The sequence below is a fragment of the Oncorhynchus nerka genome, linkage group LG20 (assembly GCF_034236695.1).
Source record: "Oncorhynchus nerka isolate Pitt River linkage group LG20, Oner_Uvic_2.0, whole genome shotgun sequence".
Lineage (NCBI taxonomy): Eukaryota > Metazoa > Chordata > Actinopteri > Salmoniformes > Salmonidae > Oncorhynchus > Oncorhynchus nerka.
This window is the reverse complement of record NC_088415.1, coordinates 7,720,330-7,792,418: the sequence shown is the minus strand read 5'-3', so window position 1 is coordinate 7,792,418 and position 72,089 is coordinate 7,720,330. Positions and strand designations below refer to the sequence as shown.

At 41.6% G+C, this 72,089-nt stretch overlaps 3 protein-coding genes and 2 pseudogenes across 7 annotated transcripts; 2 read left to right on the top strand and 3 right to left on the bottom strand.

Annotated features, from left to right (window-relative positions):
* LOC115121085 (aerolysin-like protein) overlaps nucleotides 1-1,844 on the bottom strand; it is a 4,288-nt pseudogene extending 2,444 nt beyond the window's left edge.
* A 13,862-nt stretch (nucleotides 1,845-15,706) lies between these two features.
* On the bottom strand, nucleotides 15,707-20,487 carry LOC115123545 (aerolysin-like protein). 3 transcript variants are annotated; one of them, XM_065005176.1, is made up of 3 exons: nucleotides 20,276-20,487; nucleotides 17,442-17,953; nucleotides 15,707-16,529 (listed from the first exon to the last, which is right to left on the bottom strand). In XM_065005176.1, the coding sequence occupies exons 2-3, from the start codon at nucleotides 17,922-17,924 to the stop codon at nucleotides 16,080-16,082; spliced, it is 933 nt and encodes a 310-aa protein (XP_064861248.1). In that variant the 5' UTR covers nucleotides 17,925-17,953; nucleotides 20,276-20,487; the 3' UTR covers nucleotides 15,707-16,079. The 3 variants fall into 3 exon arrangements, with proteins under 3 accessions (XP_064861248.1, XP_064861247.1, XP_064861246.1); XM_065005175.1 differs by having other exon boundaries at nucleotides 20,280-20,487; XM_065005174.1 differs by lacking the exon at nucleotides 20,276-20,487 and adding an exon at nucleotides 19,124-19,169.
* A 10,542-nt stretch (nucleotides 20,488-31,029) lies between these two features.
* On the bottom strand, nucleotides 31,030-32,548 carry LOC115127855 (aerolysin-like protein; annotated as a pseudogene).
* Nucleotides 32,549-56,931: 24,383 nt separating this feature from the next.
* On the top strand, nucleotides 56,932-59,087 carry LOC135562802 (aerolysin-like protein). Of its 2 annotated transcripts, XM_065005172.1 has the most exons (5): nucleotides 56,991-57,006; nucleotides 57,300-57,330; nucleotides 57,466-57,602; nucleotides 57,781-58,283; nucleotides 58,593-59,087. In XM_065005172.1, exons 3-5 carry the CDS (start codon nucleotides 57,506-57,508, stop codon nucleotides 59,040-59,042), a joined length of 1,050 nt encoding a protein of 349 aa, XP_064861244.1. In that variant the 5' UTR covers nucleotides 56,991-57,006; nucleotides 57,300-57,330; nucleotides 57,466-57,505; the 3' UTR covers nucleotides 59,043-59,087. The 2 variants fall into 2 exon arrangements, with proteins under 2 accessions (XP_064861245.1, XP_064861244.1); XM_065005173.1 differs by lacking the exon at nucleotides 57,466-57,602 and having other exon boundaries at nucleotides 56,932-57,006.
* A 7,745-nt stretch (nucleotides 59,088-66,832) lies between these two features.
* LOC115115520 (aerolysin-like protein) lies at nucleotides 66,833-68,981 on the top strand. 2 transcript variants are annotated; one of them, XM_065005170.1, is made up of 5 exons: nucleotides 66,884-66,902; nucleotides 67,196-67,226; nucleotides 67,362-67,498; nucleotides 67,677-68,179; nucleotides 68,487-68,981. In XM_065005170.1, the coding sequence occupies exons 3-5, from the start codon at nucleotides 67,402-67,404 to the stop codon at nucleotides 68,934-68,936; spliced, it is 1,050 nt and encodes a 349-aa protein (XP_064861242.1). In that variant the 5' UTR covers nucleotides 66,884-66,902; nucleotides 67,196-67,226; nucleotides 67,362-67,401; the 3' UTR covers nucleotides 68,937-68,981. The 2 variants fall into 2 exon arrangements, with proteins under 2 accessions (XP_064861243.1, XP_064861242.1); XM_065005171.1 differs by lacking the exon at nucleotides 67,362-67,498 and having other exon boundaries at nucleotides 66,833-66,902.
* Nucleotides 68,982-72,089: the final 3,108 nt, after the last annotated feature.

The following is a 72,089-nucleotide window of genomic DNA, read 5'->3' as shown; positions in this document are numbered from 1 at the left end:
ACCTCCTGCTGTTTCTCCTGATCAACACCATGGAGTCCCCCTCCTACTCCCAGCACCTCCCCACTCTACCTCCTGCTGTTTCTTCCTGATCAACACCATGGAGTCCCTCTCCTACTCCCAGCATCTCCCACTCTACCTCCTGCTGTTTCTTCCTGATTAACACCATGGAGTCCCTCTCCTACTCCCAGCACCTCCCACTCTACCTCCTGCTGTTTCTTCCTGATCAACACCATGGAGTAACTCTCTTACTCCCAGCACCTCCCACTCTACATCCTGCTGTTTCTTCCTGATCAACACCATGGAGTCCCTCTCCTACTCCCAGCACCTCCCCACTCTACCTCTTGCTGTTTCTTCCTGATCAACACCATGGAGTAACTCTCTTACTCCCAGCATCTCCCACTCTACATCCTGCTGTTTCTTCCTGATCAACACCATGGAGTAACTCTCTTACTCCCAGCATCTCCCACTCTACATCCTGCTGTTTCTTCCTGATCAACACCATGGAGTAACTCTCTTACTCCCAGCATCTCCCACTCTACATCCTGCTGCTTCTTCCTGATCAACACCATGGAGTAACTCTCTTACTCCCAGCACCTCCCACTCTACATCCTGCTGTTTCTTCCTGATCAACACCATGGAGTCCCTCTCCTACTCCCAGCACCTCCCCACTCTACCTCTTGCTGTTTCTTCCTGATCAACACCATGGAGTAACTCTCTTACTCCCAGCATCTCCCACTCTACATCCTGCTGTTTCTTCCTGATCAACACCATGGAGTAACTCTCTTACTCCCAGCATCTCCCACTCTACATCCTGCTGTTTCTTCCTGATCAACACCAAACACCATGGAGTAACTCTTAATTAATTAGATTTAAACAGATAAATATACATGATGCAGAAGTTGGAGACTGATAAATGTTTGTTTGTTGGTGACATGCCTGTTCATACATTCACTTTATATTATGGATAATGAAGTTGGTAAAGTGACTGAACAAAGCCAGTTTTTTGTCGAGATAGCACCAGTCACCTACTTTGAAAATCGATAACCTTCCAGCTACCTTGATGGTCTATTGTCAGCAAAGTCTGATTTCTACAGACTTACCTACTGCAGCTTAAAATTGCTCACATGAAGTACTTCCTCTCTCATTTCACCTTTCCCTGCAGTTCAATAATTTGGAACATGACATTTCTATACTCAATGCTAGCTGTGTCAAGCATTGTATTCAAGGTTAAGAGACAGCTTGATATAAAGCACTACACTCAACAGTCTACTCACCTCACATTTAACATCATACTAAGATCATACTTTTGAATTCAAAACAGAACAATAGGAGGCTAAAGTCAACCATGTAAAAACAAGGCAACAGTAAACATGTCGTCCCTCATGAATGATGCACTACCGTCTCCTGGGCAAATTGACATATCGCGGGTGACCAACAAATTGCAGTTAAATACCATATCTTCTGTCTTGGGCCAATTAGTGTCATTTTGTAAATGCCAAATCTGTATGGCAAGACTAATCATTAACCCAAGCTTTGTCAAAATCTTACGAGTGCTGTCTGAGATATCATGTGTTACTAACTTACAAACAAACTTACGAACGGACAGACTGATCTGTAGTCCCCTCCCCAATTTCATCGTAGGGGACAACAAACCCATACCATGCTTGTTTAACTAGACTTTATAACTGATTAAAGCAACTGTTTCAGAATATAGGAAGCATTTGTTCCCTGAAAAGTTTTGTTCATTTGTTGGTCAAAATAAAAACATAGCTTTCAAATATTTCCTCATATAGCAAGATTAGTTATTTAGAGACATTGTGTACTTACATAGAATGATATGCAGGCCTCAGTGTTAACCTGTTAGTACTCTAGGGGCAGTATTTCATTTTTGGATAAAAAGACGTGCCCGTTTTAAGCGCAATATTTTGTCACGAAAAGATGCTTGAATATGCTTGGAATTGATAGTTTTGGAAAGAAGAGAGTCTTACGTTTCCATAACTGCAAAGATTTTCACTGTGAGTCCCTTAGAACAAATGCTTCGGGCAAAACCAAGATGTATGACCGACCAAGAAATTAACAGGATTTTTGAGGCTACGTTTTCCATGATCGCCTTATATGGCTGTGAATGCGACAGGAATCAACGGACACTTTATCTTGTTTCCCCAAGGTCTCTGCAGCATTGTGACGTATTTGTAGGCATATCATTGGAAGATTGACCATAAGAGACTACAATTGCCAAGTGTCCCTCTTGGTGTCTGCGTGGCATTTGGTGCGCAAAAGTCAGCTCCCAGTGTTTTTCCATTCGAATCAGACAACAAAGCAGGCTTCAAGGACGGTGCTTTCAATGGAGAGATATATGAGAAACCACCTTCAGGATTGATTCAAACAACGTTTTCCATGTTTCAGTCGATATAATGGAGTTAATTCGGAAAAAAGTTCGACGTGTAGGTGACTGAATTTTCGGTTAGTTTCGGTAGCCAAATGCATAGTAACAAAACGGAACGATGTGTCCTACACAAGAATCTTTCAGGAAAAACTGGACATCTGCTATGTAACTGAGAGTCTCCTCATTGAAACATCTGAAGTTCTTCAAAGGTAAATTATTTTATTTGATTCCTTGGCTGGTTTTTGTGAATATGTTGCGTGCTAAATGCTAATGCTAAATGCTAAGCTAGCTATCACCACTCTTACACAAATGATTGATTTTCTCTGGTTCTAAAGCATATTTTGAAAATCTGAGACGACAGGATTGTTAAGAAAAGGATAAGCTTGAGAGCAGGCATATTTATTTCATTTCATTTGCGATTTTTAGAAATCGCTAATGTTGCGTTATGGTAATGAGCTTGAGGCTGTAGTAACGATACCGCATGCGGGATGGGGCGGACTATGAGGTTAAGGATGACTATAGAAGATCTTGATGAAAGAAAACTGATTGGTCTGATTCAATATGCAATAAAGTTGTTTAAGAGTCAAGACTCTGAGTGAAGTTCAAAGATGCAACAGCGGAATATGTGTCTCTGGAGTGGAGAAGCACTCTTTCATATAGCAGCCAAACTCCTCCCACGCCCATACAAAGATGTACATCAGACTTACACAGAACCTTTCACCCTGAATAAACATTGTATTGTGCTTATCATGACAGATGTGTTTGGTGGACATTCAACACCAGGGACACCTGAAGTCCATATTAAATTAATCATTCTTTATTTTCACTTAACTGGAGAAGTTAGAACAAACACGTACAAAGTACAAGTCTGCCACAAGCGCCGCCAGGGCGGTCCCTTCAGTTCTCTTATATGTTAATACACAACAAAAAACAACATAGGCTTGGTACACTGGGTTGGTTCCTGCAGGTAACTGGCTGTTATGTCACACTCCCAATCACAGCCAGATGTGATGCAGCTTGGATTCAAACCAGGGATTGCAGTGACATCTCTTTGCACTGATATGCACAGGGGGAGTCAGGTAGCCTGGTCCAGGGGCAGGGAGAAGGTCATACACAGGGGGAGTCAGGTAGCCTGGTCCAGGGGCAGGGAGAAGGTCATACACAGGGGGAGACAGGTAGCCTGGTCCAGGGGCAGGGAGAAGGTCATACACAGGGGGAGACAGGTATCCTGGTCCAGGGGCAGGGAGAAGATCATACACAGGGGGAGGCAGGTAGCCTGGTCCAGGGGCAGTGAGAAGGTCATACACAGGGGGAGACAGGTAGCCTGGTCAAGGGGCAGGGAGAAGATCATACACAGGGGGAGGCAGGTAGCCTGGTCCAGGGGCAGGCAGAAGGCCATACACAGGGGGGGGGGGGGCAGGTAGCCTGGTCCAGAGGCAGGGAGAAGTTCGTACACAGAAAGTCCAAAGGAAATAGTACAGGCAGGGAAAAGGCTAGTAACGTAGTCCGGGAGGTCAGGCAGTAGGTAGATAACAGGGAATCCGATAGGCAAAAGTACAGTCAGGGAATAGGCAAAAAGGCGTCATTAGTGAGGCAGGAAATACTATCCTACACGGAAGAAGTAAATTACGGAAAACCAGCAATCTGAAGGACGTGTCACAAAACAAACAATACCTCACAGTGATGTGGTGCAAAGAACTGATCTAAATAGTGTATGATAATGACATACAGGTGCGTGAACAGGTGATTCGATTTCAGGTGTTATGGATCTGGATAGTGAGCTGCGTTCAGGGGATCTAGTGTTTGAGGGTGTGAGTTGGAAGCAGACGTTACAATGTGTAGGCTAATGTTAAGAGGGGACCCTAATCACGTTGAGATGGAAGGTGTCGCGTGTACCCCAGCAGTCAGGAAGCAGGTGCAGTAGGTGAGTTTAATAATGAGAGAATGCAGATAAACAAAACATGTGAAGCGTACTGAACGTGAAAAAAAACACTGATACTGCCTGATGACTGAGGCTACTGAGGGCTAAAGGAAGGGAAGGTAATCAAGGTAATCAAGGTGTGCGTAATGATGGTTTCCAGGACCGGTCGTTAGTTGAGCGGTGACGTGAGGAGGTGATTAAACTACATAAACGGACATTGCTTGAAGGGAAGAATGTTGCGTGAGTAATGAAACTCAAAATAATTATGTAATTCGTCAGTTATTTTTTATTTTCTTTCGCCAGTAGAGTAGGCTAAGCACTGCTAGCACTGCTAGTACAGTATTCAGGAGCTGCCAAGTAGCAAGACTATTGGAGTCCAGAATAGCGACACTGCCCTCTGGTGGTTAAATAAAAGAAACTGTCATTGAACCCATTGAAATTAGGCGATCTCAGTGGAGAAATATTGTCAAGGAAAAAAGAAAAAAAGGAAGAAGGGACGTAACACGGTGTGTACATTAATACAAATGAGTGCAGTGAATGAAATAATTGCAGAAACTTCTGAAGTCAAGAAGTAGATGAATATTCAGAAAATTAAGGAATATAAGGAAACTGAACAATTAACTGTGAAAATGGCAACCATTGGTCGAGTACCAGAGTTTGAGGCTACAAAAGAGGATTTTGATTCCTATTTGGAGCGTTTTGAGCGTTGGCTGGCTGCAAATGAAATCAAAGATGGAAAGAAAGCAGACGTTTTTCTCAGTGTTTTGGGTCCAACTGAGTATGGATTGCTGAAAGGTCTCATTGAACCAATGAAAGCAGTGGAGTTGAACTATGCAGAACTGACTGAAACTCTTTCAAGGTATTTCAAGCCTAAGCCAATTCTCATTGCAGAACGTTTCAGATTTTACCAACGTCACCAGAGTCAAGGGGAAACTGTGGCTGACTACATCCTTGCTTTGAAAAGGCTGGCAAGTACATGTGAGTTTGCACGATTTCTTGATGATGCTCTCCGAGACAAGTTTGTATGTGGTCTCACAGGTGAAGCATATCACAGAAGGCTCCTGTCAGAGAAGGACCTGACCTTTAAGAAAGCCTGGAATATAGCACTTGGACTCGAGCTTGCCCACAGGGATACTATTGAGCTATCGGGACATGCAGAACGTCAGAAAGGTGTTCACAAGGTCAGTGATGCACGTGGTGAAAAAAGCTCACAAAAGTCACACTTTTTTCAGTCCCGTCCTCAAGGTTACACAAGAACAAAGCAGCCCACATCTTAAAGATCTAAGCCAAGTTGCTACAGATGTGGGGGAGATAATCATCAGCACAGTGAATGTCGATTCCAAAAGGAAAAGTGCCACAATTGTGGAAAGGTTGGACATTTACAGAGAGTGTGTAAAGCCTCGAGACGCACGGCAAGAGCGCACAAAGTGTCAGACGCAGCACAAGACGAGGAAGGTACAACTGAAACAGTATTGGAACTGTTCACAGTGTACACGGCTCAACAACTAAAAGATGGAATCTATCTCAACATGGAGTTAGCGGGAAAACCAGTAAAAATGCAGCTGGACACCGGAGCGTCTGTATCCCTGGTTCCAGAGAGACTCTACAAAGAAAAACTGAAAGAGTGCCCTCTTCAGCCCGCGTCCATCCGCCTTTCTTCATACACTGGTGACACTATTCCTGTGTTAGGGCAGATCCAGGTACCAGTCCGGTATGAGGGGAAGGAGTGGACGCTACCACTTGTCATTGTTAAAGGAGAAAAATCAGCCTTGCTAGGCAGAAACTGGCTACAAAAGATCAAGTTGAACTGGGGAGAAATCTTCAGTCTGAGAAATGACAAACCAGTGAGTCAGGCTACACTCACTAACATGCTGGAGAAGCACAAAGTACTTTTCAAAGATGGCTACGGTGAAATACAAGACTTCACAGCAAAAGTCAGAGTGTAAGAAGGAACAAAGCCTATCTTTCACAAACCACGTCCAGTTCCCTATGCTCTTAAGGAAGCAGTAGAGAAGGAACTGGACCGCCTACAGAAGAATTACATAATAACGAAAGTAGCGAGGAGCGACTGGGCCGCTCCGATTGTTGTAGTCCCAAAGAAAAACAAGACCGTCAGAATGTGCGGTGACTACAAGGTCACAGTGACAAAAAACAAGACATCGAACAAGGTGTCGATTCACTTGTACAGTCTCGATGTACACTCAGTGACCTCCAACCACACACTCACACATACTATACTGACACTCCAACACACACAGACACACATATATTCACATTCCTTCAAACTCTTCACATATGCTGCTGCTACTCTTTGTTTATTATCTATTCATCGTCACTTTACCCCTACCTACATATACATATTACCTCAATTACCTCGACTAACCTGTACCCCTGCACATTGACTTGGTACCAGTGCCCGTGCCCCTTGTATATAGCCTCGTTATTGTTATGTTTCCATTTGTTTATTTAGCTCATTTGTCTTACTTTTTTTAAACTCTGCTTACTCATAAGTAAGCATTTCACAGTAAGGTATACTACACCTGCTCTATTCAACGCATGTGACAAATACTATTTTATTTTATTTGAACGTCAAGAGAACATCCTGTCATGACACCTTTAGAGTTAAGCCAGGTGGACACTACACAACTTTCAAAATCAGAACATCGCTGAGCCGTCACATTAAACAACCATCTTTCCTGTCGTTAAAAAAATCATTACATCAAAACCACTAAATTGTACAACCTGTCCTGTTTTCTTTGTAACAAGTTCGGTTTGTCAATCCCAAAACATTCTGCCTGAAATACAGGTAATAAAAACTAATACAAAATGGTGTCCTCCATTCCACAGAAATCACAATTAGATTCAATATTCAGCTTGAACCTTTCCAAAACATGTTTCACAGGATACATTCTATGTAACATTTTAAATGAAACTTCCTTTACAGATACAAAATCGTTAGGAATTTTCCATGCTTTCACCCATTGTATGTCACCATAGATATTCGACCCCAAAAAATCTTGCAGAGGGAAATGTAGCATCACAAACAATATTCCTAATTTGTTTATTCGTACATGTATCTTTGAGCATGTTAATTTTGCTAATTAATATATTTTAATGTAAAAAAAACAGTTGCATATTCTTTCGGGGTTATTGGAATTCCCCATTTGAGAGTAGATATCCATCCACATTCAGTATCTGACCAAGCAAAATAATGTTATTCTTAAAACCAGTTACCAAATTATATGAGACTTATTTTTAAATCGTTTATCTTTGTTATTCCATAGAAATAATATGTAAAGGGAAAACTTGTTTATACGCTAACATCAAAGCTAAATGTGGCGGCTTATGGAATTTTGCCAATTTTACTTGGATTTTATCAACATTAAATTACACCGAAGCAGAAATTCTAAACCTCCAACAGAGTCAAATAAATACATTCCAAATACTGTTCTGGTTCATAATATACTTCAGAATAGAAGTATTATTTAGAGTATTGAAATCTAAAACCTCAAGACCTCCTTGTTCTTGGGTATTACTGAGAATATATTTTCATACAGTAGGTCGTGAGGGTCGTTCCTCCAAATAAAATGATAAAGAATCATATCTAAGTCCTTTACAATTTTAGGGGGTAAGTTAACTGATAATGAGACATAAACCAATCTGGATAACCCTTCAGCTTTGGACAATAAAACCCAACCTTACAATTCATTTCTTCTTTGTTTTCTCAATGGGGTTCTTTGTTTTCTCAAGTTTATTTCACTCCTTTGTTTTTCATCCTTGCATTTGACAATTGATAAGTTACCTGGTCTTTAATTGGGATACCATGTATTTCCTGTAAAACACAGTCCTTGAGTGGAAATAAGACTGACTTATTGATATTCATTTTCAAACCTTAAACCAAGGACAAGTCTTCAATACAGAAAACTGCTTTAGAAATCTCATTCCTGTCTCTCAATAATATGGTGGTATCATCATCCAGTTGACATAGCTTCAATTCCTTGCCAAGTGCAGAAATACCTTGACATTTCTCTATCTTGATATGAAGAGCCATAATTTGAGAGAGTAATTTTCAAAATTAGTAGTTGGAACTGTTTGATTAAAATAAAAAATTACAATTTGGGCAGCCCTGGCCTACTAGTGCCACGCCCAAATCTCTGGGATGTCCTCTGAGCTAATTTCGCAGACCTCGTACAACCACTATATAAAGTTTGTACTGTTTTATTTTAAATGTCACCAAACTCCAAAAAACATATTGCCTTGATCAGAATCTCATGTTCTACAGTGTCAAAAGCTTTATAAAAATCAACAAACATAACAAAACTATCATCAAAAAGGAGGTCATTATAGTCTATCATATCTAAGATCAACCTAATGTTATTACTAATGTGTCGACCATGCATAAAGCCAGATTGTTCTTCATCAATTATATGATCTAAGCCTTGTTTCAACCTCTTAGCAAATACAAGGGAAAATAACTTACCACCATTATTCAACAGGCTAATGGGCCTACAGTTGTCTATATCATGACTATTCTTATTAGGTTTGGGAATCAAAGTAATTACACCTTGGTTTAAGGAAGCCGGTAACGCCCCTTTTTCTATTGATTGTTGGAACATTGCAAGAATGAAAGGAATCGATCGATCATTGAATGTTTTGTAGAACTTGCTTGTTAAACCATAATGTCCACGGGATCTATTGTCCTTAAGGCTTTTAATACAATATTTAATCTCAATTTCGGATAACTCATCATCATAAAAATCTCTGAATTCATTATCTATCTTCTTAGCAATGTTTGCTACATTGTCTAAGAAATAATTCATATTGGAAGTTGACTGGGCTGATGTATACAGATTCTGATAAAAAACTGGGCAACATTCTGAGAGATGACTTTTGTATTTTCATTGGGAGTATTATTGATCATTAACTTCTTCAATATAGGGGGCGCTCTTTTAATTTTTGGATAAAAAAAACGTTTGTTTTAAGATATTTTGTCACGAAAAGATGCTCGACTATGCATATAATTGACCGCTTTGGAAAGAAAACACTCTGACGTTTCCAAAACTGCAAATATATTATCTGTGAGTGCCACAGAACTGATGCTACAGGCGAAACCAAGATGAAATTTCAAACAGGAAATGCCCCAGATTTTGAAGGCGCTGTGTTCCAATGTCTCCTTATATGTCAGTGCCAATTTCCCTGCCATAAAAAAAATAAAAAAATAAAATAAAAAAAAACTTGGCTCACACAAATTGTCCTGGACAATGAATGCCAATTTCCCTTCAATTAACAAATGCCTTGACTTCTGCCAAAAATGCACTCTCCTCCTCCTTCCTTCCTTACCTTGCAATCGTCAGCCACAGATGATTCAGAGCTTCTTTATCAAAAGCTGTCAGGTCCTCCTTGAACCTCAAGTTGTTCTTATAATAGTAATTTTTCTTTGCACTTTTCCATGTCAGATCCCTCGCTGTCCTGGAGATGAATGCCATGATCACTGGTCTCAGGTGGCTGGTTGTTCTCCTCGTCTCTCAGCCTACCCAGGCGGTGCACCACATCCATAGAACCAATATTCTGCTCGTCCTCCGGGACTATTGCCCTGCAAATGTCCTTAATTAACTTTTGCTTTGTGTTCTAGTCAAATCTTTCTGCGATTCCGTCAATTCGAAGAGTCCATCTTCGACTGTTTCGGTCAGTCTCGTTAACATTTGACTCCATTTTCAGTGAGTTTCTTCTCCTGCTTTGCAACCTGAGTATTCCATGTTGCGTTCTGCTGATTCAGAGTATTTACTTCTTCAACATTGAAATCAATCACTTTCTTCAGGTTAACGATGCAGACAGTGTTCTTTTACACCAAGTCCATGATGTCATCTGCTCTCTCTTTGATTTTAGCCCCCAGACCACATTCACCCCCCTTTTCTACACTGCAAGCATATGAATGATTTCAAGCAATGCCTCTTTTCTCCTTGGTGGTCTTAACATCCATTATCTCAGCAACAGTTTGATTATGTCCTGACTCCATGCTGCTATCTATGAAGATGTTAGCTAGCTAATGTTAGCTAAACATGCTGAAACTCTTCAATAGCGAGCTATCTTATTCATTTGTTGACTTCTGTGATCGAAAAAGCCTTGGTTTCATGCATGTCAACATCAGAAGCCTCCTCCCTAAGTTTGTTTTACTCACTGCTTTAGCACACTCTGCTAACCCTGATGTCCTTGCCGTGTCTGAATCCTGGCCCAGGAAGGCCACCAAAAATTCTGAGATTTCCATGCCCAACTATAACATTTTCTGTCAAGATAGAACTGCCAAAGGGGGAGGAGTTGCAGTCTACTGCAGAGATAGCCTGCAAAGTAATGTCATACTTTCCAGGTCCATACCCAAACAGTTCGAACTACTAATTTTGAAAATTACTCTCTCCAGACATAAGTCTCTCACTGTTGCCGCCTGCTACCGACCCCCCTCAGCTCCCAGCTGTGCCCTGGACACCATTTGTGAATTGATCGCCCCCCATCTAGCTTCAGTGTTTGTTCTGTTAGGTGACCTAAACTGGGATATGCTTAACACCCCGGCAGTCCTACAATCTAAGATAGATGCCCAAAATCTCACACAAATCATCAAGGAACCCACCAGGTACAACCCTAAATCTGTAAACAAGGGCACCCTCATAGACGTCACCCTGACCAACTGGCCCTCCAAATACACCTCCGCCTTCTTCAACCAGGATCTCAGCGATCACTGCCTCAGTGCCTGTATCCGCTACGGAGCCGCAGTCAAACGACCACCCCTCATCACTGTCAAACGCTCCCTAAAACACTTCTGTGAGCAGGCCTTTCTAATCGACCTGGCCCGGGTATCCTGGAAGGACATTGACCTCATCCCGTCAGTTGAGGATGCCTGGTCATTCTTTAAAATTAACTTCCTCACCATTTTAGATAAGCATGCTCCGTTCAAAAAATGCAGAACTAAGAACAGATATAGCCCTTGGTTCTGTCCAGACCTGACTGCCCTCGACCAGCACAAAAACATCCTGTGGAGGACTGCAATAGCATCGAATAGTCCCAGTGATATGCAACTGTTCAGGGAAGTCAGGAACCAATACACGTAGTCAGTCAGGAAAGCTAAGGCCAGCTTCTTCAGGCAGAAATTTGCATTCTGTAGCTCCAACTCCAAAAATTTCTGGGACACTGTGAAGTCCATGGAGAACAAGAGCACCTCCTCCCAGCTGCCCACTGCACTGAGGCTAGGTAACACGGTCACCACCGATAAATCCATGATTATCGAAAACTTCAAGAAGCATTTCTCAACGGCTGGCCATGTCTTCCGCCTGGCTACTCCAACCTCGGCCAACAGCTCCACCCCCCCCCCCCCCCCCCCGCAGCTACTCGCCCAAGCCTCTCCAGGTTCTCCTTTACCCAAATCCAGATAGCAGATGTTCTGAAATAGCTGCAAAACCTGGACCCGTACAAATCAGCTGGGCTTGACAATCTGGACCCTCTATTTCTGAAACTATCCGCCGCCATTGTCGCAACCCCTATTACCAGCCTGTTCAACCTCTCTTTCATATCGTCTGAGATCCCCAAGGATTGGAAAGCTGCCGCAGTCATCCCCCTCTTCAAAGGGGGAGACACCCTGGACCCAAACTGTTACAGACCTATATCCATACTGCCCTGCCTATCTAAGGTCTTCGAAAGCCAAGTCAACAAACAGGTCACTGACCATCTCGAATCCCACCGTACCTTCTCCGCTGTGCAATCTGGTTTCCCAGCCGGTCACGGGTGCACCTCAGCCACGCTCAAGGTACTAAACGATATCATAACCGCCATCGATAAAAGACAGTACTGTGCAGCCGTCTTCATCGACCTTGCCAAGGCTTTCGACTCTGTCAATCACCATATTCTTATCGGCAGACTCAGTAGCCTCGTTTTTTTCGGATGACTGCCTTGCCTGGTTCACCAACTACTTTGCAGACAGAGTTCAGTGTGTCAAATCGGAGGGCATGCTGTCCGGTCCTCTGGCAGTCTCTGTGGGGGTGCCACAGGGTTCAATCATCTGGCCGACTCTTTTATCTGTATATATCAATGATGTTGCTCTTGCTGCGGGCGATTCCCTGATCCACCTCTACGCAGACGACACCATTCTATATACTTCCGGCCCGTCCTTGGACTCTGTGCTATCTAACCTCCAAACGGGCTTCAATGCCATACAACACTCCTTCCGTGGCCTCCAACTGCTCTTAAGTGCTAGTAAAACCAAATGAATGCTTTTCAACCGTTCGCTGCCTGCACCCGTATGCCTGACCAACATCACCACCCTGGATGGTTCCGACCTTGAATATGTGGACATCTATAAGTACCTAGGTGTCTGGCTAGACTGTAAACTCTCCTTCCAGACTCATATAAAACATCTCCAATCGAAAATCAAATCTAGAGTCGGCTTTTTATTCCGCAACAAAGCCTCCTTCACTCACGCCGCCAAACTTACCCTAGTAAAACTGACTATCCTACCCATCCTCGACTTCGGCGATGTCATCTACAAAATTGCTTCCAACACTCTACTCAGCAAACTGGATGCAGTTTATTAACACAGTGCCATCCGTTTTGTCACTAAAGCACCTTATACCACCCACCACTGCGACCTGTATGCTCTAGTCGGCTGGCCCTCGCTACATATTCGTCGCCAGACCCGCTGGCTCCAGGTCATCTACAAGTCCATGCTAGGTAAAGCTCCGCCTTATCTCAGTTCACTGGTCACGATGGCAACACCCATCCGTAGCACGCGCTCCAGCAGGTGTATCTCACTGATCATCCCTAAAGCCAACACCTCATTAGGCCGCCTTTCTTTCCAGTTCTCTGCTGCCTGTGACTGGAACGAATTGCAAAAATTGCTGAAGTTGGAGACTTTTATCTCCCTCACCAACTTCAAACATCTGCTATCTGAGCAGCTAACCGATCGCTGCAGCTGTACATAGTCTATCGGTAAATAGCCCACCCATTTTTACCTACCGCATCCCCATACTGTTTTTATTTATTTACTTTTCTGCTCTTTTCCACACCAATATCTCTACCTGTACATGACCATCTGATCATTTATCACTCCAGTGTTAATCTGCAAAATTGTAATTATTCGCCTACCTCCTCATGCCTTTTGCACACAATGTATATAGACTCCCCTTTTTTTCTACTGTGTTATTGACTTGTTAATTGTTTACTCCATGTGTAACTCTGTGTTGTCTGTTCACACTGCTATGCTTTATCTTGGCCAGGTCGCAGTTGCAAATGAGAACTTGTTCTCAACTAGCCTACCTGGTTAAATAAAGGTGAAATAAAAAATAAAAATAAAATAAATTGGACATGATGAAAAAAAAAATTCAATGGCTTGATTAATTACAAAACTATTCAAAATAGCTACATTGTATGGCTAAATATATATTTTTTTGTTGCAACTGCAGCCTAAAATTATAAACTTTCTGAGAAAACCCTAAAATTGTTCCTCAGCTAGAAATTGTACAACCTCTCATGCTGCCATCTTGAATTCCCCCCGTAGTAATCACTGTTACTCTAGTCTACACGTTTTGGGTGATGCGTAACAACGTAATTTTTTTCTTATCTGTCAAGCACTCTTTGGCTACCGCTGATCACGTTCTCAAAACTTGTCGTTGCAGTCTTTGACCCGCTCACATTTAACGAGAGTCGGTGAAAGTCGAACCCCCCGAATAGGCAACGACATGGGGATTTTGTCTACAATCTCAAAAACTTGGCTGGGACAGCTAAATCGTGTCCAAAAATGTCTAGTGTACACCCAGCATTAAACTTGAAGAGAACATCTTGACCGGATGTACAGTGACTTCAGAAAGTTTCCACAACCCATAACATTTTCCACATTTTGTTATGTTATTGCCTGAATTTAAAATAGATCAAATTTAGATGTGTTACTAATCAACACACAATACCCCATCATGTCAAAGTGGAATTTTGTTTGTAGAACATTTCAGATTTGAATAGAAAATTAAAAGCTGAAATGTCTTGAGTCAATAATTATTCAACCCCTTTGCTATGGCAAGCCTAATTATGTTCAGGATTAAAAATGTGCTAAACACCTTAGCATTTACTCATTCAACCTTTTTAGGCTAGGGGGCAGTATTTTCACATCCGGATGTAAAGCGTGCCCAAAGTAAACTCCCTGCTACTCAGGCGCATAAGCTAGAATACGGATATTATTAGCATATTCGGATAGAAAACACTCAGAAGATTCTAAAATTGTTTGAATAATATCTGTGAGTATAACAGAACTGATTTGGCAAGCGAAACTCCGAGCACAATCCATCCAGGGAAAATGTTTTTTTGAGCTCAATCTGTTTTCCAATAGTTTTCTACGGCAATGCTTTTTTTAATAGAAATATGCTTGCAGTTCCTATGGCTTCCACTAGATGTCAACAGTCTTTAAGAATTGGTTGATGTTTTTCCTTTGAGAAATGAAGTTGTAGCCCTGTTATTTCCATGTGTCACTCCAGGTGCCCTCTAATGTTTTGGTGCGCGCGACCTGGAACGTGCTTCACTTTGTTTTCAGCCGTTATTGAGCACAGTATTTCACGTCTTAAATTTGATCGATTATTTACGTTTTAGGATACATAAAGTTGGATTAGGAACGTTGTTTGAAATGTTTGGACCAAGTTTACAGGTAACTTATTAATACTTTGTAGGCATGTTGGGTGGTTTGGAACCGGTGTTTTTCTGAATCAAACGCGTCGAATAAATGGACAATTTGGGGATTCAGATAGTTAGCTTACAGTTAGGTTTACTAGTTTGATTACACAGTACGTTTGAACTTGTTCAAAATACAGCTGTTTTGCCATGGCACTGAGTATTGCAATGCCGTGACCCGGATTCGGACCTGGGTTGCTGCAGCGACAACGCAGAGTACTAACCACTGTAAACAACAGTGGAAGTCTCAAGGTTTTGCTCGCCTGAGGTAGAGTATCTCATGATTAGCTGTAGACCACACTATTTACCAAGATAGTTTTTCACCACAAACCGATGCTGGCACTAACACCGCACTCAATGAGCTGAATAAGGCCATAAGCAAACAGGAAAATGCTCATCCAGCGGCGGCGCTCCTAGTGGGCGGGGACTTCAATGCAGGATAACTTAAATCCATGTTACCTAATTTCTACCAGCACGTTAAATATGCAACCAGGGGGGGAAAAAGATATCTGTGCGTGTGTGAGTGACTGCATGTGTGCTAACAAACAAATTAGATGATTCTTATATTAAATAATAAATAAATCATGTAAGACAATTTGTAAGAAAGTCAACAAGTCAATGTAATGCTCATTAAAATATTGGAAAATGTCTGGATTTTGTGAATAGTATATCCAATGGAAGTTGAATAAACTGGGAATATGGAGAAAGATTACACAAGATGGTTTAATATAAAAATGGTTCAATATTCATGAAATTAAGATATCGTTACTTAAAAGTGTTTTTTTTATGTGAAATGGGGGTGTAACCGTATATAACACAACGTTTTGAAATGAATGTTGTTCAATAATTCACACAAAACATGTGTTAACATGTCATTGGACACAAAAGGCACGGGATTGTAGGAATGACCCACCTGCTGTTATAACCTCTGCCGAGACAGAAATAAAGAGCTGAGTCAACATGGTTCAATTAGAATCACTCAAAGAAGATCATAATAACAGAAAAGGCACACATAGATTTAGTAATTGTGTCACATTCTATCACTGTGCATACTATTCATGTTGTCATACACTTGTCTCATCTCTCCTTTGTGGATACCCTCGCTGAAGTGTAAGTCACACCGGTGTAGACGCCATTGGATGGGAAGACCAGCTGACTGCCGTTCATGCAGGTGACTTTCACTGTGGCTCTGTAGTCGAGGTCGATATTTGCTCTCCCCACTGTGATCTCAACATCCATGGTCTTCCCTGGAGGGATCTTCAGGTTGATGGTATCCGATTCTGTTATGGTCTCTGTCTTCTGCAGGCTGGTGGATTGCTGCACTCCCACGGTCAAGCTGAACCCTGATGTCACCTCAACCAGATCTGGGATCCCTGCTTTGACCGACACATTCAAGGTGGATTCTATCTTGTTGCTGACGGACCAGGAGGAAGTCTTGGTCAGTGTCTTGCTGTATGTAATGGACTCTTCTTGAACCAATGAGGTGTCATTGTGGTGAGAAACGGATTTCACATATTCTGGGGTCACCTAAAATCAACACACACACACAGAGATACAAATTGTTCAGGAAAGAAAAAGACAATTTAAGAACTAATCATCAGTGTTACGTTCACCAGTGTCTGTGTTGTGGTTATGTTGTATGTTTGAGTTTCAGGATGGCTTTCTAAAATTCCACCAAGCAGCTGATTGGTCGGCCCATTGCTATTTGGAGCTGACCCCGCCCTCTCGTCAGAGGATACAGCTGTCTGTAATTACAGACTCCTTCTCCAGCTATATAAGCCAGTGTTCTGTTGCTTATATGATGCAGTTTCTTTGATTATTGACATTGTTTGTGTTGTTCTGTTTCATTTGTTCCCAGTGGGGAAGGGGAATGCACCTAGGGAGAATTTAGGCAAGAGGCCTGCGGGCATACATAAACTGTTGTATTCACTGTCTATGCACACTAGGTAAGACCAGGGTGGACCACCCCCTGTATTTTGGTTAGCGCACCAAGTGGTGCTAAGTTAGGTTAGTGGGTAGGCAGGTAAGGTAGGAGAGGGGGCTTTGATATTTTCTTTCTTTGCTTTGGTTCCGTTCAGCCCCTTTTTCCCCAAAATTACCGTGAGACGGAATAAATCCCCAGTAAACGGTAAATTCTTTGTCTTTGTCATCCTTACTTGCACCTACAGTCTCTATACCTCTTTCAGTCCACGGGGAGTTGTGTTGTAGCATGGTTTTGCATTCCCTCTCCTAGAGGTGTACGTAACAATCAGTGAGGAACTGATCAATTGATTTTTAGACAGCCCAAAATAATATTTAATGTGTCTGTATGTGTGTGACTGTGCTAGAAATGAGATCCCTGATGAATGTCGACCCCCATATTGGATTATATGTTTTAAAGTGGACAGCCCCCTTAATGTTAGAGCGTCGGTAGAGTTTTCCTGAGCTGTCTGCACACACCTGGGGTTTGAAGAGGGACAGGGTGGGATACTCCATGTCTGTCAGCACGGACGACTTGATGGTGTTGATGAAGAGGAAGCCCATGCAGTCGATGTCCGAGCCAGACCTACCCTCCAGTCCCAGGCAGATTCCGGACCCCACATCTATGGTGTACTCAGTCTTCAGTGGCCAGCTGGTCATTTTTTCAAAGAACTCCCGGTTCTTACTCGTCTTGAACTTGATGGCACCTAGACGTGTGCCGGCGCCGTTACCCCACAGTGACAACTTGGTTATGCGCTCGCCGAGGTCGAACTCAAACTCACTGAAAGTGTGAGAATTTCCAAAGGTCTCAACGCGCCCGTCGGTAAGCTCCGCCCGCACAGCTTTGACCTGCCAGCCTTCCACCGCCACTCCAATCTTCTTGAGGGTGGCACCGTTGTTCATGCCGTGGAATTCAAATGAACTGCCTCCTCCACCACCGATCAAATGCAGTGTGGTTGCCATGTTGAGAGTTTGAGTGTGCGTCACGTAACCTGAAATACACATTTGTACAGATTAATTTAAGAAATTTAAGAATTTAAGAAATTGATTCAGACATTCAAAGATCTGATTCAGACATTCAAAGCATCTGAAGGAAATTAAAGAACAAGATAAAAAGTTCAAACAATAACCATGGGATATAATGACTCGTGGTAGGAACTAGAGGTTGAGCAACATATCAGTCTAGGGCAGGGCTCTCCAACCCTGTTCCTGGAGAGCTACCCTCCTGTAGGTTTTTCTCTCCAGCCCCAGTTGTAACTAACCTGATTCAGTGTATCAACCAGTTAGTTGATTGGAATGAAAAAATACAGGACGGTAGCTCTGGTCTAGGGTGACCAAATCGCTCCACAATCCTCAGGTCACTGAGAATGACGCATTTTTAAATTGCTCCTAACTCCTCCTTGTCCTCCACTCTCCTCTGAATTTTACATCTCTATTCCTCCGGAATCTATCACACCCATTCCTTCCTCCTTAGCTAGGAACCTCAGAGTCACCACGGAGTTCCTCTCTCACCTCCCACTCTACCTCCTGCTGTTTCTTCCTGATCAACACCATGGAGTAACTCTCTTACTCCCAGCACCTCCGACTCTACATCCTGCTTTTTCTTCCTGATCAACATCATGGAGGAACTCTCCTACCCCCAGCACCTCCCACTCTACATCCTGCTGTTTCCTCCTGATCAACACCATGGAGTAACTCTCTTACTCCCAGCACCTCCCACTCTACCTCCTGCTGTTTCTTCCTCATTAACACCATGGAGTCCCTCTCCTACTCCCAGCACCTCCCACTCTACATCCTGCTGTTTCTTCCTGATTAACACCATGGAGTCCCTCTCCTACTCCCAGCATCTCCCACTCTACATCCTGCTGTTTCTTCCTGATCAACACCATGGAGTCCCTCTCCTACTCCCAGCACCTCCCACTCTACCTCCTGCTGTTTCTCCTGATTAACTTGGTGACTTGTGTAATGATTTATATAAACATATTGTTGTGTAAGTGAGCACGTCTCTATGCACTTACACAATTATTTCATATGTTGCTATAATTATGAATAATCATGAATAATCACATTTTATAGATGCTACATTCAGAATATGATAACCTGAATATGATAACCTGTGAATGTTACAGATGTTACAGTACGTCAGAATATGATTTCCTGACCTGTAATGAGTATGAATGTAATAATGCTCATCAGTTTATGAGGTGTTTATGCTGCTGAAATTCACCTCTCCAAAAATAAAGTGCTGCTTTGAAATATCTGAAAGAATAAAGATTGAAATGAATGAATATAGAACAATATTCTTTAGGACAGAGGCTGCACTATTCACAGGTATGTATTCATTTGCCTGTTTATGCATTCAATTCATGTTCAGGATAATGAAGTTGGTAAAGTTTCCATAGATTGCAACAGTCACCTACTTTGAACATTTCAGAACTCAATGCTAGATGTGTCAATCATTGTATTCAAGGTTAAGAGACAGCTTGATGTAAAGCACTACACTCAAAAGTCTACTCACCTCACATTTAACATCATACTAACATCATACTTTTGAATTCAAAACAGAACAATAGGAGGCTAAAGTCAACCACGTGAAAACAAGGCAAGAGTAAACATTCGTCCCCCATGAATGATGCACTACCCCCTTATTTATTTCACGATGGCGCCGGAGGGGAGGGCAGCCGTCTTATCGGCTTTCAAAACACCATGCTATTTTGTTTGTTTTTACATTATTCTTTTGCTATTATGTTATTCTCATCTTACTTTTACATTTTTTTTGTATTTTTTTCCTTAATAACTGCAATGTTGGTTAAGGGCTCGTAAGTAAGAAATTCACTGTAAGGTCTATAACTGTTGTATTCGGCGCAATTGACGAATAACATTTGATTTGGGCGAGTTGAGATAGTCATACGCAATAACACATTTCAGTCAATTGCCATAGCTCCCGCCTTCGGCCAATCAGTGTAATTTTGTAAATGTTGGATCTCTATGGCAATAAGGATCATTCACCCAAGTTTTGTCAAAATCAGCCCAGTGCTCTCAGAGATCTTGTTTTACTAACGTACAAAGAGACATAACAACGGACGGACAGAGACAGATCCGTAGTCCCCTCCCAAATTTCATTGTGGGGAACAACAAACCCATACCATGTTTGTTCAGATAGACTTTATAACTGATTAAGTAACTGTTTCAGAATTTAGAAAACATTTGTTGCCTGAAATGTTTTGTAAATTAGTTGGTCAAAATAGAAATGTATAGCTCTCAAACATTCCTCATATAGCAAGAATAGTTATTTAGGGACATTGTGCACTTACGTACAATGATATGCAGTCCTCAGTGTTAAGGATGACTATACAAGATCTTGATGGAGGAAAACTGATTGGTTCCGTGTTTTCGAGTGAAGATCAATTGTTTAACGTTAAAGATGCATCTGCGGAATATGTGTCTCTGGAGTGGAGAAGCACTCTCTTATATAGCAGCAAAACTCCCCTCATGCAAATAAAGTGTGTGTCAGTAGTTTTCTATTGAAATTGACACAAACCCTTTGACTCCGATTAAGACATTGTATTGTGCTAATCTTGACAAACGTGTATCAACAGTTTCAACAACTCTTGGTGCCACTTCCTCTTCCTGATATTTGAGCCAGAGAACATATCGGTGGTTTCCAGTCACTAACAAAAAAAAATCACTAATATGCAACATCACCTTTCTCTGTAGTTTTGTTCGTCATAACATCCTGTAAGTTTAAAGTCTATGCGGTGGAAAATGTCTAATACTGAAGACATAGCAGTGAATTGTACAAGCTGTATGCATCCTCTGTTCTGTTTATCATGGTTCATGCAGGCGACTGGGTAAATACACAAAGGGACACGGTCATAACCTCACCCTCAGACCAATTGGTAGAATGCCCAGTATATGTTCTGGAATTTAAGATATGAGACCTTGCTCAATTTATTTGGGAACTGAGCCCTCATGATAACAGCCAGTATGCAAAAATCAACCCAAAAATCATGCCTACATTTAAAAAAAAATAATAATAAGTTTTACTTTTCCCCTTCATAGCTTCAGCAGACCTATACCAAGGTGTGTGAATCTCTCCGTACATTAAACAAATAATGATCGCTTCATTTGCTTTGGGATTCTGAGTCCTCAGTGGTAAATTTCCACTCCAATTATGGCGTCACAAACTTATGGTTGATTTTTCCGCGGTTCAACAGCGAAGCTCTGGCTGGGAACACCAGAGGTTAAAACAAAAGACGTACAAAACATGTCTGCCACAAGTTCCACCCAGGCAGTCCCTTCAGTTCTCTTATTTATTTGATTTCACCTATATTTAACCAGGTAGACTAGTTGAGAACAAGTTCTCATTTACAACTGCAACCTGGCCAAGATAAGTACTGCTACACAAAAAAAACAGACATGGGCATAGTTCATAGGGTTGGTTCCTTTGTGGAAGCAGTTAGGGAAATGTTCAATCACAATGATAATAGGTCAGTCCAGGTGTGCGTAATGATGGGGAGTAGGTGTCCGTAATATTGGTTACCAGGACCAGTGGTTAGTAGACCGGCGACATCGAGCGCTGAAGAGGGGGAGCGGGAGTAGGCGTGATAGAGGGACATTTCAGTGAAGAGAAATGCGGCCAAATTGGAATGGGAGTGAGTAAAAAATACTCATACTGTGATAAATCACTGTAGTCTGCTCCATGATAGCCCACACACTGTTCACCACCCCACTACAACTGTTGGATCAATGTAGGGGAGAGCTGGGCCAAGAGTAACAAGGTGAAAGTCACACTCCATTCAATCAGATAACACATCATCTAGAATGACTTAACCACCTCTTTTAATGACCTCCTGACTTCAGAATTCATCCTCCTTGAGTCTTTCCACATTTTGTTGTTACTGCCTGATGTCATGGATGAATAGGAGTGGAAGGTAGGAGTCAGGTGCAGAGAGCAGAGGGTTCAATAAAAATAGGTCATTTATTCCAGCACAAATGGTCATGCCCAAACACAGGGCTGAAAACACTGACCAACCCAAAACACAGGGCGCAAAACACTGACCAACCCAAAACACTGACCAACCCAAAACACAGGGCGGAAAACACTGACCAACCCAAAACACAGGATGGAAAACACTGACCAACCCAAAACACAGGGCTGAAAACACTGACCAACCCAAAACACAGGGCGGAAAACACTGACCAACCCAAAACACTGACCAACCCAAACACAGGGCTGAAAACACTGACCAACCCAAAACACAGGGCGGAAAACACTGACCAACCCAAAACACAGGGCGCAAAACACTGACCAACCCAAAACACTGACCAACCCAAAACACTGACCAACCCAAAACACAGGATGGAAAACACTGACCAACCCAAAACACAGGGCGGAAAACACTGACCAACCCAAAACACAGGGCGGAAAACACTGACCAACCCAAAACACTGACCAACCCAAACACAGGATGGAAAACACTGACCAACCCAAACACAGGATGGAAAACACTGACCAACCCAAAACACAGGATGGAAAACACTGACCAACCCAAAACACAGGGCGGAAAACACTGACCAACCCAAAACACAGGGCGCAAAACACTGACCAACCCAAAACACTGACCAAACCAAAACACAGGGCGGAAAACACTGACCAACCCAAAACACTGACCAACCCAAAACACTGACCAACCCAAAACACTGACCAACCCAATACACTGACCAACCCAAAACACTGACCAAACCAAAACACAGGGCGGAAAACACTGACCAACCCAAAACACTGACCAACCCAAAACACTGACCAACCCAAAACACTGACCAACCCAATACACTGACCAACCCAAAACACAGGGTGAAACGGTCCGGAGCACAAAACCACATCCAACACTAAACGTGAACACAAAATAATCCCGCGCAAACTAGAGCGGATCTAACAAGCTTAAATAGACTAGAAAATCAAGAAAACACTAATAGGAACAGGTGCAACTAATAAGACTAAACTAACAGAAAAGGAAAAAGGGATCGGTGGCGGTTAGTAGGCCGGTGACGACGACCGCCGAGCACCGCCCGAACAGGCAGGGGATTCGTGACACCTGAATTAAAAAATGATTAAATGTTAAATTCTTCACCCATCTACAGATGGGCCAGCAGGTATCCTAGTGATAAGAGTGTTGGACTAATAACCGAAATTTTGCAAGACCAAATCCCCGACCCGGCAAGTGAAAAATCTGTTGTTCTTCCCTGAACAAGACAGTTAACCAACTGTTACTAGGGCGTCATTGAAAATAAGAATTTGTTCTTAACTGTTTTGCTAATTAAAAAAATAAATGAAATAAAGACAGGACCCCCTATCACAGTGCCATCCGTTTTGTTACCAAATCACCTTATACCACCCACCACTGCGACCTGTATGCTCTAGCCGGCTGGCCCTCGCTACATATTCGTCGCCAGACCCACTGATTCCAAGTCATCTATAAGTCTATGCTAGGTAAAGCTCTGCCTTATCTCAGTTCACTGGTCACGATAACAACACCCAGCCGTAGCACACGTTCCAGCAGGTATATCTGTTACTATAATTTAATTATGCCAATGTGCTTTCATCAATTGAAAGCCCTTAATCTATTTTATGAGAATTTGTAAGATTTCTTGTTTGCATAAAATAGACGCAGACCAGTCTTTCAATAATAGGTAATAGAATTTATTCTAGGAGCGTGCTACCACTTAAACACATGCAGCAGTTTATATACAGATCACGACGTCATTTCACCGCTTTAACAGAATCCCCTCCTCTCGGCCGGGACAAAGTAAGGTGAAAAGTTCATTCTAACTTACTACCACACTCCCAGATAACTTTTGACCCCTCAACATTATCGATCACCACTGAACTGACAGTTTTATTAGGTAGAAAACCTAGGAATGCACTCACTGCCTTATCTAAAAACCCCAGAGCTAAGTTTCAGTTGGGTCAACCATAGGCTAACGACCTTATATGTTTACTCAGTCCCCAACCCATTTGTTTCTGCCTAGTTGGAATGGTGTTCATTAACTTTTAATTACTCCTTGTCCGTGTCACACAATCCCTTCTTATGAACTCATATTGTCAATCACTTATAAAAATGAACTCATATTGTCAATCACTTATAAAACAAAGTATAAGTTTACTTACAGTTCCATTTAAAATGATTTGTTCAGTCATATTAATCATAATTTCCTAACAATATCTCACTGATCATCCCCAAAGCCAACACCTCATTTGGCCTGCACAAACCATGATAAACAGAACAGAGAATGGATACAGCTTGTACAATTCACTGCTATGTCTTCAGTATAAGACATTTTCCACCACATGGACGCTCCTTGCCTATGGAATAGCTTGTAGACTAAACTTAAACTTGAGAGACTTGTCCCCCTTGCCCATTTAAAATATTTATTGGAGAGTTTTTATTTTTGTATTGCTTGTAACTGTTTTGTGTAATGCAAGTTCTTGTACTGTTAGGGGAAAAACCTATGTGTAAATGTAATCTGTTGCTGTATTTTTCGTGTTTTCTGTGATTGTTTTGTTTGTCTTGTTTAGTTTTTTAATCGTTGTACCTAAACTGTATGTGTAAACATATATACGCAGGGCCCACCCGCTATATCAATTATGATATACTCACAGACATACAGTTTTAGAAACTTTAGAGTGTTTTCTATCCAATGCTACCAATTATATGCATATTCTAGTCTCTGGGCCTGAGTAACAGGCAGTTTATTTTGAGCACGTCATTCATCCGACCTTCCGAAGACTGCCCCCTAGCCCTAAGAGGTTTTTAACCACTATACAATCACAGTGAGGTACCAGAGAATGCTTTTAGAGGATACTGATGCTGAGACAGTGATGTGTACAAGCTGGCTAAACACTTGAGTTGTTAGCCAGTTCAGCTAATGCCACAGATTTACAGATTAAATTACAAAGTTACAGTAGTACGTTTTAAAAAAGGAGACTTTTTGAAAAGGAGACATTTTGCCATGATATGCTGTGAACAGTGGTTTCTGCAGCCTCAACGCACAGTACTAACCACTATATGGTCACGGCAGGCTTGAATGGAGGGGCTAACCATGATGGCAGTTGTTAGCTACCTCACTCAAAAGGAGAAATTTTGCTGTGAAGTGGAGAATATCAATTGCATAATCATCGCATCCTCTCGCCTCGCCTCCTTCTCAAAACAAATTAGATGAGATTGAGAGGATCTACAGTAAAGAATGGGAGACACTCCCCAGATACAGGAGTGCCAAACTTGTAGAGTCATACCCAAGAAGACTTGAGGCTGTAATCACTGCCAAAGGTGCTTAAACAAAGTACTGAGAAAAGGGTCTGAATACTTATGTAAATGCTATATTTCAGTTTTACATTTATAATATTTTTGCAAAAATTCAAGGGGTCGAAATACTTTCCGAAGGCCCTATATATATATATACAGTGGGGCAAAAAAAGTATTTAGTCAGCCACCAATTGTGCAAGTTCTCCCACTTAAAAAGATGAGAGAGGCCTGTAGTAATTTTCATCATGGGTACACTTCAACTATGACAGACAAAACGTTTCATCTTCAATGCCCTTGCTGATGGAAGGAGGTTTTCACTCAAAATCTCACGATACATGGCCCCATTCATTCTTTCCTTTACACGGATCAGTCGTCCTGGACCCTTTGCAGAAAAACAGCCCCAAAGCATGATGTTTCCACCCCCCATACTTCACAGTAGGTATGGTGTTCTTTGGATGCAACTCAGCATTCTTTGTCCTCCAAACATGACAAGTTGAGTTTTTACCAAAAAAGTTATATTTTGGTTTCATCTGACCATATGACATTCTCCCAATCTTCTTCTGGATCATCCAAATGCTCTCTAGCAAACTTCAGACGGGCCTGGACATGTACTGGCTTAAGCAGGGGGACACGTCTGGCACTGCAGGATTTGAGTCCCTGGCGACGTAGTGTGTTACTGATGGTAGGCTTTGTTACTTTGGTCCAAGCTCTCTGCAGGTCATTCACTAGGTCCCCCCGTGTGGTTCTGGGATTTTTGCTTACCATTCTTGTGATCATTTTAACCCCACGGGGTGAGATCTTGCGTGGAGCCCCAGATCGAGGGAGATTATCAGTGGTCTTGTATGTCTTCCATTTCCTAATAATTGCTCCCACAGTTGATTTCTTCAAACCAAGCTGCTTACCTATTGCAGATTCAGTCTTCCCATCCTGGTGCAGGTCTACAATTTTGATTCTGGTGTCCTTTGGCAGCTCTTTGGTCTTGGCCATAGTGGAGTTTGGAGTGTGACTGTTTGAGGTTGTGGACAGGTGTATTTTATACTGATAACAAGTTCAAACAGGTGCCATTAATACAGGTAACGAGTGGAGGACAAGAGGAGCCTCTTAAAGAAGAAGTTACAGGTCTGTGAGAGCCAGAAATCTTGCTTGTTTGTAGGTGACCAAATACTTATTTTCCACCATAATTTGCAAATAAATTCATAAAAAATCCTACAATTGATTTTCAGGATTTTTTTCTTTCTCATTTTGTCTGTCATAGTTGAAGTGTATCTATGATGAAAATTACAGGCCTCTCTCATCTTTTTAAGTGGGAGAACTTGCACAATTGGTGGCTGACTAAATACTTTTTTGTATATATATACAGTGGGGCAAGTCGGAAGTTTACATACACCTTAGCCAAATACATTTAAACGCAGTTTTTCACAATTCCTGACATTTAATCCTAGTTAAAAATTCCCTGTTTTATGTCAGTTAGGATCATCACTTTATTTTAAGAATGTGAAATGTCAGAAAAATAGTTGAAATAATTATTTCTTTCAGCTTTAATTTCTTTCATCACATTCCCAGTGGGTCAGAAGTTTACATACACTCAGTTAGTATTTGGTAGCGTTGCCTTTAAATTGTTGAACTTCGGTCAAACGTTTCGGGTAGCCATCCAAAAGCTTCCCACAAAACGTTGGGTGAATTTTGGCCTATTCCTCCTGACAGAGCTGGTGTAACTGAGTCAGGTTTGTAGGCCTCCTTGCTCGCACACACTTTTTTAAAGTTCTGCCCACACATTTTCTATGGGATTGAGGTCGGAGCTTTGTGATGGCCACTTCAATACCTTGACTTTGTTGTCCTTAAGCCATTTTGCCACAACTTTGGAAGTATGCTTGGGGTCATTGTCCATTTGGAAGACCCATTTGCGACCAAGCTTTAACTTCCTGACTGAAGTCTTGAGACGTTGCTTCAATATATCCACATAATTTCCTTTCCTCATGATGCCATCTATTTCATGATGTGCACCAGTCCCTCCTGCAGCAAAGTACCCCCACAACATGATGATGCAACCCCCGTGCTTCACGGTTGGGATGGTGATCTTCAGCTTGCAAGCATCCCATTTTTTCCTCCAAACATAACGATGGTCATTATGGCCAAACAGTTCTATTTTTGTTTCATGAGACAAGAGGACTTTTCTCCATGTGCAGTTGCAAACCGTAGACTGTTTTTTTTATGACGGTTTTGGAGCAGTGGCTTCTTCCTTGCTGAGCGGACTTTCAGGTTATATTGATATAGGACTCGTTTTACTAAACTCATATCCTGATTGGGGTGTGCCTTTACAGAATCCTGAGTTTTAAGTCTTTACGTTAAGAACTGAGTTATACACGGAGGGTTTAGTGAGTGTGTGTTATTTCAGAAAATCATAGAAAATCACAGAAATCTCGCAGAGCTCCGCAGCACACTTTAAAAAGATTCGTAAGAACACCCTGCAACTGGATCTGTAACCGTTGAAAAAAGAAAACACCTATCCATGAACATCACCAATCTGTCATTGTACGATTTCTCTTAAATGACGATAGATAAATGGCTGGTTCTTTTTTTATTGACACCGGAGGCTCCTTGACTTTGACGTGAAGTGGAAAAATAATTTCTCTATTTCCATTTTGGACCTTTAATCCCAGATAAATGGCCATAACTCAAAAACCGTTGAGGCCTAGACGCCATCTTATTCGGGGCCAACTGCCCATTATGCCAAACCTACGCTCACCAAGTTTTGGCTTCGAAATATTTTCCGTTTTCGAGATAAGGCCCCGTCGTGAATCGTGATGTTTTGTCCAATAGCAATATGATTGCTTATTAACTCTTGTGGGATTTTCCGGGACAGCGGAAAAATGACCAAAATTTGATTATTTTTGTAAAACGGAAACCGAATGTCCGACAAAGTTCATTTGATGACTTCCCGGTAGGTCCGGCCCTGCCGCTCGGCCCGACGCCGTCCACGAATTTTACAAACGTTTTCGGACGTCTAGTAAGGGACCGTACATTTGCAATATGGACTTTATCACTAACCATACAGCAACTGCCGAAATGTTCCCTTATGTATGGCAGGGTAGCCTAGTGGTTAGCGCGGTGGACTTGTAACCCATTATTCCTAGGCTGTCATTGAAAATAAGAATTTGTTCGTAACTGACTTGCCTAGTTAAATAATTTAAAAATTCTGCAGGGATACGCCATCTCATCTGGTTTATGCTTAGTGGGACTATCATTTGTTTTTTAACAGGACAATCACCCAATACACCTCCAGGCTGTGTAAGGGCTATTTGACCAAGACGTAGAGTGATGGAGCGCTGCATCAGATGACCTGTCCTCAACAATCACCCGACCTCAACACAATTGAGATGGATTGGGATGAGTTGGACCGCAGAGTGGAAGAAAAGCAGTCACAATTGTTCAGCATATATGGGAACTCCTTCTAGACTGATGGAAAAGCATTCCAGGTGAAGCTTGTTGAGAGAATGCCAAGAGTGTGCAAAGCTGTCATCAAGGCAAAGAGTGGCTACTTTGAAAAATATAAGATATATCTTGATTTTGGTTACTACATCATTCCATGTGTTATTTCATAGCTTTGATGTCTTCACATTTATTCTACAGTGTCGAAAATTGTGAAAATAAAGAAAAACCCTTGAATGAGTAGGTGTGTCCAAACTTTTGACTAGTTCTGTATAAATCTTTATGTTGCCAGTTTTAAACACGTGCCACGCTCTACGCGTGAATCTACACCTTTTTCTCCCTGAGTATTCATTACAGCTGCAACATAACAAAGGTAGGAAAAGGCAAATCTATAGATTTCACTTGACTGAGAATACAGATATGCATCTGTTGGTCAAAGACACATAATGAAAAAGGTAGGGGAGTGGATCAGACAACCAGTCAGTATCTGGTGTGACCACCATTTGCCTCATGTAGTGTGACGTATCTCCTTCACAACGTTGATCAGGCTGGTGATTGTGACCTGTAGAATGTTTTCCCACTCTTCAACGGCTATGCGAAGTTAATGGATATTGGCTGGAACACGCTGTCGTACATGTCAATCCAGAGCATCCCAAACATGCACAACGGGTGACATGTCTGGTGGGTATGTAAGGCCATGGAAGAACAGGGACATTTTCAGATGGCAGGAATTGTGTACAAATTCTTGCGACATGGGCCCGTGCATTATCATTTTAAGATTTTTATTTTATTTTGAACCTTATTATTACTAGGCAAGTCGGTTAAGAACAGTTAAATTCTTATTTACAATGATGGCCTAACCCAGACGACGCTGGGGCAATTGTGCGCTGCCCTATAGGACTCCCAATCACAGCCGGAGGTGATACAGCCTGGATTCAAAGCAGGGACTGTAGTGACGCCCCTTGCACTGAGATGCCCTAGAAAGCTGCTCCACTTGGGAGCCCGAATGCTGAAACGTGAGTTGATGCGGGCGGATGAATGGCACGACAATGGGCCTCAGGATCTCATCACTTTTTCTCTGTGCATTCAAATTGCCACCGATGACGTGCAATTGTACTTGTTGTCCCTAGTTTATGCCTGCCCATGACAATCACACCGCCACCATGGGGAACTCTGTTCACAACATTGACATCAACAAACCGCGTGCCCACATGACAACATAGACATGGTTTGCAGTTGTGAGGCTGGTTAGACGTAGTAACAAATTCTCTACAACAACATGGTAGAAAAATTTACATTAAATTCCCTGGCAACAGCTCTCGTGACCATTCCTGCGTTCAGCATGCCAATGGCACTCATCCTCAACATCATATATCTGTGGCATTGTGTTCTGTGACAGAACTGCACATCTTAGAGTGTCCATTTATATTCCCCAGCACAAGGTTCACCTGTGTAATGATCATGCTGTTTAATCAGCTTCTTAATATGTCACACCTGTCAGATGGATGGATTATCTTGGGAAAGGGAAAATGCATAACAGCGACAGTGTTCAGTATATTCCCCCAGGTGCTGCAGTGGGACCAACACTTTACATGGTGATATATATTATTGTTCAGTGTATTCCCCCAGGTGATGCAGTGGGACCAACACTTTACATGGTGATATATATTATTGTCCAGTGTATTCCCCCAGGTGCTTCAAGGGACCAACACTTTACATGGTGATATATATTATTGTTCAGTGTATTCCCCCAGGTGATGCAGTGGGACCAACACTTTACATGGTGATATATATTATTGTTCAGTGTATTCCCCCAGGTGCTGCAAGGGACCAACACTTTACATGGTGATATATATTATTGTTCAGTGTATTCCCCCAGGTGATGCAGTGAGACCAACACTTTACATGGTGATATATATATATTACTGTTCAGTGTATTCCCCCAGGTGCTGCAAGGGACCAACACTTTACATGGTGATATATATTATTGTTCAGTGTATTCCCCCAGGTGATGCAGTGAGACCAACACTTTACATGGTGATATATATTATTGTTCAGTGTATTCCCCCAGGTGATGCCGTGGGACCAACACTTTACATGGTGATATATATTATTGTTCAGCGTATTCCCCCAGGTGATGCAGTGGGACCAACACTTTACATGGTGATATATATTATTGTTCAGTGTATTCCCCCAGGTGCTGCAGTGTCAAAAGGTAATTTAACTAAATCCAGCAGTTATACATATGTTTGTGTTGAGTGATTATTGCGTCTTTCATTTAAGTCTTTTATTTACGTCTTTCACGTTGTTTATCTCAATCTCAATCTCTTCAAAGACTCAATCATGGACACTCTTACTGACAGTTGTGGCTGCTTCGTGAAGTCTATTTTGTTCTATATTTTAATTAATTTATATTTTTAATCCCAGCCCCATCCCCGCAGGAGGCCGTCATTGTAAGTAAGAAAATTTATCGATATTTGCTTTTCCCATTGTGATCTCAACATCCATGGTCTTCCCTGGCGGGATCGTTGATGGTATCCGCTTCTGTTATGGTCTCCGTCTTGTGCAGGCTGGTGGATTGCTCCACTCCCACGGTCAAGCTGAACCCTGATGACACCTCGACCAGATCTTTGACCGACACACTCAAGGTGGACTCTCTTGTTGCTGACGGACCAGGAGGAAGTCTAGGTCAGGGTTTTGCTGTATGTAATGGACTTTTCTTGAACCGAAGAGGTGTCGTTGTGGTGAGACATGGATTTCACATATTCTGGGGTCACCTAAAATCAACACACAAAGATACAAGTTGTTCAAACTAGTTACGGTTTTCTTCCGTCGAAGGAGAGGAGGACCAAAATGCAGCGTGGTTATTTCGATTCATGTTTAATAAAAAGATAAACACGAACAATACAAACAATCAACGTGAAACCCTAAACAGCCTTATCTGGTACAAACAAACACAGAGAAAGGAACAATCACCCACGAAACACTCAAAGAATATGGCTGCCTAAATATGGTTCCCAATCAGAGACAACGATAAACGCCTGCCTCTAATTGAGAACCACTTCAGGCAACCATAGACTTTTCTAGACAACCCCACTATACCACAATCCCAACAATAATAATGTGTGTGTTATCTTTGCCTGATGCTTATGTGTAAAGGTTTAAAAACATAAAAAATAAAAGGGTGTTTGGGCTATTTTACTGATCAAGGCCCATTAAATATAAGGAATGACTGTCCTTGAAATGAGATGCTTGATGAATGTTGACCCCCATATTGGATTACATGTTTTAAAGTGGACAGCCCCCTTAATGTTGGTGCATCGGTAGAGTTTTCCTGAGCTGTCTACACACGTCTTTGGAAGAGCTCACCTGGGGTTTATAGAGGGACAGGGTGGGATACTCCATGTCAGTCATTACGGACGACTTGATGGTGTTGATGAAGAGGAAGCCCATGCAGTCAATGTCCGAGCCAGACCTGCCCTGCAGGCCCAGGCCGATTCCAGACCCGACATCTATGGTGTACTCAGCCTTCAGTGGCCAGCTGGCCATTTTTTCAAAGATCTGCCGATTCTTACTCGTCGTGAACTTGATGGCACCCAGACGTGTGCCGGCGCCGTTACCCCACAGAGACAGCTTGGTGATGCGCTCGCCGAGGTACAACTCAAACTCATTGAAAGTGTGTGAATTTCCAAAGGTTGCAACGGCGCCTGTCGGTCAGCTCCTCCCGCACAGCTTTGACCTGCCAGCCTTCCACCGCCACTCCAATCTTCTTGAGGGTGGCACCGTCGTCCATGCCGTGGAATTCAAATGACTGCCTCCTCCACCACCGATCAACTGCAGTGTGGTTGCCATGTGTGTGCGTCACGTAACCTGAAATCTGTACGGATCAATTTATGAAGCCTCCAACTCAAAGGAGCTCTGATTCAGATATTCAAAGTCATGGAGTCCCTCTCCTACTCCCATTACCTCCCCACTCTACCTCCTGCTGTTTGTTCCTGATCAACACCATGGAGTCCCTCTCCTACTCCCAGCACCTCCCACTATACCTCCTGTTGTTTCTTCCTGATCAACTTGGTGACTTGTGTAATGAAACATAATGTTGTGTAAGTGAGTGGGCCTCAAGCACTTCTAAAATGTATTCTGATGTTGCTATAATTACAAATAATTATTCATGATGATGAGTATGAATGTAATAGATGCTACATCAGAATATGATAACCTGCCCTATGATGATAAGTATGAATGTAATAGATGCTACATCAGAATATGATAACCTGGAGGCGGAGCTAGCATGTTGGAGTGAACGGCTGTGCGTGAGAGGCTCCTGCAACTTTTTTGCGAAATAATCTAATTTAACCTACTTTATGGCACTTTTTACAACAAACGTTTCTTTCTAATACAAGATTGTAACTTTTTATATGAAAATGCCGAGTAATAAGCGACCAAAGGACAATAAATCCACAGCGGAGGCCTACTCCCCACTAATCAACGAGACAGACATGGCGGGAGGCACATGCAACAACATGACACTTACAGAACTTACCCGTGCTTTGGGGGAGCTACGTGTTGCTATAGCTGAGGATCTTAAGGCCACTATTGCTGAGCTGGACATCAAAATCGAGAGCGTCATTCGAACGGTCGCTTCGCATGGCCAGAGTATTGTGGACCTTGAGAAAGCTTCTGAATTCAACGCTGGTAGGATCGACAAGTTAGAGAAGCTATGCTCGTCATTGCAGGATACTGTGCAGAGGCTTTCTGTGAAAGTGGTGGACCTGGAGGGCCGATCCAGACGTAATAACCTTCGCGTTGTTGGTCTGGCAGAGGGGATAGAGGCGGGCTCTCGCCCTACTGACTTCTTCGCCAAGCTATTGAAGGATGCAATGGGATCGGATGTTTTGGATTCGGATCCCCAGCTGGACCGCGCACATCGCTCCCTTGTCCCAGTGCCTGGACCGGGCCAACGTCCTCGCCCAGTAATAATCTGTTGTCACAGTTTCAAGACCAAGGATCTTATCCTGCGTGAAGCTCGAATGAGGGGCAACCTGTCACATAAAGGGCATCCATTCCGTGTCTATGAGGATTATGCGCCCGATGTGGCAAAGCATCGCGCCGACTACAGAGATGTCATGACCAAACTCTACAAACTCCATCTTCGCCCAGCCTAACTCTTCCCTGCAAGACTAAGAATTACCCCGCCTTCCGGTGAGAAGATTTGGCTCTCCTCGGTTTTGGACGCAGAGAAGTTTATCCGGGGATATACACCAATCCCCCCTACAGGTTAGAGTGCCTTGTTAGTGCGTGTTAGGGTCTGCTCATGGACTCGAATCCATACTATACCATATTGGGTGAAAACGTATTAAACGGGCTCAACAAGGGCTACCGAGCATGTAAGACGCTGAGCAGACCAATGGATGGCGGTCAGAGCTCTCATTTAACGTTAAATTCACTTTCATCCCGGCTGTGCTCAGCAATGCATATTTTTTACTTCCAGGTTTGATCACTGACACCTTCGGACGGATATACTTATATTCCCCCACTTTTGTTTTGTTTCGTTATTTATTTTACAATCCTTACATCACTCTTCCTACCATACCATTTATTTAATGCTTGCAGGGGACTGGGGGTGATGGTTGGGAGGGGGCAGACGCCTGGTTAGCAAGTTGATGTTTTGTGCCGTTCTGCCCTTGTCTGGCCGTGGGCCTCTCTCCCGACTAGAGTCCCACCAGCCCTCTGTAGTGCTTATGTATGTGTAGGTGTGCGTAAATATAATTACTATTTGTACTTTATTACTATTTTCTCTTAGCATTTTAGTATTATGTATGTGTATATTTTAAATCAGTGTAGATTGTTATTCTGGGGTATGAATGTTTTTATGTGTATGTGTGCATATGGATGTATATACATATTCTTTAAATATATATTTTTTTATATATGATTTTTTTGTGTGTGTATGTATATATATAGGTATGTGTATGTATGTATATATATATATGTGTGTGTGTATATGTGTGTATGTATGTGTGTATGTATGTATGTATATATATAGGTATGTGTATGTATGTATGTATATATATGTGTGTGTGTATATGTATGTGTATATGTGTGTATGTATGTGTATATGTGTATATGTGTGTATATATATATATATATATATATATATAAGGTATATATTTTTACTTATTAAACATATTTTTTTTTATGGGGGGAACGTTTAATTGAACAAATCCTTGTTCCGATCTCCTGACCCACAGTATGTAAAGGTACGGCTGACTAGGTCGGTTGCGGATGGTTTATTTTTTGACCGGCAGTGCTTAGCAATATTATCTTGAGGCTATATCTTGCTTATCTCTGGGATTGACCCAGGATGACGCTTAAATGCGCAATATGTTTAAGTTGCAACTTATTCGATTTAGGTTTATTAGATGCTAACCGAACACTTAACTTGCGGGAGCCTCCTCAGTTCATATGTTAGTAGAAGTTCTAGGATAGTGAGAGGTGAACGTATAGTTGGGATTTTATTTTTGTTTTACCTCTCGTTCGAGGTCGCGCCGTTCTTTTTGGCATCGGCCAGACAATGTGTTAATTATTTTTATTTTTCCTTTTTTTCCTCTCCTGTTTGTACATGCCTGTTAAATGTGGGTTGATGGGGGGGGTAAGTGTTGGGGAAATTAGGGGAACAGGGTGGGAAGTAAAGGTGCTTGCAGGGGGGGAGGGGTGGGTTGGATACTGCTCGGGTGTAGGTGCTACATATGCTGATCATGATGGTTTGGTGTGCTTTCTTACCTTTTTATCAAGTTACATGGTATGCAGGCCACCATAGGAACTACAAACGAGAGGAGGGCGGGGCTTACATTCACTTCCTGGAATGTCAAGGGTTTAAACGAACCAATTAAGAGGGGCAAGGTCCTAGCCCACTTGAAAGGACTCTCGTCTGATATTATATTTTTGCAAGAAACCCATCTGAAGAATAACTCTCATAGCAGACTTAAGTGTAGGTGGGTGGGGCAAGTGTATCACTCTAACTTCTCTGCCAAAACGAGAGGCACAGCGATTCTGGTACGGAAAGGAATTCCCTTTCTACATAAAACCACTATTGCGGATAAAGAGGGTCGGTATGTGATCGCAATAGGAGAAATCCACTCTACCTCACTAACTCTACTAAATATCTATGGGCCAAACATTGACAACCCCTCTTTTTTCAAAAGAGTCCTTGCCCTGATTCCAGATATCTCCCATACTAACCTGGTCATTGGAGGGGACCTTAACTGTGTGCTAGACCAATATTTGGATAGATCCTCTACCCGGCGAAACCCTACCTCCTATTCAAGCGAATTCTTGAATACCTACATAAAAAATTCAAACTTATTTGATCTATGGAGGATCGCTAAACCTACGGGTAGGGAATACTCCTTTTACTCTCATGTTCACAAGGTTTACACTCGAATTGACTACTTTTTGTTGGATGCTAGACTACTCCCCTATACCTGTAACGTGAGGTATCATGATATTATAATCTCGGACCACAGTCCACTCACCTTCTCCCTGAGATTGGGTGACATTGAACCAAACGAGAGGGTCTGGAGGTTGAATCCTCAGCTCCTCACAGAACCAACATTCTGTGAATATCTTAAAGACCAAATAAAATTTTTCTTTGATACCAATGACAACACAGAGACCTCCCCAGCATTATTGTGGGAAACACTGAAGGCTTATCTGAGAGGCTGCATCATCTCCTTTCAGGCTGCCAGGAGTAGGCAAAACTGGAAGAACTAGAGGGACAAATTCACTTACTGGATAGGGAGAATGCTAGCCACCCATCTATGGAGAAACATAAAAAAATTACCTCTTTAAAATTTGAATATAATCAGATTCTCTCAGCTAAAATTGCTAAATCTTTTCTCTATGCCAAGCAAAAATATTTTGAGTTTGGTGACAAACCACACAAATTACTCGCCACACAATTTCGAGAAAATGTGAGTGACCGAATGATTCACAGGGTTAAATCTGCATCTGGGGAATTACTCTCTTCCCCCAAAGACATCAATGACAGATTCCGGCAGTTTTATGAGACTCTATATACATCTAAAGCGGATCCTAACCCCTTAATTTTGCAAACATTTTTGGAGGACTGTAATCTTCCTGCCCTGAACCAGGAAGATTCTAACTTCCTGAATAAGGAAATATCCCTTGATGAAATCCGAGAAACAATTAAATCTCTAAAGAGTGGCAAGACCCTGGGCCCAGATGGATACCCTGGTGAATTCTATAAAACATTCAGCAACATGCTCTCCCCCTATCTGCACAAAATGTTGATTCAGGCCAATGAGGATGGAGCTCTCCCTTCTACTTTGGACGAAGCGTTCATTACAGTTATACATAAGAAGGGTAAAGATCCAGAAGAGGTAGGGTCATACAGACCAATATCTCTCCTTAATACAGACCAAAAGATTTTAGCAAAAACTCTGGCTAACAGGCTTAGCACTTTAATTGGCAAATTGGTCCATTCGGATCATTCTTCAATCTGAGGCGCCTCTTCAATATTATGTATTCTCAGAGGTTACCCAACGTGGACCTTGCCGTCATATCTCTTGACGCCGAAAAGGCCTTTGACCAAGTTGAGTGGCCCTATCTATTCAAGGTCCTACAGAAATTGGATCCAGCTTTTATATAGGAACCCCTGTGCCAGAATACTCACTAACCAATCATTGTCGCCCCGATTTAACCTCAACAGGGGGACAAGGCAGGGTTGTGCGCTGTCGCCTATGCTCTTCGCCCTAATTATCGAACCGCTCGCTCAGACGATTAGATCTCATGCAGCAATACACGGCTATAATACTAAAGATACTCTAAATAAGATCTCCCTATACGCAGATGACATCCTCCTCTATGTAACAGAACCCCAGGCTAGTATCCCAGCTATTCTTGATGTGATCAATTTGTTTGGTACCTTCTCGGGATACAGAATAAATTGGAACAAGAGTGAATTAATGCCCATACGGTCGCAAAATACCTCCTGGCTAGAACATCTCCCATTTAAGTTATCTTCAGAAAAATGTACCTACCTAGGAATTGTAGTTACCAAACAATACTCCTTACTATTTAAAGATAATTTCCCCTCTCTGATACAAAAACTCAAAGCAAACATACTATTTTGGAGAATTCTCCCAATTTCTCTGATCGGAAGAATTAATGCCATTAAAATGGTCTTCCTCCCACAACTGCTCTACCTATATCAGAACATCCCAGTATTCATACCTAAATCCTTTCATAAACAACTGCACTCAATTATCAATCGTTTCATCTGGGATTATAAAACACACAGGATAGGTAAAAAAACACCTCTGTAAATCCAAGATGGAAGGAGGATTGTCTCTCCCAAATTTTATATTTTATTACTGGGCCGCTAACCTCCGCATTGTTACGTTTCCGTTGGATGACGTACTCCCGGCACCCAGCTGGCTTAGTATGGAGCGTGAGGAGTGTCACCTCTTCTCTATTGGCGCTGTGATTTTGTCGCCTGTGAATCTGGAGATGTCACTTTATTGTAACAATCCTATAATACATAGCACAGTCCGAATCTGGAAGCAAATTAAAGTCCACTTTGAGCTCAGACCAATGTCATTCATGCTCCCTGTCGCCAGGAATCCCTCCTTTGCCCCTTCTAACCTTGATAACACCTTTGAGCAATGGGGAGAGTTGGGGATAAGTACCATAGGGGATTTATACATAGAAGGGACCTTTGCTTCCTTTGAGCTGCTGAGGGAAACTTATAATCTTCCCAGAAGTAATTTTTTCAGATACCTACAAATTAGCGACTACGTTAGAAAACACCTCCCAACATTTGGGAATGCTAAAACTTCCATGTTTGACGGATGCATAAAAATATGCCCCACCTCAGATAAACTGATATCGCGTCTATATGATGCTTTTCAATCTGTTAGCACACCTTCTACTGATGCCATCAAGACAAAATGGGAGGAAGAACTAGGGACTGACATCTCAGTGGCAGACTGGGAAGAGAGCTTGGAGTATATCCACACATGCTCCATTAATTCCAGACATCGTCTCATACAATTCAAGGTATTACACAGATTACACTATTCCAAAACTAAACTGCATAGGATATTTCCTGACACATCCCCTACATGTGATAAATGTCAGGCTACGCAGGGTACACTACTCCACTGCTTTGCCCTATGCTCTAGCTTGCATGGTTATTGGTGTGGAATTTTTAGGATCCTCTCTGAAGTTTTGGAGACTTCAATAGATCCAGACCCGCTTCTGATAATCCTGGGAGTATCTGAGTCCCTAAACGGATTAACCAACCCCCAAAAGCAACTAATCTCGTATGGTCTCATCTCGGCAAAAAAACTAATCTTGTTGTTTTGGAAAAGGAGGGAAGCGCCCTCTACCAAATTATGGCTCAGTGAATTGGCAAACACTGTACACTTAGAAAGAATTAGATATATTCTGAACAATACATTATCAACTTTTGATAAAATCTGCCAGCCTTTCCTCTCCTACTTGGACGAGTCGGCGCTGTGAATTTGTACTTATTAACGCACTCTCAATTGTAATATTTGAATCTACCTTTGGGCAGCGTGTGCTGGCCCTACCACCCGAGCAGTTGGGAGGGGGGGAGAATAGGGGATGGGGGGGGATAGGGGGGACATCTTCCCTCTTTCTTTCTACGTGTCCTTGTTTTGTATGTCGTGTTTTGTATTATTTGTTCTGCACCCAGAACTCTGGGTCTTGTTGTTCCTGTATGCTCTTTTATGTTTAGATAAGAATTGTATACCTGTCATGTATACCTATACACCATTCTTGTGTGTGTTTAATAAAAATATTTGAAACAGAATATGATAACCTGCCCTATGATGATGAGTATGAATGTAATAGATTCTACATCAGAATATGATAACCTGTCCTATAATGATGAGTATGAATGTAATAGATACTACATCAGAATATGATAACCTGTCCTATAATGATGATTATGAATGTAATAGAAACTACATCAGAATATGATAACCTGTCCTATAATGATGATTATGAATGTAATAGATACTACATCAGAATATGATAACCTGTCCTATAATGATGATTATGAATGTAATAGATTCTACATCAGAATATGATAACCTGTCCTATAATGATGAGTATGAATGTAATAGATACTACATCAGAATATGATAACCTGTCCTATAATGATGATTATGAATGTAATAGAAACTACATCAGAATATGATAACCTGTCCTATAATGATGAGTATGAATGTAATAGATACTACATCAGAATATGATAACCTGTCCTATAATGATGATTATGAATGTAATAGAAACTACATCAGAATATGATAACCTGTCCTATAATGATGATTATGAATGTAATAGATACTACATCAGAATATGATAACCTGTCCTATTTTGATGAGAATGAATGTAATAGATTCTACATCAGAATATGAGGTGTTTATGTTGCTGGAACTTATATTTCCAAATAAAGATGCCGCTTTGAAATATCTAAAAAAATAACGTTTGAATTGTACTAATATAAAACAATATTCATTAATATATAACAATATTCATTAACACAGGCTGCAGTATTCACAGGTATGCATTCATATATTATTACACTGTCTAATATAGAACAGGGTCTGTCAACCTTTTAAAGTATCTGTCCAATTAAAACTAACCATCAGATTTAGTCAAGTAACACCTAAAACAAACTTTACCTCGATTTCAAATGGTTTCAGTAAGGTAAAGTATTTTATTTTACCTGCATGTGATGCTACTCTGTAGTGTGCTAGCAGCTGCATCATTGGTAGTGTAGTCATGATTTGTATTGCCCTATTCTTGAACTAGGTACTTTAAGTCCCTAAATATTAATATCTATGATCACAAGGTTGTGCCTGCTCTTCTCCAGATTGCCTGGTAGAAAGTGTAGACAGACACCCATAAACACTTGAGACACTAGACATGTTAGAGCTGCAGTGCAGTTCACCTTCACCTGCAGTTTAATAGTTTAGAATCTGTCATTTCAGTATGAAATACTAGTTGTGTTAGTCAAATCCAGATGAAAAGCAAAGCTTGGTATAAAGCACTAGACTCAGTCTACTATATAGGAACAACTAAACATCATACTGTCACACCACATCTGCATATCTGAGTCAAATGAATCCCTGTGATAATATAGTATAAATACAACATGAACATGCAACAATAAATATGAATAGCTAGAGAAACCTGTGTTTAGTCATTCACCTGAACACATTACACAGGATCAGCAGAGCTAGCTAGAGAAACCTATGTTTAGTTACGGACCTGATCTCATTACAAAGGATCAGCAAAGCTAGCTAGAGAAACATGTGTTTAGTCACTCACCTGAACACATGACTCAGGATCAGCAGAGCTAGTTAGAGAAACATGTGTTTAGTCACTCACCTGAACACATTACACAGGATCAGCAGAGCTAGCTAGAGAAACCTGTGTTTAGCCACTCACCTGAACACATGACTCAGGATCAGCAGAGCTAGCTAGAGAAACCTGTGTTTAGCCTCTCACCTGAACACATATTACACAGGATCAGCAGAGCTAGCTAGAGAAACAGCAGAGAGCTAGAGAAACCTGTGTTTAACTCACCTGTTTAGCCACTCACCTGAACACATGACTCAGGATCAGCAGAGCTAGCTAGAGAAACCTGTGTTTAGCCACTCACCTGAACACATATTCAGCAGAGCTAGCTAGAGAAACCTGGGATCATTCAGGATCAGCAGAGCTAGCTAGAGAAACCTGTGTTTAGCCACTCACCTGAACACATATTACACGGGATCATTAGAGCTAGCTAGAGAAACCTGTGTTTAGCCACTCACCTGAACACATATTACACAGGATCAGCAGAGCTAGCTAGAGAAACCTGTGTTTAGCCACTCACCTGAACACATGACTCAGGATCAGCAGAGCTAGCTAGAGAAACCTATGTTTAGTTCACCGGAACACATGATCTCTAGAGAAATTACACCTGAACAGGATCAGCAAAGACTCAGGATCAGCTAGAGAAACATGTGTTTAGTCACTCACCTGAACACATGACTCAGGATCAGCAGAGCTAGCTAGAGAAACCTGTGTTTAGCCACTCACCTGAACACATGACTCAGGATCAGCAGGGCTAGCTAGAGAAACCTGTGTTTAGCCACTCTCCTGAACACATATTACACGGGATCATTAGAGCTAGCTAGAGAAACATGTGTTTAGCCACTCACCTGAACACATATTACACGGGATCATTAGAGCTAGCTAGAGAAACCTGTGTTTAGCCACTCACCTGAACACATATTACACAGGATCAGCAGAGCTAGCTAGAGAAACCTGTGTTTAGCCACTCACCTGAACACATGACTCAGGATCAGCAGAGCTAGCTAGAGAAACCTGTGTTTAGTCACTCACCTGAACACATGACTCAGGATCAGCAGGGCAGGCCAATGTCCACCATGTGAAAACACTTATGCAGGCCTTAGTTTCAAAGATGGGTATAGATTCTCTAATTTAAGTAAGCTTCCATGTTAAAGATGCATAAGGTAAGACTTAACAATTTGGTGAAATTGTCATTAATCACTGTCAGCTATCAGTATGTAAGATGTTCTGAGAGAAGATCCAGCTTCTATGACTACCCTTCGCTCTGCAATCACTCTGAAAAATCATTCCAGTCAATCTTGTCTCTTCTAGGGATGCACCTGACTAATATCCACAAATAATTTGATTTCAACAGATAAATATACGTGATGAACTATATCAATTTCATTATTTGGGATTTATTAACAGTTATGTCTGCAGGCAGAAGGAACAGAAAGCGAACCAGAGTGTGTGAGAGAGTTGAGTCCCTCTCCTCCTGTTCAGCTGCAGCAGGGTCTATCTCTGACAACAGAGGAGCAGAAGTTGGAGACAGATAAATGTTTGTTTGTTGGTAACATGCCTGTTTATGCATTCCATTTATATTATGGATAATACAGTTGGTAAAGTGACTGAACAAAGCCTGTTATTTGTAGTTGGCCCCAGTCACCTACGTTGAAAAATCTGCAAATTTCCAGCTACCTTTTTGCACTATTGCTAGCAAAGTCTGCTTTCTCCAGACTGACCTGCTGCAGCTTTAACAGAGGAAAATAGTTGGCATGAAGAACTTCCTGTCTCAGTTCACCTTTCCTTTCGGTTCAGTTATTTGGAACCCGACATGTCAGTACCAAATGCTAGATGCGTCAGAACATTTGTTACGCACACCTCTTGGGGGGGGTGACGCAACACCCTGCTACACTCAACTACCCGTGGAGTGAAAGAGGTATGGGATTGCAGGCAGAGAATTTACTGTTAACGGAATTTATTTCCTTCACATGGTAATTTGGGGAAAAGGGGCTGGACAGAACCAAAGCATCAAAAGTTAAAGTTAAAGCCCCCTCTCCTACCTTCCCACAACTTACCTAACTGGCACCAAATGGCATACTAACCAAAATACAGGGGATGATCCGCCTAGGTCTTACCTAGTGTGCATAGTACATACCATGTCTATAGGTATATGTATGCCCGCAGGCCTCTTGCCTAAACACTCTCAAGGTGCATTCCCTCTCCCCCCTGGGAGCAAAAACCAAATAATTACTAAAGTAAAGTGAACAACTTCAATTATCAAAAACACAGTCATTTTGACATACACATACGTCTACAGGACCAGCTACAAAATACGTTACAGACCAACAACAAAACACAGGACATACCAAGAAGCTCTCCCTGAGCAACAACAAAACACAGGACATACCAAGAAGCTCTCCCTGAGCAACAACAAAACACAGGACATACCAAGAAGCTCTCCCTGAGCAACAACAAAACACAGGACATACCAAGAAGCTCTCCCTGAGCAACAACAAAACACAAGACATACCAAGAAGCTCTCCCTGAGCAACAACAAAACACAGGACATACCAATAAGCTCTCCCTGAGCAACAACAAAACACAGGACATACCAAGAAGCTCTCCTTGAGCAACAACAAAACACAGGACATACCAAGAAGCTCTCCTTGAGCAACAACCAACACAGGACATCAAATGAGTTTGTAATGGTCAACAGCTGTATGAGAGGGCGGGATCAGAGCTCCAATCTGCACTGGGGCCGACCAATCAGCCGGGGGAATCCAGGAAGCCATTTCCTGAAATATACATTTACACAAACCCACAACACAAAAACTGGGGAACGTAACAGTATTCAAGATGAAGAGACAGCTTGATGTAAAGCACTACACTCAACAGTCTACTCACCTCACATTTAACATCACACTAACATCATACTTTTGAATTCAAAACAGAACAATAGGAGGCTAAAGTCAACCATGTAAAAACAAGGCAACAGTAAACATGTCGTCCCCCATGAATGATGCACTACCGCCTCCTGGGCAAATTGACTTATTGTGTGTTACTAACACATTGCAGTTAAATACCATAACTCCCACCTTGGGCCAATCAGTATGATTTTGTAAATGCTGGATCTTTATGGCAAGACGAATCACTCACCAAACTTTTGTCAAAATCTTACCAGTGCTGTCTGAGATATCTTGTTTTACTAACTTACAAGCAAACATATGAACGGACAGAGACAGATCCGTGGTCCCCTCCCCAATATCATTGTGGGGGACAACAAACCCATACCATGTTTGATTAACTAGACTTTAGAAATGATTAAGCAACTGTTTCAAAATATAGGAAGCAAAACCCCAAAAAATGAATGTGTTCCGTGAAATGTTTTGTCCATTATTTGGTCAAAATAACAATGTACCTCTCAAATATTTCCACATATAGCAAGATTAGTTTTTTAGGGACATTGTGTACCTATATACAACGATATGCAGTCCTCAGTGTTAAGGATGGCTATAGAAGATAGTAATTGAAGTAAACTGATTCAATTGTTTAACACCAAAGACGCAACAGCGGAATACATGTCTCTGGAGTGGAGAAGCACTCTCTTATATAGCAGCAAAACTTCCCCCCACGCTCATACAAAGATATGCATCAGTAGTTTTCTATTGAAATTGACACAAACCCTTTGACCCTGATTAAGACATTGTATTGTGCTAATTGTGACAAATATGTATCAACAGTTTCAACAACTCTTGGTGCCACTTCCTCTTCTTGATATTTGAGCCAGAGAGCATATCGGTGGTTTCCAGTCACTAACCAAAACATGTTCACTAATATGCAACAGCACCTTTCTCTACTCATACTGTACAGTCTTAGAAAGAAAGGTTCTATCTATAGGAGAACCCTATGAAGAACCCTTTTTGGTTCCAAGTAGAACCCTTTACACAGAGAGTTCTACAAGGAACCCAAAAGAGTTCTGGCTGCGACCACAAAGGGTTCTACCTGGAACCAAAAATGTTTCTCCTATGTGGCGAGTCGGATAACCGTTTTGGAATCCACTTTTCTAAGGCTGTAGTTTTGTTCACTAATATGCAACATCACCTTTCTCTGTAGTTTTGTTCGTCATAACATCCTATATGTTTAAAGCCTATGTGGTGGAAAATGCATAGTCACTTTACCCCTACCTAACTCCAGTTAACTGATAATAAATAATGTTTCATTTAATACGGACTTCAGGTGTCCCTGGTGTTGAATTTCCACCACACACACTTGTCATGATTAGTACAATAAAAATGTGTCAAAGTACATTTAAAGTAAATGAAGCCATGTTTCTTTTTTTTTACGTAGGGAGAGGTTCACACACCTTGGTATAGGTCTACTGAAGCTCTGAAGGGGCAAAGCAAAAATGTTTTTATAAATGTAGACATGTTTTAATAAGGGTCGGTTCCTGCATGCGGCTGGCTGTTATCATGCGGGATCAGTCACCAAAGAAAATAAGCTAAGTCTCATAATTTAAGTTCCAGAACATATTCTGGACATTCTGCCAATTGGTCTGAGGGGAGGTTATGACCGTGTCCCTTTGTGTATTTACCTGCATGTCACCTGCATGAACCATGAGCCACTTTAAACAATGCTACTTAATATAATGTTTACATACCCTAAATTATTTATCTCATATGTATACATATATACTGTACTGTGGAACTAGAAGCACAAGCATTTCGCTACACTCGCATTAACATCTGCTAACCATGTGTATGTGACAAATAAAATTTGATTTGATTTGATTTAGAATGGTGACTTTGAAAGGTGGTCGGGGGGTGGGCTGATAAACAGAACAGAGAATGGATACAGCTTGTACACTGCTTCTTAACTTCCAGAACATATTCTGGACATTTTACCAATTGGTCTGAGGGGAGGTTATGACCGTGTCCCTTTATTTATTTACCCAGTCGCCTGCGTGAACCATGATAAACAGAACAGAGGATGCATACAGCTTGTACAATTCACTGCTAGGTCTTCAGTATTAGACATTTTTCACCGCATAGACTTTAAACTTATAGGATGTTTTGATGAACAAAACTACAGAGAAAGGTGATGAGTGTAGCTTTAATTCGATACCCTGCATGTGTATTTTAATGAACTTTTGAGTTTTAACTAATACTATTAGCATTTAGCGTAGCACATTTGCATTTCCAGAGCTCTAGTTGGGACGCAAGCGTCCCGAGTAGAGGGAAGAGGTTAACAACACTGTCATCTCAGATTTTCAAAAATATGCTTCTCAACCATAGCAAAACTAGCATTTGTGTAACAGTATTGATAGCTATTGATAGCTAGCATTAGCATTTAGCGTTAGCATTCAGCAGGCAACATTTGGGGTACCAGAAAATCATTCAAAATAAATACGAAAATTCATTCGTCAAAACGGCAAACTTTTTTCCAAATAAACTCCATAATATCGACTGAAACATGGTAAACGTTGTTTAGAATCAATCCTCAACGTGTTTTTCACATATCTCTTCGATGATATATCGTTCGTGGAAGTGTGCTTTCCCCTCTGAATCCCATGGCAAAATGCCTGCAGCTAAAGTTTACGCACCAATTTAGACAAAGGACACCGGGCGGACCCCTGGCAAATGTAGTCTCTTATGGCCAATCTTCCAATGATATGCCCACAAATACGTCACAATGCTGCAGACACCTTGGACGAACGGCAGAGAGCTTATGCTCGTTCATGGCACATTCACAGCCAGGAGACGATGGAAAACAGAGCCTCAAAAATTCTGCTCATTTCCTGTTTGAGGTTTCATCTTGGTTTCACCTGTAGCACGAGTTCTGTGGCACTCACAGATAATATCTTTGCAGTTCTGGAAACGTCAGAGTGTTTTCTTTCCAAAGCTGCCAATTATATGCATAGTCGAGCATCTTTTCGTGACAAAATATTGCGCTTAAAACTTTTTTTTTAATCCAATAATGACATAGCGCCCCCATAGGTTGAAGAGGTTAATCGGTGGCGACCGTGTTACCTAGCCTCAGCTGGGAGGAGGCGCTCTTGTTCTCCATGGACTTTACAGTGTCGCAAAACTTTTTGGAGTTAGAGCTACAGGATGCACATTTCTGTTTGAAAGCGCTAGCTTTCCTTGTTCACATCACCTCAACAAGATGGACCATGTTCCTACCCAACTCAGAGTTCAAAAAGGCTTCACGGCAAAAGCATACCATGCGATTATCTGAGGACCAGCATACAAAAGCATTAAAAACATTTTGCAAATCAGCAGAGGGGTCACAAAAGTCAGAAATAGCGATAAAATAAATCACTTACCTTTGAAGATCTTCCTCGGTTTGCAATCCCAAGGGTCTCAGCTACACAACAAGTGGTTGTTTTGTTCAATAAAGTCCTTCTTTATATCCAAAGAAAAAGTCAGTTTAGTTTGCGCGTTTGATTCAGTAATCCACCCGTTCCATTAGTTCAACATGCATACAAAGGAATCCCAAAAGTTACCAATAAACTTCATCCAAATAGGTCAAACAACATTTCTAATCAATCCTCAGGTACCCTAATATGTGAATAAATGATACAATTTAAGACGGAATGTAGTATACCGGAGATAAATAATGAGGTGCGCACCCTCATCTACGCGCACCACAAGACTACAGTCTAAATGAGAGCCACCTTGAAAAACTACAACTACGAAATCATTTTTCAGAAAACACACCTGAAACCCTTTCTAAAGACTGTTGACATCTAGTGGAAGCCATAGGAACTGCAATCTGGGAGCTAGTTATTTATATATCCCACAGACAGGTGTTGAAATGTACAGCGACCTCCTTGGGTTTTCGCCTCCAATATCAGTTCTGTTATACTCACAGACATAGAGTTTAACCTCATAGTCCACCAATACCGTATGCGGGTTCGTGACTAGGGCTCAAGCTCATTAGCATAACGCACAATGCGAAAAAATATTCCTAAAAATATTTAACCTCCACACATTAACCTCTTAAGTCGACCCTCTACTTTTTTGAACATTCTGTTAAAAATCGCGCAACATTTCAGCGCCCTGCTACTCATGCCAGGAATATAGTATATGCATTTGCTTAGTCTGTGTGGATAGAAAACACTCAGACGTTTATAAAACTGGTTAAATCACTGCTGTGGCTTTACCAGAACGGCATTTACATCGAAAAGCACAGGAAAAACTGATCACTGAAAATGGGAAAATATATCCATGCGCTACTTGAACCCTTTGATAAAGGTGAACCACAATTAATTGACTGAGGTTGCAGTACCTACACCTTCCACACGGTGTCTAGAGTCTTGTCATTTCCCTTCGAGTTTTTTCTTGGTCAAACACATGCAGGGCACCGTATCTCCTCAGGTCTAGGACCGGATATTTTCGTTGAGTTTCTAGCCGGACATTTTTCCAGACGGACAGCTAATGATCTTTACATCGCCTCCTGATGAATTTTATCGCTTATTAACGTTTACTAATACCTAAAGTTGCATTACAAACGTATTTCGAAGTGTTTTGTGAAAGTTTATCGTCGACTTTTTGAATTTTAAAAAATGACGTTACGTTTTGAAACAATGTTTTTTTCGTTTATCACACAGTCTACATATAACGATATCTAGGCTTTATATGGACCGATTTAATCGAAATAAATACCCAAATAGTGTTTATGGGACATCTAGGAGTGCCAACAAAGAAGATGGTGAAAGGTAATGAATGTTTTCTATTTTATTGTGCGGTTTGTGTAACGCCGAAATGCTAATTATTTTGTTTACGTCCCCTGTGGGTCTTTTGGGGTGTTACATGCTATCAGATAATAGCTTCTCATGCTTTCGCCGAAAAGCATTTTAAAAATCTGACTTGTTGCCTGGATTCACAACGAGTGTAGCTTTAATTCGATACCCTGCTTGTGTATTTTAATGAACTTTTGAGTTTTAACTAATACTATTAGCATTTAGCGTAGGGCATTTGCATTTCCAGAGCTCTAGTTGGGACGCAAGCGTCCCGAGTAGAAGCAAGAGGTTAACAAGTAAAATAGCTCAAATGAAAGATAAACAAGTTGTTTATCTACCCAGCAAGTCAGATTTCTAAAATGTTTTACGGCGAAAACATAGCACATATTTATATTAGATCACCACCGAAATAAAAGGCAAGAAAAAATCAAATTTAAAAGTAGGATTAAAAAATAAATAATTCACTAACCTTTTGAAAATCTTCATCAGATGACAGTAATATTACATGTTACACAGTACATTTAATTTTTTTTCAATAATATGCTATATAATATCCATAAATCTCGGTTGACAACATTTAAAAAAAAAACATGCTACTCAAATGTCAGGAGAAATGATGATAGCTCCGACAGATAACGTCAGATAACAAGCAATAAACATGACTAAATATACATGTTCTACATATAGTTACAAAGATACACTTCTTCTTAATGCAACCGCTGTATTACATTTATTTTTAATGTTACAGACATCGTTCACTTGGCTATACTAGGAGTCTGCGCTCCGATATTAGCAGTACGTTTGGAGTCCACAGAAACCCAAAATAACCATATAAATATTCCCTTACCTTTGATGTTCTTCCATCAGAAGACGTAGAAGGAGTCATACTTACCCAATACATCGTTTGGTTTCACGTTGTGTGTCCCTGTATTAGCATATGCTAACAGCTTCAGCTGGAATGCATCAAAAATGACTTCTGGTCCAGCACTCTGCGCATTAAAACTTCCAATTTACATATTATATGTCGATTAAACTGGTCAAACGATGTGCAAAATCGAGCTTTATGATGTTTTTAGCATGTAGAACAAAGGACAGCGCTAACAGACAAACCGGCTTCGAATGCTGCATGTTGGAAAAAGACGTACTCCAAATCGGCCGCGTGCAATAGAGTGCCCGGTTTTGAGAGGGACACGTGGAATTTCGCGCGCCAAAGGTGCAGGGCTCGTGCGATTCTCACAGTGAACGTGCCATTTGAAAGCAGACATCGCGCTGAACTGATAGAGACTGTTCCTGGATCCGTAGCTGCCTGGGAAGGGTGTTGGCGATGACGTCAAAGTAGACCCAACTTTTCCATTGTTGACAGAGTGTTTGGGAGAATGGCTCTCCTGAGACTTCTGCTTTACATACAGACATAATTTTAACGGTTTTAGAAACTTTAGAGTGTTTTCTATTCAATAATAATTTTTATATGCATATATTAGCAATTTTGGGTAAAAATATTTTCAGTTTACTATGGGTACGCACTTTCTCCAACAGGGGCAGTATAGAGCAAGAGTTCTAAGAGGTTAAGAAACTCCAGAGTGATTTCTATCCAATGCTGCCAATTATATGCATATCCTAGCCTCCGGGCCTGAGTAACAGGCAGTTTACTTTGAGCACATAATTTATTCGAACGTCCGAAAACTGCCGAACAATTTTAAGTCAATTCTTTGTAGAGGCTCATTTGGCGGTGATTACAGCTGTCTTTCTGGGTAAGTCTCTAAGAGCTTAGCACACCTGGATTGTACAATATTTGCCCTTTCTTTTTTAAAACATTCTTCCAGCTCTGTTAAGTTGATTGTTGATCATTGCTAAACATCCATTTTCAAGTCTTGCCATTGATTTTGCCATTGATTTTCAATGTCGTCATGATAAGCATCTCCAGTGTAGATTTGACCCCCTTATTTTATTTGTATTTATTCTACACTCAGTGAACTCTAACCACACACAATTTCACATACTACACTGACACACACACAGTCACACTCTTCACATACACCGCTTGTACTCGATGTTGTCTATGCACAGTCACTTTACCCCTACCTACCTCCAGTTAACTGATAATAAATAATGTTTCATTTAATACGGACTTCAGGTGTCCCTGGTGTTGAATTTCCACCGCACACATTTGTCATGATTAGCACAATAAAAATGTGTTAATCAGGGTGAAGGAAATGCCACTGGTCTCATAGTTTAACTTCCAGAACATATTCTGGACATTCTGCCAATTGGTATGTGGGTGAGGTTATGACTGTGTCCCTTTGTGTATTTTATTTGTGTAGTGAACTGCATGAACCATGATAAACAGAACAGAGGATGCATACAGCTTGTACAATTCACTGCTATGTCTTCAGTATAACACATTTTCCACCGCATAGACTTTAAACTTATAGGATCTTATGACGAACAAAACTACAGCCTTAGAAAAATGGATTCCAAAACGGTTATCCGACTCTCCCCATAGGAGAAACCTTTTTGATTCCAAGTAGAACCCTTTGTGGTCACAGATAGAACTATTTTGGGTTCCTTGTAGAACTCTATGTGGAATGGGTTCTACATGGAACTCAAAAGGGTTCTACTTGGAACCAAACGTGTTCTACCTGGAACCAAAAAGGGGTCTTCAAAGGGTTCTCCTATAGGCACAGCTAAAGAACCATTTTAGGTTTGAGATAGAACCTTTCTAAGAGTGTTGTCATGACTGTCTTGATCAGGTCAGGTTACAGGAGACAACAACCCTACAGATTATCTCTCAACAACCAACAGAGGAGGAGAGATCTAGGGTTCTGATGATGTGGGGGGTTTTATGGCTCCTCACGGCCCTGGTAAATCTCAGGCCACAGACAAATTCCTTTGTCCTGTTACTATGGAGAACCAGTCTCAGAATAGTAAACATGAAATAAAGGGACTTTGGAACAATGCTTTTCGTCAGCCACAATGGTGGTCATGACGATAGATGGACTATGAAAATGTACGTCATTTTTGTTCTGTTATTAAAGGTTAATAGATGACGTTATCACGAAAACATTGTAATGTGAAGGGTTTTCCTAGTATATGTTTGATGTTTATACATTGTACGTTGTATGGACAATATCTAAATCAAAGAGAATGTTTTGGGGGATATGAAATGTTAAGTTAGTTCAAATCTAGCCCTTGCCTCATTAACTTGCCTCACTGTCACCACTGATAAATTCACCATAATTGAGAATTTCAATAAGCATTTTTCTACGGCTGGCCATGCTTTCCACCTGGCTACTCCTACCCCGGTCAACAGCACTGCACCCCCAACAGCAACTCGCCCAAGCCTTCCCCATTTCTCCTTCTCCCAAATCCGTTCAGCTGATGTTCTGAAAGAGCTGCAAAATCTGGACCCCTACAAATCAGCCGGGCTAGACAATCTGGACCCTTTCTTTCTAAAATGATCTGCCGAAATTGTTGCCACCCCTATTACTAGCCTGTTCAACCTCTCTTTCGTGTCTTCTGAGTTTCCCAAAGATTGGAAAGCAGCTGCGGTCATCCCCCTCTTCAAAGGAGGGGACATTCTTGACCCAAACTGCTACAGACCTATATCCATCCTACCATGCTTTTCTAAGGTCTTGAAAGCCAAGTCAACAAACAGATTACCGACCATTTTGAATCTCACCATACCTTCTCTGCTATGCAATCTGGTTTCAGAGCTGGTCATGGGTGCACCTCAGCCACGCTCAAGGTCCTAAACGATATCTTAACCGCCATCGATAAGAAACATTACTGTGCAGCCGTATTCATTGATCTGGCCAAGGCTTTCGACTCTGTCAATCACCACATCCTCATCGGCAGACTCGACAGCCTTGGTTTCTCAAATGATTGCCTCGCCTGGTTCACCAACTACTTCTCTGATAGAGTTCAGTGTGTCAAATCGGAGGGTCTGCTGTCCGGACCTCTGGCAGTCTCTATGGGGGTCACACAGCAGGGTTCAATTCTTGGACCGACTCTCTTCTCTGTATACATCAATGAGGTCGCTCTTGCTGCTGGTGAGTCTCTGATCCACCTCTACGCAGACGACACCATTCTGTATACTTCTGGCCCTTCTTTGGACACTGTGTTAACAACCCTCCAGGCAAGCTTCAATGCCATACAACTCTCCTTACGTGGCCTCCAATTGCTCTTAAATACAAGTAAAACTAAATGCATGCTCTTCAACCGATCGCTACCTGCACCTACCCGCCTGTCCAACATCACTACTCTGGACGGCACTGACTTAGAATACGTGGACAACTACAAATACTTAGGTGTCTGGTTAGACTGTAAACTCTCCTTCCAGACCCATATCAAACATCTCCAATCCAAAGTTAAATCTAGAATTGGCTTCCTATTTCACAACAAAGCATCCTTCACTCATGCTGCCAAACATACCCTGACCATCCTACCAATCCTCGACTTTGACGATATCATTTACAAAATAGCCTCCAATACCCTATTCAACAAATTGGATGCAGTCTATCACAGTGCAATCCGTTTTGTCACCAAAGCCCCATATACTACCCACCATTGCGACCTGTACGCTCTCAATGGCTGGCCCTCGCTTCATACGCGTCGCCAAACCCACTAGCTCCATGTCATCTACAAGACCTGTCGTGGAATTATCAGAATTTGTTGGTAACATTTGTAAGATGTTTAATATTCATCAAATGTGTGTAAGTTACTTCTCATCAGAATGGTATTTTTGTGTAATTCTGTGGTGAGGTTGTAGTTATCTGTTCTATGTCAAAACTAAGTTGTATGGGCCGCTGAGAGAGGGGAGAGGTCAAAGTGTCATCATGTGTAAACATATCTTTTACTCCCTACTTTTCTCATGGGGGGGAAAGGAGGGTGGAATCATTCTATGCTCCCTCTTTGTTGACCTGTAGGGTCACTCTCCTCTCCGTGAGTTTGTCCAGGAGTTTGTGTTTAGAGTGGGTTGTATATAAATGACAATTTGATATATGCCTGTTGATATGGAGGATTTGGTTTATGAAAGGAGACAAAGCTGATGTCTATGCTGTCTGACTATGTGTGTCTTTGCTATTAAAGGAACTCAGTTGCATTGTAAGGGGACTCTCAGAGGATTCACTGGGAGACACTGAATTATCTGAGAGTCACAGGATTGTGATAAGAGCTCATATAATTAAAGATGGACTTTTATAACTAACTCTGACGTGTGTGTGTGGTTTGCTCCCATGATTTGGTAAATAGAAGAAATTTCCACGACAGACCCTGCTAGGTAAAGTCCCCCTTATCTCAGCTCGCTGGTCACCATAGCATCTCCCACCTGTAGCAAACGCTCCAGCAGGTATATCTCTCTAGTCACCCCCAAAACCAATTCTTTCTTTGGCCGCCTCTCCTTCCAGTTCTCTGCTGCCAATGACTGGAACAAACAAAAAAAATCTCTGAAACTGGAAACACTTATCTCCCTCATTAGCTTTAAGCACCAACTGTCAGAGCAGCTCACAGATTACTGCACCTGTACATAGCCCACCTATAATTTATCCCAAACAACTACCTCTTTCCCAACTGTATTTAATTAATTTATTTATTTTGCTCCTTTGCACCCCAATATTTTTCTTTCTACTTTGCACATTTTTCCATTGCAAAACTACCATTCCAGTGATTTACTTGCTATATTTTATTTACTTTGCCACCATGGCCTTTTTTGCCTTTACCTCCCTTCTCACCTCATTTGCTCACATTGCATATAGACTTGTTTATACTGTATTATTGACTGTATGTTTGTTTTACTCCATGTGTAACTCTGTGTCGTTGTATCTGTCGAACTGCTTTGCTTTATCTTGGCCAGGTCGCAATTGTAAATGAGAACTTGTTCTCAACTTGCCTACATCGTTAAATAAAGGTGAAATAAATAAATAAATAAACTTGGTACGCCCAGAGAATTGCCCTAAAGGCGACTACGCCCACTTCTGACCCAAGGGTATAAAACCTGTGAGTATAGAATTTACAACAGGACTATGTACCCCCAGCTGCAGCAGGGTCTGAAAAAGTCAACCAATCCTTTTCTACCCAAGCTACGGATGAGTAGCTGTGTCTAAGCGGGTGAATTCAAATTAAACCACCTAGCCTCCATCTCCCTTCGAATCGTGGTATCTAAAGGGTTTCATTCCTATGCTGTGAGCTCTGAGCTATAGAGCTGTCTGTCCTCAGAAGACCCCTTCCAGAGAAAAGGGGAGGGAACAGACTCCTAAGCCAAAAAGGACACGGACACCGGGAGGACGAGCAACGAGGTGCTCAGGAGAAGTGCGCCATCAAACAACGGAACGGTCCACGTAGAGAATCCCCGGAGATCACCCCCACGTAATTACATCATTATATTCTGACCCATAAGAGCGGCAGTTTGAGGCAAGTCTAGGATTAGAATAGCATAGCTGACAAATTCACCCAAATGTATATTTCTCTTGTGTACTTCTTTCTGTTCTCTCTCTTTTGAAATTCCCATTGTGGGTAACACGCGCCATAGTGGGTTGGCCCGTTATACTAAGTTCTAATCAATAGCCTATAATGTGTTTTGTCTATGTGTATCTTTTATCAGCATTTTAGCTTTTAGAAAATAAATATTCAACTAAGATTCGTGTGGTGCGAATTAATTAGTGGGACCCGGGTCCGTACAGTTTCAAGGGCTATTGATATTCTTTGAGTTATTTTGGGGAATGGAAACTCAATAAACACTAGTTTTCCTATGGTGCCACAAGTTAATGAGTTATTAATTGCTTGATTCAGTTAATCACGTAATTAGAAACTTATAATCATTCGATGAGCAACAGTCGCCACATTAACTAATACAACGTCACGACAGTGTATAGTATGAGTAGAGAAAGGTGCTGTTGCATATTAGTGAACATGTTTTGGTTAGTGACTGGAAACCACCGATATGCTCTCTGGCTCAAATATCAAGAAGAGGAAGTGGCACCAAGAGTTGTTGAAACTGTTGATACATATTTGTCATAATTAGCACAATACAATGTCTTAATCAGGGTCAAAGGATTTGTGTCAATTTCAATAGAAAACTACTGATGCATATCTTTGTATGAGCGTGGGGGGGAGTTTTGCTGATTTATGAAAGAGTGCTTCTCCACTCCAGAGACACATATTCCACTGTTGCGTCTTTGGTGTTAAACAATTGAACTTCACTCTGAGTCTTGACTCTTAAACAGGTTTATTGCATATTGAATCAGACCTATCAGTTTACTTCAATTACTATCTTCTATAGTCATCCTTAACACTGAGGCCTGCATATCGTTGTATGTAATTACACAATGTCCCTAAATAACTAATCTTGCTATATGAGGAAATATTTGAGAGCAACATTTTATTTTGACCAAATAATGAACAAAACATATATATATTGTTTTGTTTCCTATACTCTGAAACCGCTTCTTAATCAGTTATAAAGTCTAGCTGAACAAGCATGGTATGGGTTTGTTGTTCCCCACCATGATATTGGTGAGGGGACTACGGATCTGTCTCTGTCCGTCTGTTGGTATGTTTGTTTGTACTTTAGTAAAACAAGATATCTCTGAGAGCACTGGGCTGATTTTGACAAAACTTGGGTGAATGATTCATCTTGCCATAGAGATCCAACATTTACAAAATTACACTGATTGGCCCAAGGTGGGAGTTATGGTATTTAACTGCAATTTGTTAGTAACACACAATAAGTCAATTTGCCCAGGAGGCGGTAGTGCATCATTCATGGGGGACGACATGTTTACTGTTGCCTTGTTTTTATACGGTTGACTTTGGCCTCCTATTGTTCTGTTTTGAATTCAAAAGTATGATGTTAGTATGATATTAAATGTGAGGTGAGTAGACTGTTGAGTGTAGTGCTTTACATCAAGCTGTCTCTTAACCTTGAATACTGTTACGTTCCCCAGTTTTTGTGTTGTGGGTTTGTGTATATGTATATTTCAGGAAATGGCTTCCTGGATTCCCCCAAGCAGCTGATTGGTCGGCCCCAGTGCAGATTGGAGCTCTGATCCCGCCCTCTCATTAAGGGATACAGCTGTCGGCAATTACAAACTCCTTCTGCAGCTTTATAAGCCAGTGTTCCTTTGTTAGGAAATGAGAGCTTCTTTGATGTCCTGTGTTGCTCAGGGAGAGCTTCTTGGTATGTCCTGTGTTTTGTTGTTGGGTTGTATATTGTAAAGTATTTTGTTGGTTGTCCTGCAGACGTATGTCAAAAGGACTGTTTTTGATCTTTGAAATTGTAAACTTGAATTTATTCTTCAGTCATGTTGTAGGTGTTACTTGACTAAATCATTGGACAGATTCTTTAAAATGTTGACAGACCCTGTTCTATATTAGACCGTGTCATAATATATTAATGCATACCTGTGCATAATGTAGCCTGTGTTAATGAATATTGTAATACATTAATCAAATTCAATCTTATTATTTCAGGTTATTCAAAGTTAAAACTTTGTTTGGAAAGGTGAGTTCCAGTGCCATAACCAACTCACATTCTGAAGTGGCATCTGCAACATTCATATTCATGATTCTTTGTCATTATAGCAACATCAGAATGAATTTTAGACGTGCTCACTTACTCCATGTTTCATTACACAAGTCGCCGAGTGGGGAGGTGCTGGGAGTAGGAGAGGGACTCCATGGTGTTGATCAGGAGGAAACAGCAGGATGTAGAGTGGGAGGTGCTTGGAGTAGGAGAGGGACTCCATGGTGTTGATCAGGAAGAAACCACAGGAGGTAGAGTGGGAAGTGTTGGGAGTAGGAGAGGGACTCCATGGTGTTTATCAGGAAGAAACCGCAGGAGGTAGAGTGGGAGGTGCTGGGAGTAGGAGAGGGACTCTCTGGCTTTGAATTTCTGAATCAGTTCCTTGAGTTGGAGGCTTCTTAAATTGATATGTACAAATTTGTATCTGAGGTTACGTGACGCGCACACACATGGCAACCACACTGCATTTGATCGGTGGTGGAGGAGGCACTTACTTTGAATTCCATGGAATGGACAACGGTGCCACCATCAAGAAGATCGGAGTGGCGGTGGGAGGCTCGCAGGTGAAAGCTGTGCGGGTGGAGCTGACCGACGGGAAAGGAGCGACTTTTGGAGATGCGGACACTTTCAATGAGTTTGAGTTCAACCTCGGCGAGTGCATCACCAAGCTGTCTCTGTGGAGTAACGGCGCCGGCACACGTCTGGGTGCCATCAAATTCGTGACGAGTCAGAACCGGGAGTTCTTTGAAAAAATGACCAGCTGGCCACTGAAGACTGAGTACACCATAGATGTGGGGTCTGGAATCTGCCTGGGGCTGCAGGGCAGATCTGGCTCAGACATCGACTGCATGGGCTTCCTCTTCATCAACACCATCAAGTCGTCCGTAATGACTGACATGGAGTATCCCACCCTGTCCCTCTATAAACCCCAGGTGAGCTCTTCCAAAGACGTGTGTAGACAGCTCAGGAAAACTCTACCGATGCACCAACATTAAGGGGGCTGTCCACTTTAAAACATGTAATCCAATATGGGGGTCGACCTTCATCAGGGATCTCATTTCTAGGACAGTCATGCCTTATGTTTAATTGGCCTTGGTCAGTAAAATAGCAACATTTTTTTATTACGCATCAGTCCAAGATGGCAGACACACACGTTATTATTGTTGGCTTTTAAAAATGTATTATCAGTTAATAAATTGACTTTGTCTTGTTTGAACAACTTGTATCTTTGTTCATTTTAGGTGACCCAAGAATATGTGACATCTGTCTCTCACCAGAACGACACCTCCTTGGTTGTAGAAAAGTCCATTACATACAGCAAGACGCTGACCAAGACTTCCTCCTGGTCCGTCAGCAACAAAATAGAATTCACCTTGAATGTGTCGGTCAAAGCAGGGATCCCAGATCTGTTCGAGGTGTCATCAGGGTTCAGCTTGACCGTGGGAGTGGAGCAATCCACCAGCCTGCAGAAGACCGAGACCATAACAGAATCAGGTACCATCAACGTGAAGATCCCACCAGGGAAGATCATGGATGTTGAGATCACAATGTGGAAAGCAAATATCGACCTCGACTACAGGGCCAAAGTGAAAGTCACCTGCATGAATGGCAGTCAGCTGGTCTTCCCATCCAAAGGCATCTACACTGGTGTGGCTTACACTTCATTGAGGTTATCCAGAAAGGAGAGATGAGTCAAGTGTGACTTTATGATTAAAAAGTGCAGTGATAGAAATTGACACCATGACTGATTCTTTGTGCCTTTCTGTTGTCTTTGAGTGCTTCTAATTGGACCCAGTTTTCTTTATCAGCAGAGGGTATAACAATAGGTGGATCTTTCCTACAATCCGGTGCCTTTTGTGTCCAATGACATTTTAATAACACAACATTCATTTCAATGTTTTATGGTTAGACCCCCATTTACCATAAACACAATGTTATCTAACAATTTGATTTCGTAAAAGATTTGTCTTGTGTGTTTACCTTAACTCCAGTATAGTTTTGACTTTCACACACTTTTCATAAAATTCACAAATATTGTAATTATCATTACATCGAGCTCTCTTTCTAACAAATTCTTAATGAATAACACATGCAGTCACTCTCACGCGCACATTCACACATCACATCTGTTAACAGACACGTATAAAGAACAATTTAAATACATTCCCCATATCTTCTAAGACATGTAAATATTGGACTACCTCTTGTGTAGAATACAAGCAGCATCTCAGCTGCAACGAACAGCATTTCTGTTGTAATCCTAGTCCCTATGGGGCAGCAGGTAGCTCAGTGGTTAGAGCATTGGGTCTTTAACCGAAAAGTTACTAAATATGCAAATCCTGGAATTAATTAAATTACCTTTTGATGCTGGAGCACCTGGGGGAATACACTGAACAATAATATATCACCATGTAAAGTGTTGGTTTCATGACCTGAAATAAAACATTAAAATAAATATTTCTCTCAATTTGCAAAGCCTCCTTTGCAATAAATGTCGTTCCCCTTCATGATTGTGTCCCACTTGTTGTTGATTCTTCACAAAAAAATACAGTTTTATATCTTTATGTTTGAAGCCTGAAATGTGGCTAAAGGTCGCAAAGTTCAAGGGGGCCGAATACTTTCGCAAGGCACTGTACAATCCAAGCAAGCCGTATTATTTTAAAATAATTTCTGGCGATTCTTCACCAGCAGAGGTCACTGTTTACACAAGCTAAAATCGACAAGGTTCCAGTGAAGGTGGAATTTCAAATATGCTGTTTCCCTAAATACGATTGAGCTGGTAAAAACAGATTTAATCGATTAATTAATTTGAATGATTAGTCGCCCCTGTATAGGCGAAAGGAATTAACTTTAATTAACCTGAAATAGTTGCTTTATATAGGTTAAGGGTGGAAACACGTAACAATGTCTCACTTGTCGGAACATATCCGTCTGTGTATTATCCCAATTAACAACCTGAAAAGGTAGTATGTCAATTTAACTTCTGCATTAAATTGAATGAGACAATGATATCCAATCAGTTGAGATTTGTTGGATATCATACAGTGTAACCTAAATAATTTAACAACAATTACTGGCGATTCTTCAGAGGTTACTGATAGCGTAAGCTGAAACCTCGTGGGATTCCCGCCCTGCACGGAAATTCACTTTGAATAAAAGGGAAATCAAAAATGGCTGCTCCCTTTTGTTAGCTTAGCATCCCTTTGTTAGCTTAGCATCCCTTTTGTTAGCTTAGCATCCCTTTGTTAGCTTAGCATCCCTTTGTTAGCTTAGCATCCCTTTGTTAGCTTAGCAACTGGCGCGATGCTTCGCTTCCCTTGCGCTGGATTTCCACTTCAATGCACAAGGAAAGTTCCCTCCAACAAGGGAACAGGCTTACTAGGTGACGTCTCACGTTCAACCCTTAAACTCTTCACATTACCCCACACACACTGACTTTCATCAGATATACCAAAGGGTGGATCTCTCCCTACCAGTAACTGGGTGAAAAGGAAACCACACTCATGCCAATAGCTACTATTGGAATATACAGTTGAAGTCGGAAGCTTAGATACACTATGAGTCATAAAAACTCATTGTTCAACCACTCCACAAATTTCTTGTTAACAAACTATAGTTTTGGGAAGTCGGTTAGAACATCTACTTTCTGCATGACACAAGTAATTTCTCCAACAATTGTTTACAGACAGATTATTTCACTTATAATTCACTGTAACACAATCCCAGTGGGTGAGAAGTTTGCATACATTAAGTTGACTGTGCCTTTTAACAGCTTGGAAAATTCCAGAAAATAATGTCATGGCTTTAGAAGCATCTGATAGGCTAATTGAAATCATTTGAGTCAATTGGAGGTGTACCTGTGGATGTATTTCAAGACCTACCTTCAAAATCAGTGCGTCTTTGCTTGACATCATGGGAAAATAAGAAGAAATTAGCCAAGACGTCTGAAAAGAAATTGTCGACCTCCACAAGTCTGGTTCATCCTTGGGAGCAATTTACAAAAGCCTGAAGGTTCCACGCTCATCTGTACAAACATGGGACCACGCAGCTGTCATACCGCTCAGGAAGGAGACCCATTCTGTCTCCTCTAGATGAACGACTCTGGTGCGAAATGTGCATATCAATCCCAGAACAACAGCAAAAGACCTTGTGAAGATTATGGAGGGAACAGGTACAGAAGTATCTATATCCACAGTAAAACGAGTCCAATATCGACATAACCTGAAAGCCGCTCAGCAAGGAAGAACCCACTGCCCCAAAACCGTCATAAAAAAGCCAGACTACGGTTTGCAGCTGGACATGGGGACAAAGATTGTACTTTTTGGAGAAATGTCCTCTGTTTTGATTAAACACAAATATAACTTTTTGCCATAATGACCATCGTTATGTTTGGAGGAAAAAGGGGAGGCTTGCAAGACGAAGAACACCATCCCAACCGTGATGCACTGGGTTGGCAGCATCATGTTTTGGGGGTGCTTTGCTGCAGGAGGGTCTGGTGCACTTCACAAAATAGATGGTATTTTTATTTTTTTATTATTTCACATTTATTTAACCAGGTAGGCTAGTTGAGAACAAGTTCTCATTTACAAATGCGACCTGGCCAAGATGAAGCAAAGCAGTGCGACACAAACAACAACATCAGAGTTACACATGGAATAAACAAACATACAGTCAATAGATCAATAGAGAAAAAAAAGTCTATGAACTGTGTGCACAAATGAGGTAAGATTAGGGAGATAAGGTAATAAATAGGTCATTGTGGCGTTATAATTACAATTTAGCAATTAAACACTGGAGTGATAGATGTGCAGTTTGGGGATGATGTAGTTGGATGGACTATTTACAGATGAGCTATGTACATGTGCAGTGATCTGTGAGCTGCTTTGACAGTTAGTGAGGGAGATATGGGTCTCCAGCTTCAGTGATTTCTGCAATTTGGTCCAGTCATTGGAAGCAGAGAACTGGAAGGAAACTGCTACAGACCTATATCCATCCTACCATGCTTTTCTAAGGTCTTCGAAAGCCAAGTCAACAAACAGATTACCGACCATTTTGAATCTCACCATACCTTCTCTGCTATGCAATCTGGTTTCAGAGCTGGTCATGGGTGCACCTCAGCCACGCTCAAGGTCCTAAACGATATCTTAACCGCCATCGATAAGAAACATTACTGTGCAGCCGTATTCATTGATCTGGCCAAGGCTTTCGACTCTGTCAATCACCACATCCTCATCGGCAGACTCGACAGCCTTGGTTTCTCAAATGATTGCCTCGCCTGGTTCACCAACTACTTCTCTGATAGAGTTCAGTGTGTCAAATCGGAGGGTCTGCTGTCCGGACCTCTGGCAGTCTCTATGGGGGTCACACAGCAGGGTTCAATTCTTGGACCGACTCTCTTCTCTGTATACATCAATGAGGTCGCTCTTGCTGCTGGTGAGTCTCTGATCCACCTCTACGCAGACGACACCATTCTGTATACTTCTGGCCCTTCTTTGGACACTGTGTTAACAACCCTCCAGGCAAGCTTCAATGCCATACAACTCTCCTTACGTGGCCTCCAATTGCTCTTAAATACAAGTAAAACTAAATGCATGCTCTTCAACCGATCGCTACCTGCACCTACCCGCCTGTCCAACATCACTACTCTGGACGGCACTGACTTAGAATACGTGGACAACTACAAATACTTAGGTGTCTGGTTAGACTGTAAACTCTCCTTCCAGACCCATATCAAACATCTCCAATCCAAAGTTAAATCTAGAATTGGCTTCCTATTTCACAACAAAGCATCCTTCACTCATGCTGCCAAACATACCCTGACCATCCTACCAATCCTCGACTTTGACGATATCATTTACAAAATAGCCTCCAATACCCTATTCAACAAATTGGATGCAGTCTATCACAGTGCAATCCGTTTTGTCACCAAAGCCCCATATACTACCCACCATTGCGACCTGTACGCTCTCAATGGCTGGCCCTCGCTTCATACGCGTCGCCAAACCCACTAGCTCCATGTCATCTACAAGACCTGTCGTGGAATTATCAGAATTTGTTGGTAACATTTGTAAGATGTTTAATATTCATCAAATGTGTGTAAGTTACTTCTCATCAGAATGGTATTTTTGTGTAATTCTGTGGTGAGGTTGTAGTTATCTGTTCTATGTCAAAACTAAGTTGTATGGGCCGCTGAGAGAGGGGAGAGGTCAAAGTGTCATCATGTGTAAACATATCTTTTACTCCCTACTTTTCTCATGGGGGAAAGGAGGGTGGAATCATTCTATGCTCCTCTTTGTTGACCTGTAGGGTCACTCTCCTCTCCGTGAGTTTGTCCAGGAGTTTGTGTTTAGAGTGGGTTGTATATAAATGACAATTTGATATATGCCTGTTGATATGGAGGATTTGGTTTATGAAAGGAGACAAAGCTGATGTCTATGCTGTCTGACTATGTGTGTCTTTGCTATTAAAGGAACTCAGTTGCATTGTAAGGGGACTCTCAGAGGATTCACTGGGAGACACTGAATTATCTGAGAGTCACAGGATTGTGATAAGAGCTCATATAATTAAAGATGGACTTTTATAACTAACTCTGACGTGTGTGTGTGGTTTGCTCCCATGATTTGGTAAATAGAAGAAATTTCCACGACAGACCCTGCTAGGTAAAGTCCCCCTTATCTCAGCTCGCTGGTCACCATAGCATCTCCCACCTGTAGCAAACGCTCCAGCAGGTATATCTCTCTAGTCACCCCCAAAACCAATTCTTTCTTTGGCCGCCTCTCCTTCCAGTTCTCTGCTGCCAATGACTGGAACAAACTAAAAAAATCTCTGAAACTGGAAACACTTATCTCCCTCATTAGCTTTAAGCACCAACTGTCAGAGCAGCTCACAGATTACTGCACCTGTACATAGCCCACCTATAATTTATCCCAAACAACTACCTCTTTCCCAACTGTATTTAATTAATTTATTTATTTTGCTCCTTTGCACCCCAATATTTTTCTTTCTACTTTGCACATTTTTCCATTGCAAAACTACCATTCCAGTGATTTACTTGCTATATTTTATTTACTTTGCCACCATGGCCTTTTTTGCCTTTACCTCCCTTCTCACCTCATTTGCTCACATTGCATATAGACTTGTTTATACTGTATTATTGACTGTATGTTTGTTTTACTCCATGTGTAACTCTGTGTCGTTGTATCTGTCGAACTGCTTTGCTTTATCTTGGCCAGGTCGCAATTGTAAATGAGAACTTGTTCTCAACTTGCCTACATCGTTAAATAAAGGTGAAATAAATAAATAAATAAACTTGGTACGCCCAGAGAATTGCCCTAAAGGCGACTACGCCCACTTCTGACCCAAGGGTATAAAACCTGTGAGTATAGAATTTACAACAGGACTATGTACCCCCAGCTGCAGCAGGGTCTGAAAAAGTCAACCAATCCTTTTCTACCCAAGCTACGGATGAGTAGCTGTGTCTAAGCGGGTGAATTCAAATTAAACCACCTAGCCTCCATCTCCCTTCGAATCGTGGTATCTAAAGGGTTTCATTCCTATGCTGTGAGCTCTGAGCTATAGAGCTGTCTGTCCTCAGAAGACCCCTTCCAGAGAAAAGGGGAGGGAACAGACTCCTAAGCCAAAAGGACACGGACACCGGGAGGACGAGCAACGAGGTGCTCAGGAGAAGTGCGCCATCAAACAACGGAACGGTCCACGTAGAGAATCCCCGGAGATCACCCCACGTAATTACATCATTATATTCTGACCCATAAGAGCGGCAGTTTGAGGCAAGTCTAGGATTAGAATAGCATAGCTGACAAATTCACCCAAATGTATATTTCTCTTGTGTACTTCTTTCTGTTCTCTCTCTTTTGAAATTCCCATTGTGGGTAACACGCGCCATAGTGGGTTGGCCCGTTATACTAAGTTCTAATCAATAGCCTATAATGTGTTTTGTCTATGTGTATCTTTTATCAGCATTTTAGCTTTTTAGAAAATAAATATTCAACTAAGATTCGTGTGGTGCGAATTAATTAGTGGGACCCGGGTCCGTACAGTTTCAAGGGCTATTGATATTCTTTGAGTTATTTTGGGGAATGGAAACTCAATAAACACTAGTTTTCCTATGGTGCCACAAGTTAATGAGTTATTAATTGCTTGATTCAGTTAATCACGTAATTAGAAACTTATAATCATTCGATGAGCAACAGTCGCCACATTAACTAATACAACGTCACGACAGTGTATAGTATGAATAGAGAAAGGTGCTGTTGCATATTAGTGAACATGTTTTGCTTAGTGACTGCAAACCACCGATATGCTCTCTGGCTCAAATATCAAGAAGAGGAAGTGGCACCAAGAGTTGTTGAAACTGTTGATACATATTTGTCATAATTAGCACAATACAATGTCTTAATCAGGGTCAAAGGATTTGTGTCAATTTCAATAGAAAACTACTGATGCATATCTTTGTATGAGCGTGGGGGGGAGTTTTGCTGATTTATGAAAGAGTGCTTCTCCACTCCAGAGACACATATTCCACTGTTGCGTCTTTGGTGTTAAACAATTGAACTTCACTCTGAGTCTTGACTCTTAAACAGGTTTATTGCATATTGAATCAGACCTATCAGTTTACTTCAATTACTATCTTCTATAGTCATCCTTAACACTGAGGCCTGCATATCGTTGTATGTAATTACACAATGTCCCTAAATAACTAATCTTGCTATATGAGGAAATATTTGAGAGCAACATTTTATTTTGACCAAATAATGAACAAAACATATATATATTGTTTTGTTTCCTATACTCTGAAACCGCTTCTTAATCAGTTATAAAGTCTAGCTGAACAAGCATGGTATGGGTTTGTTGTTCCCCACCATGATATTGGTGAGGGGACTACGGATCTGTCTCTGTCCGTCTGTTGGTATGTTTGTTTGTACTTTAGTAAAACAAGATATCTCTGAGAGCACTGGGCTGATTTTGACAAAACTTGGGTGAATGATTCATCTTGCCATAGAGATCCAACATTTACAAAATTACACTGATTGGCCCAAGGTGGGAGTTATGGTATTTAACTGCAATTTGTTAGTAACACACAATAAGTCAATTTGCCCAGGAGGCGGTAGTGCATCATTCATGGGGACGACATGTTTACTGTTGCCTTGTTTTTATACGGTTGACTTTGGCCTCCTATTGTTCTGTTTTGAATTCAAAAGTATGATGTTAGTATGATATTAAATGTGAGGTGAGTAGACTGTTGAGTGTAGTGCTTTACATCAAGCTGTCTCTTAACCTTGAATACTGTTACGTTCCCCAGTTTTTGTGTTGTGGGTTTGTGTATATGTATATTTCAGGAAATGGCTTCCTGGATTCCCCAAGCAGCTGATTGGTCGGCCCCAGTGCAGATTGGAGCTCTGATCCCGCCCTCTCATTAAGGGATACAGCTGTCGGCAATTACAAACTCCTTCTGCAGCTTTATAAGCCAGTGTTCCTTTGTTAGGAAATGAGAGCTTCTTTGATGTCCTGTGTTGCTCAGGGAGAGCTTCTTGGTATGTCCTGTGTTTTGTTGTTGGGTTGTATATTGTAAAGTATTTTGTTGGTTGTCCTGCAGACGTATGTCAAAAGGACTGTTTTTGATCTTTGAAATTGTAAACTTGAATTTATTCTTCAGTCATGTTGTAGGTGTTACTTGACTAAATCATTGGACAGATTCTTTAAAATGTTGACAGACCCTGTTCTATATTAGACCGTGTCATAATATATTAATGCATACCTGTGCATAATGTAGCCTGTGTTAATGAATATTGTAATACATTAATCAAATTCAATCTTATTATTTCAGGTTATTCAAAGTTAAAACTTTGTTTGGAAAGGTGAGTTCCAGTGCCATAACCAACTCACATTCTGAAGTGGCATCTGCAACATTCATATTCATGATTCTTTGTCATTATAGCAACATCAGAATGAATTTTAGACGTGCTCACTTACTCCATGTTTCATTACACAAGTCGCCGAGTGGGGAGGTGCTGGGAGTAGGAGAGGGACTCCATGGTGTTGATCAGGAGGAAACAGCAGGATGTAGAGTGGGAGGTGCTTGGAGTAGGAGAGGGACTCCATGGTGTTGATCAGGAAGAAACCACAGGAGGTAGAGTGGGAAGTGTTGGGAGTAGGAGAGGGACTCCATGGTGTTTATCAGGAAGAAACCGCAGGAGGTAGAGTGGGAGGTGCTGGGAGTAGGAGAGGGACTCTCTGGCTTTGAATTTCTGAATCAGTTCCTTGAGTTGGAGGCTTCTTAAATTGATATGTACAAATTTGTATCTGAGGTTACGTGACGCGCACACACATGGCAACCACACTGCATTTGATCGGTGGTGGAGGAGGCACTTACTTTGAATTCCATGGAATGGACAACGGTGCCACCATCAAGAAGATCGGAGTGGCGGTGGGAGGCTCGCAGGTGAAAGCTGTGCGGGTGGAGCTGACCGACGGGAAAGGAGCGACTTTTGGAGATGCGGACACTTTCAATGAGTTTGAGTTCAACCTCGGCGAGTGCATCACCAAGCTGTCTCTGTGGAGTAACGGCGCCGGCACACGTCTGGGTGCCATCAAGTTCGTGACGAGTCAGAACCGGGAGTTCTTTGAAAAAATGACCAGCTGGCCACTGAAGACTGAGTACACCATAGATGTGGGGTCTGGAATCTGCCTGGGGCTGCAGGGCAGATCTGGCTCAGACATCGACTGCATGGGCTTCCTCTTCATCAACACCATCAAGTCGTCCGTAATGACTGACATGGAGTATCCCACCCTGTCCCTCTATAAACCCCAGGTGAGCTCTTCCAAAGACGTGTGTAGACAGCTCAGGAAAACTCTACCGATGCACCAACATTAAGGGGCTGTCCACTTTAAAACATGTAATCCAATATGGGGTCGACCTTCATCAGGGATCTCATTTCTAGGACAGTCATGCCTTATGTTTAATTGGCCTTGGTCAGTAAAATAGCAACATTTTTTTATTACGAATCAGTCCAAGATGGCAGACACACACGTTATTATTGTTGGCTTTTAAAAATGTATTATCAGTTAATAAATTGACTTTGTCTTGTTTGAACAACTTGTATCTTTGTTCATTTTAGGTGACCCAAGAATATGTGACATCTGTCTCTCACCAGAACGACACCTCCTTGGTTGTAGAAAAGTCCATTACATACAGCAAGACGCTGACCAAGACTTCCTCCTGGTCCGTCAGCAACAAAATAGAATTCACCTTGAATGTGTCGGTCAAAGCAGGGATCCCAGATCTGTTCGAGGTGTCATCAGGGTTCAGCTTGACCGTGGGAGTGGAGCAATCCACCAGCCTGCAGAAGACCGAGACCATAACAGAATCAGGTACCATCAACGTGAAGATCCCACCAGGGAAGATCATGGATGTTGAGATCACAATGTGGAAAGCAAATATCGACCTCGACTACAGGGCCAAAGTGAAAGTCACCTGCATGAATGGCAGTCAGCTGGTCTTCCCATCCAAAGGCATCTACACTGGTGTGGCTTACACTTCATTGAGGTTATCCAGAAAGGAGAGATGAGTCAAGTGTGACTTTATGATTAAAAAGTGCAGTGATAGAAATTGACACCATGACTGATTCTTTGTGCCTTTCTGTTGTCTTTGAGTGCTTCTAATTGGACCCAGTTTTCTTTATCAGCAGAGGGTATAACAATAGGTGGATCTTTCCTACAATCCGGTGCCTTTTGTGTCCAATGACATTTTAATAACACAACATTCATTTCAATGTTTTATGGTTAGACCCCATTTACCATAAACACAATGTTATCTAACAATTTGATTTCGTAAAAGATTTGTCTTGTGTGTTTACCTTAACTCCAGTATAGTTTTGACTTTCACACACTTTTCATAAAATTCACAAATATTGTAATTATCATTACATCGAGCTCTCTTTCTAACAAATTCTTAATGAATAACACATGCAGTCACTCTCACGCGCACATTCACACATCACATCTGTTAACAGACACGTATAAAGAACAATTTAAATACATTCCCCATATCTTCTAAGACATGTAAATATTGGACTACCTCTTGTGTAGAATACAAGCAGCATCTCAGCTGCAACGAACAGCATTTCTGTTGTAATCCTAGTCCCTATGGGGCAGCAGGTAGCTCAGTGGTTAGAGCATTGGGTCTTTAACCGAAAAGTTACTAAATATGCAAATCCTGGAATTAATTAAATTACCTTTTGATGCTGGAGCACCTGGGGGAATACACTGAACAATAATATATCACCATGTAAAGTGTTGGTTTCATGACCTGAAATAAAACATTAAAATAAATATTTCTCTCAATTCGCTGTTTTGCATTTTCCCTTTGCCAAGATAATCCATCCACCTGACAGGTGTGACATATCAAGAAGCTGAGTAAACAGCATGATCATTGCACAGGAGAACATTGTGCTGGGGACAATAAATGGCCACTCTAAAATGTGCAGAATACAATACCACAGATATATGAAGTTGAGGAAGAGTGCCATTTCACATGCTGAATGCAGGAATGTTCACGAGAGCTGTTGCCGAGGAATTTAACCTCTTTAGGCTAGGGGGCAGTATTTTGATGTTTGGATGAAAAACGTGCCCAAAGTAAACAGCCTATTTCTCAGCCCCAGAAGCTAGAATATGCATATAATTGGCAGGTTATGATAGAAAACACTCTTAAGTTTCCAGAACTGTCAAAATATTGTCTGTGAGTATAACAGAACTGATATGGCAGGCAAAACCTGAGGAAAATCCATCCAGGAAGTGTTGTTATTCTGAAACTCTTTTCCATTGCAAGCCTATCCATTTAAAGGGATATCAACCAGATTAATTTCCCTATGACTTCCACAAGATGTGAACAGTCTTTAGACATAGTTTCAGGCTTTTATTCTGAAAAATGAGCGAGAATGATCACATCGCGTCAGTGGAAAGTCGGATGTCAGATTTGTGCATGCGCGTGTGCCGGGAGCGAGACCTTTTCTTTCTCTCTTCTATTGAAATGGCTACCGTCGGTTGAAATATTATCGATTATTTATTGTAAAAACAACCTGACGATTGATTATAAAAAATTTTGACACGTTTCTACGAACTTTATGGATGCTATTTGGAATTTTCCTCTGCCCGTTGTGACCGCACGAGCCTGTGGATTACTGAACAAAATGCTCCAACCAAATGGAGTTTTTGGACATAAAGAGAATCTTTATCGAACAAAACAAACATTTACTGTGTAAATGGGAGTCTCGTGAGTGCAAAAATAGGAAGATCATCAAAGGTGATTAATTTGATTGCTTTTCTGACTTTCGTGACCAATCTACTTTGCTGCTAGCTGTTTGTAATGCTACCTACGGTAGCCTGAGAGCTGTGCTCACATAATTGCATGGTTTGCTTTCACCGTAAAGTATTTTTGAAATCTGACACGCCGGCTGGATTAACAACAAGTCAAGCTGTGTTTTGCTATATTGCACTTGTGATTTCATGAAAATTCAATATTTTTAGTAATTTAATTATAATTTGGCGCTCTGCAATTCACCGGATGTAGACGAAAATGATCCCGCTAAAGGGTTCTGTGCGGCAAGAGGTTTTAATGTACATTTTTCTACCATGTCGTTAAAGAGAATTTGTCACTACGTCCAACTAGCCTCACATCCGCAGACTATGTCTATGGAGTGATGTGGGCACGCGGTTTGTTGATGTCAATGTTATGAACAGAGTTCCCCATGGGGGCGGTGTGATTATGTCATGTGCAGGCATAAACTAGGGACAACAAGTACAATTACACTTTATCGATGGCAATTTGAATGCACAGAGATAAAGTGACTAGAACCTGAGGCCCATTGTCGTGCCATTCATCCCAAGGCTGTATCACAATTGGCGCACAATTGGCCCAGCATCGTCCGGGTTAGTCCGTCATCTTAAATAAGAATTTAACGTCTCTTAACTGACTTGCCTAGTAACATAAAGGTTAAGTAAAAAATATATAAAAATATGATAATGCACGGCTCCATGTCACAAGTGTCGCAACAGATCTGTATTCCCATTCAAATGAAATCGATAGATTTGCTTTTCCCACGTGTGTTATGTTATAGCTGTAATGAATACTCAGGGAGAAAAAGGTGTAGATCGTGGCAGTTGTTTATTTCGCCTTTGTAGAAGGCAGGAATCGTGGTCGCAGGCAATGGTCATACACAGGTAGGTAAACAGGCAGATGAATCAAAACTAGGATTCGGCTTGTCACCAAAAGCACTCACAAACTTCTACAGATGCACAATCGAGAGCATCCTGGCGGGCTGTATCACCGCCTGGTACGGCAACTGCTCCGCCCTCAACCGTAAGGCTCTCCAGAGGGTAGTGAGGTCTGCACAACGCATCACCGGGGGCAAACTACCTGCCCTCCAGGACACCTACACCACCCGATGTTACAGGAAGGCCATAAAGATCATCAAGGACATCAACCACCCGAACCACTGCCTGTTCACCCCGCTATCATCCAGAAGGCGAGGTCAGTACAGGTGCATCAAAGCTGGGACCGAGAGACTGAAAAACAGCTTCTATCTCAAGGCCATCAGACTGTTAAACAGCAATCACTAACATTGAGTGGCTGCTGCCAACACACTGTCATTGACACTGACCCAACTCCAGCCACTTTAATAATGGGAATTGATGGGAAATGATGTAAATATATCACTAGCCAC

Bases quoted from the DNA above. Each gene is read 5' to 3' on its own strand.
- LOC115123545 (XM_065005174.1), bottom strand. From the start codon at position 19,154: ATGAGCATTATTACATTCATACTCATTACAG. The intron at 17,954-19,123 runs GTCAGGAAATCA...TGTGTATTTCAG, and splicing joins TACATTCATACTCATTACAG to GTTACGTGACGCACACTCAA. The intron at 16,530-17,441 runs GTGTGTGCAGAC...TGTTGATTTTAG, and splicing joins TGTCCCTCTTCAAACCCCAG to GTGACCCCAGAATATGTGAA.
- LOC135562802 (XM_065005172.1), top strand. From the start codon at position 57,506: ATGGTGTTGATCAGGAGGAAACAGCAGGATGTAGAGTGGGAGGTGCTT. The intron at 57,603-57,780 runs GTAGAGTGGGAA...TTTGTATCTGAG, and splicing joins TCAGGAAGAAACCACAGGAG to GTTACGTGACGCGCACACAC. The intron at 58,284-58,592 runs GTGAGCTCTTCC...TGTTCATTTTAG, and splicing joins TGTCCCTCTATAAACCCCAG to GTGACCCAAGAATATGTGAC.
- LOC115115520 (XM_065005170.1), top strand. From the start codon at position 67,402: ATGGTGTTGATCAGGAGGAAACAGCAGGATGTAGAGTGGGAGGTGCTT. The intron at 67,499-67,676 runs GTAGAGTGGGAA...TTTGTATCTGAG, and splicing joins TCAGGAAGAAACCACAGGAG to GTTACGTGACGCGCACACAC. The intron at 68,180-68,486 runs GTGAGCTCTTCC...TGTTCATTTTAG, and splicing joins TGTCCCTCTATAAACCCCAG to GTGACCCAAGAATATGTGAC.